The 68,399-nt window shown below is 35.7% G+C and overlaps 4 protein-coding genes and 1 pseudogene across 4 annotated transcripts; 3 read left to right on the forward strand and 2 right to left on the reverse strand.

Moving 5' to 3' along the window:
• Nucleotides 1–13,734: 13,734 nt before the first annotated feature.
• Nucleotides 13,735–16,470, reverse strand: LOC131626905 (uncharacterized). The gene is made up of 4 exons (XM_058897738.1): nucleotides 16,078–16,470; nucleotides 14,805–15,986; nucleotides 14,377–14,493; nucleotides 13,735–14,043 (listed from the first exon to the last, which is right to left on the reverse strand). Exons 1-4 carry the CDS (start codon nucleotides 16,468–16,470, stop codon nucleotides 13,735–13,737), a joined length of 2,001 nt encoding a protein of 666 aa, XP_058753721.1.
• A 19,206-nt stretch (nucleotides 16,471–35,676) lies between these two features.
• LOC131626906 (SEED MATURATION PROTEIN 1-like) lies at nucleotides 35,677–36,305 on the forward strand (annotated as a pseudogene).
• A 1,516-nt stretch (nucleotides 36,306–37,821) lies between these two features.
• Nucleotides 37,822–40,779, forward strand: LOC131626911 (pentatricopeptide repeat-containing protein At3g04130, mitochondrial). Its single transcript, XM_058897747.1, has 2 exons — nucleotides 37,822–37,949; nucleotides 38,316–40,779. Exon 2 carries the CDS (start codon nucleotides 38,351–38,353, stop codon nucleotides 39,887–39,889), a length of 1,539 nt encoding a protein of 512 aa, XP_058753730.1. The 5' UTR covers nucleotides 37,822–37,949; nucleotides 38,316–38,350; the 3' UTR covers nucleotides 39,890–40,779.
• An 808-nt stretch (nucleotides 40,780–41,587) lies between these two features.
• LOC131626912 (uncharacterized protein At3g27210-like) lies at nucleotides 41,588–44,661 on the reverse strand. The gene is made up of 3 exons (XM_058897748.1): nucleotides 44,249–44,661; nucleotides 42,321–42,401; nucleotides 41,588–42,183 (listed from the first exon to the last, which is right to left on the reverse strand). Exons 1-3 carry the CDS (start codon nucleotides 44,403–44,405, stop codon nucleotides 41,792–41,794), a joined length of 630 nt encoding a protein of 209 aa, XP_058753731.1. The 5' UTR covers nucleotides 44,406–44,661; the 3' UTR covers nucleotides 41,588–41,791.
• Nucleotides 44,662–49,779: 5,118 nt separating this feature from the next.
• On the forward strand, nucleotides 49,780–50,470 carry LOC131626899 (uncharacterized). The gene is made up of 2 exons (XM_058897734.1): nucleotides 49,780–50,074; nucleotides 50,177–50,470. The coding sequence occupies exons 1-2, from the start codon at nucleotides 49,894–49,896 to the stop codon at nucleotides 50,413–50,415; spliced, it is 420 nt and encodes a 139-aa protein (XP_058753717.1). The 5' UTR covers nucleotides 49,780–49,893; the 3' UTR covers nucleotides 50,416–50,470.
• The last annotated feature ends 17,929 nt before the right edge of the window (nucleotides 50,471–68,399 follow it).

The following is a 68,399-nucleotide window of genomic DNA, read 5'->3' on the forward strand; positions in this document are numbered from 1 at the left end:
AGCTCTACTTATTTTGAAGCTGTATGCTTCTGTTTTGGATCCACTTATTTTGAAAATGTATGACCGTGTTTGGATCTCATCATTTTTTGAAGTTGTATGATAACATCTTATGAATGATTATCTTGGTTAAAATGTACGTTTTAGATTATGCTAAAAATATGTATGCTATTTTTTATCAAAAGGAGTATCTGTTCTATTCTGTTTCAAACATTTGCAAAACACGTGTTACAATATTTTTCTCAACCAGACTACTCAAAATTCCAACATTCCCAAAAATAGACAGCATATATTCAGGGGGAGCTAAAATCTAAAAACATCACATCCTAGAACAAAATAAGTTAACATGTTTGCAGGGGGAGCTTAAACTAAAACAAAATCTAGAATAAGTTTGTCATCCTCAAAAAGGGGGAGAATGTTGAAACACTTCTGAGTTTTGAGGACAACATGTTATCATCCTAACTCCTCTAACAAGTGTACTTACAGGTTCTCTTATTGTTAGATCTCATATATTTTGTTTTAACTTTAACATGATCTTATCAAAACATTGGCAAAAACATTTGGTTCAAATGACAGCATATTCTATCCAATCAAAATAAACCAACGTGCATTTATTCAAAAGAAAATGATCATCTACTCAAAGGACTATATTCTGTATCCTCAAAGTACACATCCAGCTAAGACAGATTGCTCATCTACTCAAAGGACTATCTTTTGACATCCTCAAAGTACACATCCAACTAAGAAAGATATTTCTTTGCCTTGCAAGTTCAAACAGATATATTCCTAATAGCTTATATTTAACCAGCACCTCTTGCAAAGAAAAAGGAATAACTTTGACATTCAAGCTAAATATCATTTTGCATCAAAGTCAAAAATCTTATCTTATTCATAAGAAAAGGGAGAAATCTTATCATTGCCAAATAGTGAATCATCTTCATATCATCCACTAAATATTTTGTATATCCTCAAGAGATATAAAATCTTGGTTGTAACAAAGAAAAAGAAGAATCTAAAGTGAAACTTTAGTGATTGTAAAAGCCTTTTGAGGTTGTGTAAAGCATAACATTTTTATCCCTCTTTAAAGGATAAAAGTGTAAGATATAAGAAAATCTCACTGTGTGTGAGGACTGGACTAACCCTTTTGGTGAACCAGTATAAACCTTTGTGTGTTCTTTATTACCAGTCTTATATTTCATTATATCTTACTTACACACATAAGATAAATTTTTCAAGAGGTCACTATTCAATCCCCCCTTTCTAGTGACATTTATTACCAACAATTGGTATCAAAGCTCGGGCTCTGAAAAACTGCACTTAACCGTGTTAGAGTAAAACGATCACAACAACCTACAGAATGGCTGAACAAACAAAATTCATTGCTGAAGGGGGATCATCCCACAGACCTCCACTCTTCAATGGAATTGACTACTACTACTGGAAAGGTAAAATGAGACTCTTTCTCTTATCTCAAGATATAAATATGTGGTCCATCATTGAAACAGGAAACTTCACTCCAATGACTGCTCCAACTGACGCTGCTCCTGCTGCTCATTAAGTTTAGCTCATTAAGTTAACAAATTTAGTTCTTAGCTCATATTCAACTCATTTGATTCATGAACCTAATTCAACGATTTAATTGTCAAACCGAATTCAAAACTATTTTCAAGTTGGATCGTAGTTCGGTTTGGATCGATTTTAAGGTAAAATCTCATCTGATCCAAAGATAAATTTACCCGTAGTTCGTTTTGATTTTGGATGATACGTTAAAAAAATTCAATCTGATCCAATTTAATGTGGTTTAATTTAGATGGGTTTTTGGATATCCAAATAACAAATTATATTTTTATTAATATTATAAAATACTAATAAATCATAAATTTGATATAAATATAAGATATAGTATCTTAAAAGTTAATATTGTAAGAGTCTTGCTAACCAGTGCCCTCAGGGCAATGATTAAGCATTCCAAAAAAAGAAAATATTTTATAGAAAATTTAACATTTCAATTTTCAAGGCATTAAATATGCAGATTACCGAGATAAATTTACTATTTTAAAAGCGTTAACCATTGCCCTGAGGCATTGGTTAGCATTTCCCATATTGTAAAATGAGAATCATCAATTATAGTTGAAATAAATGAAATAGTAAAAATAAATTATATTAAACCAAACTAATAAATAGTATTATAAAAATAATTATATCTAATAACAAATTCATGTAACATATCATACTAATAAAAAATAAATAAGTAGTAAAATATATGCACGCAGTTAAGTTCGATTTGGATTGATTTTGAAAAATTAATTCAAAATTAATTCGAAATCTGATATGAACCGTGCAGTCTTCACAAAATAACATTCAAACATATCCAATAAACTTCTATTTTTTGCGATTTACAGTTATTTATGATTATTTTCCAATGTTTATTTGAATTGGTTTGAATTTGAATACCCCTGCCACCTTTCCTTTTCCGACACCTCTTTACCTCTCCAAAGAATATAAACGACAGGTCTTAACATACTTTAGAATAAATCCGGTTCAAATTCTGATTGATTATTTCTCAATCAGTTATATAATTTCCCATATCATCTCCTCATAAGACCATCTAATCATGAATTTATAGTTTTCCGCTGAAAAGAACACCATTAACGTATTATTGCACAACTCTAAATTGTTTGACAAAAATAATCAATTTCTATACTTTCGAAGGCCACTTTTATAGAATTTTTCTCATATCAATGTGAGGAGAATTTAACATGCTATCACCATATTTTCATAATTTTAAAATTTTTTATAAACAAATTTGAGCGAAAAAGCGCGAATGAAATCATCAGTATTTTATTCAAAATTTCTGGTAATAGATTATAATTTCGGTAGTTTTTAAATTATCGGTATGAATTTTATGGGATTTTTGAAATTTTTGAAAAAAACACACATTTCAAAAATTTTAGTAAAAAATAGGCCAAATACCCTTTTTCGTCCCTTATCTTTTGCTCGGGGTCCAGTTTCGTCCCTTAATTTTTAAAAAGTGCAAATAGCTCTCAAATTTTTAAAATGGATCTGTCGCTACCGCGAAAATTAACAGAGTCACCACTAACATATTTATCCTGAAAAGGAAGGGAATGCCAGCAAACCACAAAACAAAACAACGGTCTCACGACCAGAGAAAAAGGGTAAGGGAGTCGGTTACGCGAGGGGAAGGTGTTAGCACCCCACGCGCCCATCGTACTCGATGGTATCCACGCCTGCGTCTAAATTTATGGGTGTGTAAGCAAACTGCACTAACCTGGACTAGAATGCATGCAAAATGTAGGGAAGAGAAAGAGTTATACTCGCACGGGCCTTACCCCGCTGCCTACGTATCCTTTTTGAGGAATCAGAGGTACCGTAGCTCGGCGAACTAATTTCTGTTTGTTTTGTGTTTTTTAGGTGAACGAGTTACATTCGCGCTCCGCTGCTCGACCTTTGGAGACTTATGCTGGGACAGGAGCGGAAATAACAAGCTCTTAAGAGAAGAAAATCAAAGAGTGTGGTTTGTGTTTTAAAGAATGCATGAGGAAGACCTAAGCTAAGGGGGAAAGCTTTCTACCTAATATTATCATACAAAGGGTACAAGTCTAAACTAAACTAACAACCTATGGGGAAAAGGCGAAAGCAACACACAAGAATATCACACAAACGAGCTCCGCTTGTAAAGCAAACAAACCAACGGTACTGATCGAGTGGTAGAAAAGCGGTCCCGCCATAGCCAAGGGGAGCAACTCAACCCAAGTCAACCAAGCATTAGACCTCGCGAAAATGATCGGGCCATAGACAAGAGGAGCGAATCCCTCTCAGCAACCAAGCCGCCACGGATCGTAAAGGTAAACGGTGCATGCGTACACCGAGCATCAACGTCAAGCGACGCGAGCTATAGGAAAGGCGGGGGTCCGGCTATATGAACCCTTTTCTTGACATACTCGATAACAAGATCTTGTGCATGTTCGGAAGCGAGCGACGCGTAGTGTGCGCATACCGAACGGACTCGATGAGACTAGGCGGGGGTTGATTGCTAACCCTTTCCGCGTGCCTTCCATGAGGACTTAACGGAGTGCCATATAGGACTTATTACACCGTGACTTCTTGCCGCGAAGCACAAATATAAACACACTAACAAAAACAGATCCTCTTTCGAGGGCTTGGCCAGATGCATGTCTAAGTCCTACTTCTCATGTTAAAGGATGATGCGAGAAAGCAATAAAGTGCGATAGAAATAAAATGAAACGGGATCAATACCAAACGGATGATGATCCGTAAACTAAAGCGAAACGAAGAAACTAAGAATCTCGCGAGCGAGCTAGCAAAGCAAAAGCAAATGGTCAGCACACCGATTAGCCATGAAAGCACACAAAGGTCGACATGCGCGTCGAGCATAATCACAATACACCTGCAAGAGGAACAAGCAAACCAAACAAGCAGATATAAAGTAAAAGGATCGTGTCTCCGGGATGAGAACACGACACAAGTGAATAGAATTGTGTCCCGCAAGTAAAGCGAGACACTCGAGTAATAAGTGTCGATTGGTGACTATCCACAAGCCTTGCACACTAGCACACAAGTTAGAGATAACAAACACCGCAATCGGAATTGCGTTATTACTATAAAGCGAAAGGAAATAGTCAAGTAATGTAAACATGAAATGGACGATGAAACATCAAAGAGAAATCAAACATGAATGATCTACAAATTAATGAAAACCAAGTATCTAGCTATATAGTGCATCTCATAAGTTTTCCAATGATGTAAAGAACGTGCAAATCGGAGCTACGAGTAAAAAGTTATGCAAGATAGAAATTAACATAGAAAACACAAAAATGACATACAGGAACCGGTTCCTGCATAGGACAACCCGGTTCCTGGTACAAAAAACCAGAGGCAGAAAACTGGGAACCGGTTCCCACCTAGGGACAACCCGGTTCCTGGTACAAAAACCAGGGAAGCAGCAATTTTGGATTGAGTGGGAACCGGTTCCCGCCTGGGACAACCCGATTCCTGCTGTAGAAAAACAGGTTTTTATGCATTTTTAAAGCCTTGGAGCCATTCGCACTCAATCCAAAACCGTTCCATAGACAATCATCACACGCAAATAATCAATTATGAATTAAGCACTAGTCTACAAGTCAAACGAGCCTAATTATGCAAAGCGCGACACGTTAAGCAAGGCAAATATCAAGCAAAAGTGCAACACATACATTTGTACAAACACTTTGAGTGCGACACAAGTAACATACATGAACATTAACAATTATACACACAAAATAAACGACAAATCATGGATCCACACACAAATGTCACAATTCATCATCAACAAACATCAATTATATGCAATCAATCATCAAATCTAACCACAATTCACATAAACACGACTAATTCGAGCAAAAGATGAACTAATTCACCGATCAATCATCATCAATCATCCATTAATCAAGAACAAGAGGTAGATCTAGATTCTAATTCACATAATAATCAACAATTAAGCACTTGATTCAAGATCCGAAAGCTTACCGGATGAAGATCTAAACCGAAGCGCGAACACGAACACGATACGAACGCGAACACGACACGAACGCGACACGACACGAACGCGAAATCCGAAGGGAGAGAGAGAAGCGCGCGAGATCTAAGAGGAGAGGAGAAGAAGATCAAACTTCGAGTCTTGATTCTTCAATCCATGTTCTTGATCTTGGTGAAAATTGATGAATTTTGATGAAAGTTTTATGTAATTTGTGGTTTTGATTCAAGAGAATTGAGAGAGAATTGAGAGAAAGTGTTTTTGATCTTTTGGTGAATTGAAATTGTGAGAGTCTCCTCTTTGATTTGTGAAGAGCAACAAGTTTATATATTGTCAACGCGAAATGTCCAAATTGCCCTCGGTGCGTCTTATTTTGGCTCGTTTTTAAGGAAACTCAGTTCGGCTCTGAATTCCGGAACGAAACCAATGCCACTGTGAAGACGACCAAATTCTTGACTTGTCGCCGCGAGAATCATCTCAATCCGACAAGCGATGAAGAAATTATACGCGTTTGAATGACGAGAAACGCCGATTCATCTGGTGCGACTGTGTAGAATTTTGTGAGTACCGCTCAAAGAACTCGATAAAACTCCATCTTCGGCTCAAAATCTGAACAAGCATGTGTGACGAAGAATTGAAGCTAACGAAATTTCTGAGAAAATTCCGCCAGAATGGACTTCATACGATAAAAATCGAAGGAGTTATGAATTTTCGAACTCGGCGCGACATACTCGAAAACACACTTTTTTACCAAAACAACGCGACGATCCTTAAAATTCTGGGCATTTTCGGTGCACAATCAGCCGACGGTCCGAACATATGAAATCTTGGTAATGATGGTACGGAGCTCCATCTAAAGTTTCAAGCGAATCCGACGAGCGGATTGCGAGATATGAATTTTCCGAGGCCCGAAACCCTACATTCAGCACTCTTTTTCACTATGAAACCTCGAGTAATTTACAAATTTGACAACCTTCCTCAAAGAATTGGCTTCTGAGCCAAACTCGAAAGTTGTAGATATCTTCGAAATAGTCAGGACTCATGGGGAATTCAGCTCATATCACCTTCCAAATTGGACTTATGAATTTTCTCGTATTTCCACTGTATAAACCATTTTTCACACCGTATCTTCCTAAACCCACGAAAACTCTTTATCATTTTTCTTCAATTTTGAACATCGAAATAAACGTCATTAATAACTTATAGATCAAATTAAGAGGGAAAATTTTGGGGTGCAACAGCTGCCCCTATTCAAACTTCTTGAACCTGACGAGTGAGAAACGAAAGTTTCGAACCGTTGAGGTGGAAGGAGATTGAATACCAGAATGAACTCGAAAATTTGCGCTCTTGATCAATAGAAGATTCCGTCTTGCAATAAGAAGGAATATACCACTCCGCAATCAGGGAGAAAAAACTTCGCTTGATTTGGATAATTAAATAAGCTCCGACTTGTGATAAGAAGGAACGGGCACCCACAGGTAGGGGAAACACTTCAAATGATCTGGTTATCAAGAGAAGGAACATCTCGACTGATCTGAGTATCAGACGTAGCAGATGTCTCCGAACTTGCATCGGCATAGATGTTTTAAGTCGATCTGGGAATCGAAGGAGATACATCGGTTGATTCGGACATCAATGGGTAATAGGTATCTCTGATCTGGGAATCATGATCTGGGAATCTGGGCAGACATCTCTTCTGATGCAATTAAATCATTAGGTAGATATTCCTACTAATCTGGGAATTAGTGGCTAACTCCTTCGTAAGACCATGGGGATCCGGAGGCGGTTCCTTCAACTGAACTGGAAATCAGGATAGGAACAATATCTCTTCCGAACTGTGTACGCCGGGGAAAGAATGCCTTTAAACTGATCTGGACATGATGCCAGAAAATAAGTAGGACAATCTTCATCTGAAAGACAAAGTCGATCAGGCAGACATCTCCATTTGATCTGATGATATCAGTGGCTTGCTCCTTCGTAAGATCTTGGAAGATACGGAGGCGGTTCCTTCAACTAATCTGAATCTGAATATTAGGATAGGAACAGATATCTCTTCCGAACTGTGTACGCCGGGTAAAGAGAGCGTCTTCAACTGATGGTTAGGCATCAGGACTGGGCAGACGAGTTTCTTCTTCTGAACGAACTAAATCGCCAGGGAGTAGATATTTCCAACTGATCTGATGTATCAGAGGGCTTGCTCCTTCGGAAGATCGACAGAGATCCGGAGGCAGTTCCTTCAACTGAGCTGGATATCAGGATAGGAACAAATATCTTCCACCGATCTGGGGGCATCGGGAATAGGAATGTCTTTGAACTGATCTGAGCTGCGCCAGAAAATAAGTAGAACAATCCTCTTCTGAATGACAAAGTCAACCAGGCAGACATCTCCATCTGATCTAGATATCAGTGGCTGGCTCCTTAGGAATATCTTGGGAGATCCGGAGGCGGTCCCTTCAACTGATCTGAATATCAAGAATAAGGACAGATATCTCATCCGAACTGTGTGCGCCGGGAACGGAATGTATTCAACGGATGAATTAACAATCCTCTTCTGATCTCAACATCAGGATAACGCCTGTAATGACTAGGCGAGCTGCTCTTCGGGAGGCATTAGAATATCTTGATGACTTTCCTGTAGAAAGAAACAAATATGATATGATTTATGCATGATGCATGTATGAATGTGTATGGAATAACGTTCCCGAGAAGGAAGACGCTATACGCTTAGAGAATGCAATGCGAATGATGCATGACTCGGACGCTACTTAAGGAGACAGCAGAGGAGCACTGAATTGCTGAAGAAGTCCTGGAGAGAATATAAAACTCTGCAGAGAGGACAAGATGAGTGACCAGAAGTCACAAACTGCGAGCTGGCAAAGATGGATCAGAAATCTGCTAGAGACGATCAAATCTAGACGCGAGCTCTGGTTGGGGAATACCATGGCAACTTCACTGGAGAATCAAATTCTCAACACTCTGGGGATGTGGAGATAAGGCAAGTCATGGAGATAACTCTGATGGGGAGTGACTAACTTGCTTGTGTATAACACATTCCGCTGGGGAAGTTCTAAACGAGAACAGATTCTGCCGAGGATGCAAATGAATCTCTGCTGAGGAAAGACTCAGTGGGGAAGATGAATACTTCTGCTCAGTGATCTACTAGGGATATGAGAAATCCACTGGGGATAAGGAACTTAACATAAGAACCTTTTGTTAAGATAACTCCACTGGGGAATAAGATGACTCTCTTAGGGAGACAAGTCAATCTGTTGGAGAGAGAAGTGCTCTACTAGGGAGAACGAGGAAATCAGGTGAGGCACCTTATTAAGAGCTTGCTGGGGAATCAGATACCATCCAATCATGACTCAACTGGGGAGAAGGCATTCCGCCGGGGAATAAGACTTCTGGAGCATGGAGAATGTATCGAGATGCGTTTTGTTGAGGATATGAGAATCTTGGGACGAAGAAAGTCTCATCTAGATGTACTCATCTAGGGAATGAGAATCTCTCATCAGGATGCGCTTGGGGAGTGAGAATCTCTCATTAGGACATATCCACCAACGCGCAGACACGTCATACTTGAAAGGATGTACCTGCGAAGTAAACACATGAAAATGCCCCAGGGTATGGCATGGCATCTTAGCCAACCATCCTAGCCACACAAAACTTTGAAGTACATTCAAAGGCTTTATCATTTCTAATCATGTATTGTAAAAGCAATGCAGTTTTCATATGCAAAGTTTAACACAAACACTGGACGTTTTATGCAAACAAAACAGTAAAAGAAAACAACTGTTTAAGATAAAAAGATCTTTATTAATCAAAAACAGAATGCTTATAAAAGAGCGAACACAATTCAAAAGTAGTTCCTAGTAAGAGGTAACCACACATTTTTTTAATACAAGAGAAATGGCAATGTGAAACGGATATCCATTGGTTTCGATCCCGCTATCACTTTTATAACCCCGACGTTCTCATCTCCTTGCTTTGGAAGACCGAACTTATTAGGATTAATCACTGCCCTATTTAACAACTGATGTAACATCGCGGAACTTGTGGACCCGACGGGAATTCGTGAGTGCTTTAGGGATTTGAGCTGCCAGATGCACAAACTCAAGAACACAGAGTCTTGCTTATCTCTCGGTCGGGAGCCCTAAACACGATGATTGGAATTTTGAGGATGCTTTAGGGATTTGAGTTGCCAAGTGCAAACTCAAGAACACGGAGTCTTGCTTATCCCTCGGCCGGGAGCCCTAAGCATGTATGAATAGTGATTGCCAAGGTGGCATGCAAGATGCAGTCAGTCGCTTTTGTCCCCTTTTTGCCTAAGCCGCCCTTTCGGGTTTTCAACTTAGTGGGTATATTTGTTTCTTTTTCATTCTTTTGCCTGATTCATTTTTCCTTCTTCTCTTTTTTTTTCCTTTTTTTCCCTTTTTTTTTTCTTTTTCTTTCTTTTTTTTTTATCAGGTCTATGCGAAGTATTTTTTGACTACATTTGCGTTCACAGGGTGCGGAAAATTCTCGCCATCCATCGTTGCAAGCATCATGGCACCGCCAGAGAATACTTTCTGCACAACAAAAGGGCCTTCATATGTCGGAGTCCACTTGCCTCGAGGATCACCCTGAGGAAGAATGATTCTTTTAAATACCAGGTCACCTGGTTTGTAGCTTTGGGGTCGCACCCGCTTGTCAAAAGCTTTTCTCATCTTCTTCTGGTACACCTGACCATGACCAATAGCCGCTAAGCGCTTCTCATCAATGAGGTTCAACTGATCCATCCGATTCCGTACCCATTCTGACTCGTCAAGCTCAACGTCTTTCATAATCCTCAGGGAAGGAATCTCAACTTCAACAGGCAATACCGCTTCCATGCTGTAAACAAGTGAGAAAGGAGTTGCCCCGGTCGATGTGCGCACAGAGGTGCGATAGCCATGCAAAGCAAAAGGTAACGTCTCGTTCCAATCTCGGTAAGTCACTACCATCTTCTGCACAATCTTCTTAATGTTCTTATTAGCCGCTTCAACAGCGCCATTCATCTTCGGACGATACGGAGAAGAATTGTGATGCTTGATCTTAAAGGACTCACAAAGCTCCTTCATCATCTTGTTATTGAGATTTGATCCATTATCAGTAATGATCTTTTCAGGAATCCCATAACGATAGATTATATTGTGCTTGATAAAATGAGTAATCACTTGCTTGGTGACATTCGCATAAGATGCGGCTTCGAACCACTTGGTGAAGTAATCGATGGCAACCAAAATGAAGCGATGTCCATTAGAAGCAGTAGGCTTAATTTCTCCAATCATGTCAATGCCCCACATTGCGAAAGGCCACGGAGAAGTCAAGACATTCAAAGGCACAGGCGGCACGTGCACTTTATCAGCATAGATCTGACACTTGTGACATTTCTGACATGGTTATGACAATCAGTTTCCATAGTGGACCAATAATAACCAGCCCTCAAGATCTTCTTAGCCATCGTATGCCCACTAGAATGGGTACCAAACTCGCCCTCGTGCATTTCTTCGATGATTTTCGAAGCTTCTTATTTCACAACACATCGGAGCAACACACCGTCATGATGCCTCTTGTACAAAACCCCACCGTTGAGGTAGAACTTAGCTGCGAACCTTCTCAAAAATTTCTTATCAGTCACTGACGCTTCGGGTGGATACTCTTGAGTTTCGAGGAACTTCTTGATATCATGATACCATGGATTACCATCCAACTCAACATCAGCCTCAAAGCAAAATGCTGGTTCATCCAACCTGTTGATGGTGATATTAGGCGCTTCATTGGCCCATTTCACTTTGAACATGGAAGCCAAAGTAGCGAGAGCATCAGCAAGATTGTTCTCTTCTCTAGAAATATGCTCGAATGTGATCTCATCAAAGTATGGAATAATTCTCATCACATGCTCCCTGTATGGAATCAGATTCTGATGGCGAGTTTCCCAATCTCCATTGATCTGGCTAATGACAAGATTGGAATCTCCATAAACTTTCAAGTATTTGATTCGCAAGTCGATCGCAGCTTCGATACCATAGATGCAAGCTTCATACTCAGCCATATTATTAATGCAATCAAAACAAATTTTGGCTGTAAACGGAATATGAAAACCTGATGGAGAAGTAATTACAGCTCCAACACCATTCCCGAGTGCATTAGAGGCACCATCGAACACGAGCGTCCATCGCGATCCTGGTTCGGGTCCTTCCTCTGGTCCAGGAATGTTACAATCTCTGATGTACAAAACGTCCTCATCGGGGAATTCAAACTTCATCGGTTCATAATCTTCGACCGGCTGATGCGCAAGATAATCCACCAACACACTACCTTTGATGGCATTCTGGGTAGTATACTGGATATCGTATTCAGTCAAAATCATTTGCCACCTGGCTACTCTTCCGGAAAGAGCGGGCTTCTCAAATACATACTTGATAGGATCCATCTTGGAAATCAACAAGGTGGTGTGAACCAACATATACTGCCTCAGCCGGCGAGCAGCCCACACCAAAGCACATCAAGTTTTCTCGAGCAGTGAGTATCGGGATTCACAGTTGGTAAACTTTTTGCTAAGGTAGTATATTGCATGCTCTTTTCGGCCAGACTCGTCATGTTGACCCAGCACACATACCATTGAATTTTCAAGAACTGTGAGATACATAATCAAAGGCCTTCCCGGAACTGGAGGCATTAGTATCGGAGGTTCCTGCAGATACTCTTTCACTTTTTTGAATGCTTTTTGACAATCATTATTCCACCTGGCCGTCTGATCTTTTCTTAGCAATTTGAATATTGGTTCACATGTGGCTGTAAGATGAGAGATGAATCTAGCAATGTAGTTCAACCTCCCTAAGAAACCACGGACCTCTTTTTCTATTCTCGGCTCAGGCATCTCTTGTATAGCCTTTTATTTTCGCAGGATCAACCTCAATACCTTTTCCACTAACAACAAAGCCCAATAGCTTTCCCGATCGCACTCCAAAAGTGCACTTGTTTGGATTCTACCTTAGTCTGAATTCCCGAAGCCTTTCAAACAACTTCTGCAAGTGAACCAAGTGCTCTTCTTCAGTGTGAGACTTTGCAATCATGTCGTCGACATACACCTCGATCTCTTTGTGAATCATGTCGTGAAAAAGAGTCACCATGGCGCGCTGATACGTTGCCCCGACGTTTTTCAACCCAAAAGGCATGACTTTGTAGCAGAAAGTTCCCCACGGTGTGATAAACGTTGTTTTCTCCATGTCTTCTGGTGCCATTTTGATCTGATTGTACCCAGAGAAGCCATCCATGAAGGAAAACACTTTAAAAGGAGCAATATTATCCACCAACACATCAATGTGGGGAAGAGGAAAATCATATTTCGGACTCGCCCTATTCAGATCTCTGTAGTCCACACACATCCTGACCTTTCCGTCCTTCTTAGGTACAGGAACAATATTAGCAACCCACGGCGGGTAGTTCATAACTTGCAGAAAGCCAGCATCAAACTGTTTCTCAACCTCTTTCTTAATCTTCTCAGACATATCTGGGCGAGTCCTTCGAAGCTTCTGCTTGACAGGAGGATTATCTTCTTTGAGAGGTAGACGGTGTACCACAATATCTGTATCAAGACCTGGCATGTCCTCATAGGACCAAGCAAAGATGTCCGCATACTCTTTCAACATAGCAATAAACCTCTGTTTCACACTATCCTCAAGCACAACCCCTACCTTGACTTCCCGGACTTGCTCTTTAGTGCCAACATTTACCATCTCGATTACCTCCTGATGCGGCTGAATCGCTTTCTTTTCCTGTTTCAATAATCTGGCCAACTCATCGGGTGGATCACAATCTTCATAAGCTTCCTCCTCGGCTTGGTAGATCGGATTGTCAAAATCATAACAAGCAATAGCGGAACTGTTACCAATGGAATTCGTGGTGGTGGAACATCTGCATGATTGATATTTTTATTTTAGTTTTATTTTTAAGCTATGTGCAAGTGTGTGCGAAAACATTGCCATTTAAAGGAAAAAGTTAAAAAGAAAGACAAAGAGCAAAACATTTGAATGCAAAAACGTCCTTTTATTTCATGATTAACTTTGAAAATGCGAACTGCATGGCCCTACAAATGATTCACTACGCCTTGGGCAGAGCGTAGGAATTATGTCATGATAAGAAAAGTAAAAACAAGGAATTTACTCCTGAGCCTGTGTGACTTGAATGACATCTTCGATTGTCCAGTTGTTGATCTTCTCTCCAGAAGCACTTGGACGATTCCAGCTATCAAAATCACAGTCACTATCCATTTCTTCACCATTGACAAGGGCATTAACCTGACCATCTTGAATGACACCTCCGCTCACAAACCTGATTGGGCTAAGGATATTAGGCTTTGGCGATGTATTTCGCCTTCTAGGATTGAAACCCAAACCATTCTTGTCAAATTTGGGACGCACGTCAATTACCTGCCCCCAGCCTTCTACCTTTCCAGTCTCAACAACAACCTATGCGTCTTTCAAGGAAGACATAACCGTTCCTGGCTTCGTTATCTCATAAGGAGGAATTCTCACAACATTCACAGCCTCGAACGCTTGGAACGGCGTCTCATGTATTTCACCTTCGATCTCCACATATCGAAAAGAGGACAAGTGACTCACGATATAATCTTCTTCACCACAAACCGTCACCACTTTACCGTCAACCGGATACTTCAACTTCTGATGAAGAGTGGATGTCACAGCGCCAGCCTTGTGAATCCACGGTCGTCCCAACAGACAACAGTAAGCAGGTTGAATATCCATTACGTAAAAGGTTATGGTGAAGACCTCGGGACCAACCTGGATTGGTAAATCTACCTCTCCGAACACAGACCTCCTTGAACCGTCAAAAGCGCGCACCACCAAATCACTAGGCCTCAACTCGACACCAGCATAATCAATTCGCATGAGGGCCGACTTGGGAAGTACATTCAAAGAAGACCCAGTATCAACCAAAACACGGGACAAAGTCGTTCCTTACACTTGATCGAAATATGCAAAGCCTTGTTATGGTTTCTCCCTTCTGGAGGAAGATCACGATCAGTAAACCCCAAACCGTTCCCAGCAGAGATATTATTGGCTACCGCCTCTAGCTGATTCACAGATATTTCATGCGGGACGTAAGCACCATTCAGAATTCTCAAGAGAGCATCTCTATGACCCTCCGAGCACATCAACAATTGCAATATGGAAATCCTTGATTGGGTCTGACCCAACTGCTCAACAACTTTGTAATCGGATTTCCTGATGATTCTCAATAATTCTTCTACATCCTTGGAAGGCACAGCACTATCAGGTGGCCCATTCTGAGTCGGAGAATTCTGGACATCAGTCAGCACTTGTTTGCCTTTGGCCTTAGCCAAACCATCTGCATTGTTTTGAACAAGCTGAGGGGAGAACACCCTGCCATTGCGAGTGATTCTACCAATACCAGCGAAATTATCGGTGTTTGCAACTGCGGCTTCCACAAACTTCTCTTTAGATGGCTCGCCCTCCTCCTTCGTGCCATAGTAATACACGTCTGAACCATAATGCCAAGGGATGGCCCTCTCACTTTCATATGGAATTGGCCCTGGCACGGTAATCATCAACGCCGCTGGTTGCTCCTCATACGGGATACTGACAGGTATCTGAATAGGCACTTGGATACATATTGGAGAAACTGGCTCATAAGGAATTAAGATCACAGACACTTCACCATCTTTACTCTTCGCACCTCTCAATCTTTGATAGAACTGAAGAGGACCCTCATCAATCAGCTTTTGTACCATACTTTTCAAATCAGCACAACCTTCGGGTTGCCTCCTGCAATTCTCACAATTCGCACCATAGCCCGGAAAGATACCTCTATTAACCAGATGTTGCTTCACAGACACAAGAGGAAAGGTCAAACAGCCCACATCAGATACCACACTTATCTCTTCGTTCTCAATAGCATTCACACCCGAACCTCCGCCACGGGCAGGCATGGGATTATTGACAATATTGGGTGTAGGAGTGAACTGGATTATATTTTGATCCAACAAGTCTTGGACTTTGTTCTTCAATGCAATGCACCTCTTTGTATCATGCCCAGCGGCACCTGAGAGGAAAGCACACCGCGCATTCGCATTGTAATTCGGAGATTGTGTGTCCGGAGCATTCGGAGCATCTCTCAAAGTAATCTTCTCAATCTTGAGCAAATGTTGTAGCACTTGAGCATAGGTCATAGAAATCAGATCAATCTTTCTGTGAGGCCTAGTCCTGGGAGGATAACGATCATTATTCGAACGCTGTCCCTGCTGATGCTGTTGTTGTTGCGGCACTGGGATCATGACAACATTAACCTGTGAATTATTTCTCCCTGGACCCCTTCTTCCATATATAGCATCCGCATTCCCTTCCTTCCTTCCTTCTGGCATAACCCTCAGCTTGCTTCTTACCACCATCAGAATTAGAAGAAGCTCCCAACTGAATTTTCCCCATCTTTAGACCCATCTCAACACGTTCGCCATATCTCACCATTTCAGAAAAGTTGGCTGAAGCACTACAAGCCAAGTAATAGTGTCCAGACAAGGTACTGGTGAACATATCGATCATCTCGCGCTCAGTCATAGGTGGCTGAACCCTGGCAGCTAACTCGCGCCATTTCTGAGCGTATTCCTTGAAAGATTCTTTAGACCCCTGAACCAAACTCTGCAACTGAGTCCTATTGGGTGCCATATCAACGTTGTACTGATAATGCTTAATGAAAGCCTCCACAAGATCTCTCCAAGAATGGATATGAGTGCGCTCAAGTTGAACATACCACTCCAAGGAAGCCCCAGCAAGACTATCCTGGAAGAAGTGCATTAGAAAACCCCCATCCTCAGAATATACAGACATCTTCCGATAATACGCCTTAACATGAGTCATAGGGCAGGTCGCCCCATTGTATTTGTCAAAAGACGGAACTTTGAATTTTGGTGGAATCCTCACACCAGGAACCAACCCCAAGTCATTGATATCCATGCCTAACACCCCTTTGCCTTCAACAGCTCTGAGACGTTCTTCAATCAGACGATACCTTTCAACTTCATCATGTGCACCCTCAGCACTATGCCTTGATACCTGATCAAAGTTCTCAACATTGAAATCCAAATTACCACGGTTCTGATTGTCTCTCCTTCCCAACAGACGAGATGGAGGTGGGGGTGGAAACCCGTGATGCTGGTTGAAAGGATTATAGTGCCCTACCACATGGTCAAACTCATTCGGATCATGATGATCGTCAATCCTTCCAGACACATCGTCAAACAGCCCTTGATGTCCTCCATTCTCATTCCTTCTAGAGTTCTCGACAAGAACCCGCAAGTCATCCTGCCCCTTGGTCACATTAGTCAATGCTTCCCTAAACTGCGCCATCTGCGCATTCATCTGCTCCGTCAGTTGAGCTCTCATCTCTACCATTTGTTCCTGAATCTGTTCCATCTGCCTTCTCTGATTGCTCCTAGTCGGATACGGGTGATTAGCCGTCTTAGAACACCTTCTGATAACAAAACAGCGAGACGTGAGATATAAGCCCTGCAAAACCTGCAAATATATGAAATGTATGGTATATGAATGATATGCATGAAATGTTTGTCAAATTTCAGGTATCCAAGAGTTCATCCCATTTTCGGATAGGACATAGAAACCCTGATACAGAATATATTTGAACAACAATCCACACACGAGAATAATTCGGCCAACTGAGCATATTTCATTCAACCATAACTGAGAATTGGAGTTCATACAAACAAAACACATAATCGTGTCGCAATGTGCTCATAATGCATACAAAAGAAATCCAGAATATCAAAATGCGACCCCATCCAACAATCCTGGATATGGGCGACAAACATCAAGAATAAACAGCAAATCGACCATGAGCCAAACAAATCCACTCCACAGCAGCACTAGGACCGTCTGATAACAGAATGAGCTCCCCCATCTCCTCTCCGTTGGGCTCGGAGGCTTGCGAGCTCTTCTTCAAGTCGAGCTGACTTGGCTTTCTCTTCCATCAATTTCTTTTCCGAATCCTGCACCTTTCTCTTGCTATTGTTTTCGGACCTTCGCAACTTCGCACATTCCTGCTGTTTTCGGTACAAGCTTTCTTCCATCAAGTCATGAGATCGCCTTTGAGCACGCGTCATGTTTGAACCTTCACCTTACGCATGCTTGAGCTTACGAGCCAATTCTGCCTTTTCGTGATCTTGAAAATACCTCTCCAAGCCAACCTCTTTGTCCTTTGCTTTTAGCTTGATGTTGTCTGCTTTGGCCTGAGTATAGAGTTCAGCCGCAACTGTATCAGACAAGACCACAGGAGGTTGTTCATACAATGGATCCGACCTCACAAATGGCAACAACAAATCTTTCACTCTCGCCTCGACCCACTCCCAGTAAGGACCCATAGCAATAGGAACCTTCTTGCTCAAAGTAGTCTGATCTCTCTTGTGAACTTTAGCCCAAGCATACGCTATCTTTTCTAGCTTCAGAGGATCTTTACCATCGGCAAAGTACACTGATTCAAACGCTTCTACATGCTTCTGAGACCCTTCCATTGCATACCCCAATTGACGGTAAACGAGCATGGGATTATAACTAATACAACCTCTGGTTCCCATGAGAGGAACATTGGGATATTGACCGCAACTAGTGATGATGTTCCAAACCTTCCCTACACAATAGTTTCACCTGATGTCATAAGATGTGAGGTTAACAATCCTATCTGACCACTTAAGAAAACTCTTCTTGACCACAAAAGGTCCTCTCACCGGCAAATCCAACATGAACCACTGATACAACAACGCAAGACAAGAGCCAACAACATACTCTCCCTTCTTATGTCTCGAATGGATCGAAAAGTAAGCATTTGCAAGCAACGTTGGCACAGGGTTTTTGTTCATGAAGACACAAATCGCCGCCAAACTCACAAAGTTCTCCCTTGATGGGAATAAGACAATGCCATAGATCATGATAGCAAGCAAACGACTAAAATCAACCCAATGCTATCTCTTAGCTGCATCCTCAGCCCTACTAACCAAAAAGCAAAGATAGAAACCAGAAACACCGCCCGATGACTTCCAATTTCTTTCCACCTCCTTTATACCCATGTGAAGAGCTTAAGCTATTTTTTCAAACCTCACAACCTTGGGAACTCGAACAAAAGGTACATCATCAGTAATTCGGATGTTGAGTATGTAAGAAAACTCCTCGAGTGTTGGGACCAATTGATAGTCCTGAAATGTAAAACATCTCAACTGTGGATCATAGAACTGAAACAAGGTGATCAAAGCCATCAGATCAAAAGATGTATTGAGGATGGAGAGCAAATTTCCATAATCATGATTGAAGTCACGAAGAACCTCCCCTTCCAACCGAGAACTCAAACCTATCAACCCCGAAACATCAATATCTGGAATCTTGTAAGCGCTTGTATGCCTCGTACGTTCTTTGACAGTATCAGTGGGAATGTCCATCTTCAACTTGAGTGAACTCCTGAATATCCCTGGAAAATATGACATGCAAATGCTTATTATTATATACATTTTTTTTGCATTTCTTTTGGGAAATAAATATGCTATGATGCAAAGTGGTGGGACTTGTTTCCACCCACCGGGCATTCTGGACTACCGACAACACACATAATACAGAGCCAAAGGTTCGGCCCCAGACGGTATACCATACGGAACATAGAATGTCGAACCACGGAACCCACATCCATAGTCAATAACTCACTGGAATAGAACACATATCACCACTCGAACAAGAATCATAGTACCCCACGAACAGGAACCAATAGTACACTTGAACGAGAACAGCGGTAACCCACGAACGAGAACAGCGGTAACCCACGAACAAGAACCAAAGTCACCATCAATGTACCTGTTAAGCAATGATTGATTCCCTCCCCACTCACGGGTAAATCTAGGCCAGGGTAGGTCAAAAAGCCAACAGAGGATTGAATGTAGGCGTTATCATACGATATTGCCTCATTCCACCAAGCTCTGCCCGTGGATACGTGATCAGATCAAACAGGCATACGCCTTCTGTCCGTCACGGCCACTCTAGTCCTAGTTCCTAAGGTATCACTCATAGCCTGGGTATTGGGCCTTTTACCTCTTGAAACACCCACCCAACAGACAGAAATTCAGACAGTCCAGAATATGATACAGAAAAGTAAAAGCGCACATAGAATGCAATGCAAACAGGTAGATATGCAAAGCAATAAAACACCCCAAAGATAAACACACAAGCGCTAGGATCGACTTGCTAGGTCCGGACCCGCAATAGGTCGAGACGTCCTCAGCAGAGTCGCCAGCTGTCGCTACCGCGAAAATTAATAGAGTCGCCACTAACATATTTATCTTGAAAAGGAAGGGAATGCCAGCAAACCACAAAACAAAACAACGGTCTCACGACCAGAGAAAAAGGGTAAGGGAGTCGGTTACGCGTGGGGAAGGTGTTAGCACCCCACGCGCCCATCGTACTCGATGGTATCCACGCCTGCGTCTAAATCTATGGGTGTGTAAGCAAACTGCACTAACCTGGACTAGAATGCATGCAAAATGTAGGGAAGAGAAAGAGTTATACTCGCACGGGCCCTACCCCGCTGCCTACGTATCCTTTTTGAGGAATCAGAGGTACCGTAGCTCGACTAACTAATTTCTGTTTGTTTTGTGTTTTTTAGGTGAACGAGTTACATTCGCGCTCCGCTGCTCGACCTTTGGAGACTTATGCTGGGACAGGAGCGGAAATAACAAGCTCTTAAGAGAAGAAAATCAAAGATTGTGGTTTGTGTTTTAAAGAATGCATGAGGAAGACCTAAGCTAAGGGGGAAAGCTTTCTACCTAATGTTATTATACAAAGGGTACAAGTCTAAACTAAACTAACAACCTATGGGGAAAAGGAGAAAGCAACACACAAGAATATCACACAAACGAGCTCCGCTCGTAAAGCAAACAAACCAACGGTACTGACCGAGTGGTAGAAAAGCGGTCCCGCCATAGCCAAGGGGAGCAACTCAACCCAAGTCAACCAAGCATTAGACCTCGCGAAAATGATCGGGCCATAGACAAGAGGAGCAAATTCCTCTCAGCAACCAAGCCGTCACGGATCGTAAAGGTAAACGGTGCGTGCGTACACCGAGCATCAACATCGAGTGACGCGAGCTATAGGAAAGGCGGGAGTCCGGCTGTATGAACCCTTTTCCTGAAATACTCGATAACAAGACTTTGTGCATGTTCGGAAGCGAGCGACGTGTAGCGTACGCATACCGAACGGACTCGATGAGACTAGGCGGGGGTTGATTGCTAACCCTTTCTGCGTGCCTTCCATGAGGACTTAACGGAGTGCCATATAGGACTTATTACACCGTGACTCCTTGCCGCGAAGCACAAATATAAACACACTAACAAATCGAAGGAGTTATGAATTTTCGAACTCGGCGCGACATACTCGAAAACACACTTTTTTACCAAAACAACGCGACGATCCTTAAAATTCTGGGCATTTTCGGTGCACAATCAGCCGATGGTCCGAACATATGAAATCTTGGTAATGATGGTACGGAGCTCCATCTAAAGTTTCAAGCGAATCCGACGAGCGGATTGCGAGATATGAATTTTCCGAGGCCCGAAACCCTACATTCAGCACTCTTTTTCACTATGAAACCTCGAGTAATTTACAAATTTGTCTCCGGCAAAAGTCTTATGGTATTTTCCTATAATTCCGAGATTTAGACGCATGTATCATAGTGAAATCGATTCAAGACACTTGACTTGGCATGCAGATGGAAGAATTATTGATGGAAAGTTGCGACATCCGGCAAATTCACCACAGTGGATGAAAGTTGATAATGATTATCCTGAATTTGGAAAAGAAGCAAGAAACCTTCGCTTGTCATTGTCTACTAATGGAATGAACCCGCACAGTATTCAAAGTATCTCGCATAGCACATGACCTGTGATTCTTATGATTTATAACCTACCTTTGTGGCTATGTATGAAGCGTAAGTACATGATGTTATCTATGTTAACTTCTGGGCCTAAACAACCAGGGAATGGCATAGACGTGTACTTGGCACCCTTAATCGAAGATTTAAAGTTTTTGTGGGAGAACGATGTGGAGGTTTATGATGGGTATAGGAAAGAAAGTTTCAACTTGAGGGAGATGTTGTTTGGAACAATTAATGATTTTCCAGCATACGGAAATCTATCAGGGTACAACAATAAAGGTCAAAAAGCGTGTCCTGTTTGTGAAGATGGAACCAATACGACACGATTGGAACATTGTCAGATGAATGTATTTCTCGGTCATCGTAGATTCTTAAATTCTAATCATCACTACCGTGGGTGGAGAAAAGCATTCAATGGAAAGGCTGAACAACGTAGGCGTCGGTGTTATGCACTCATACATCCGGTAAACCGATCAATATATTATTTAATTAATAGAACAATTTATTTACACATTTCAATAATAATAGTCTAATGTTTATTATGGTTTTATTTAAGGTTGTTGTATGACAAATTGATGCGCGGGAATCAATTAATGTCAAACAGATTCCATTTCGTGTCTTCCTCCCGTGTCAACGGAGCGACAATCGATAGGGAACCGGATTCAATAAGAGAGCACTTAGTCGAGAGATTCATGGCCACCGACAATACAGAAAGCTTGTATCTCTGGGCGTATAATACTATTCCAATAGGGTTATATTTTCATTCTAAGTTTATTCTAATCTTTGTTTCTTTTGCGTAGAAAATTTTCGTATAAACTTTTGTTTTAATTTATAGACGTCACTGGTTGTTGGTTGCTATGGATCCTGTAAAATAATTGGTATATTATCTGAATTCGTAGATGGTGATTGGACCAATTATCCGGATATGAAGTCAATGATTGATACGTAAGTGAGATTGTTCTAAATATTCGTGTATATTTATATATTTAATTTTTTCTGTGACATTGTTCTAAATATATGTTTTTATTTTGTTAGAGCAATACAAGTATTCTGACGTCAAAGAGAATTTCGAGTATCACGGACAAAATCAAGCAACATTACTTGGATCAAAGTGCAGGTACATTAGTTTTCACAATTTTGCTTATAATAGTTATGATACTTGATAAAACAAGACAACTATACATTCTTATTTATTTTTCTATGTAGTGTGCTCAACAGCGAAACAGTACAGATTGCGGATACTTCGTTTTGAGGTTTATCAAAGAAATCCTTCAAATGAATCGAGTAGAGATTCCAATCACGGTGTGAATTTATAACTTAGGATTTGTTATATTATTTATCGGATATTTCTTATAATTTATTACTTTTAACTAAATCATGTTTATTTTTTGTAGTACTTTGATGAAGTCAAGTATGCTCATTACACGAAACTTAAGTTGAAAGAAATCAAAGAGGAATTGTGTCAATATTTTATTGCGCAAAGAATCAAAGAGGATTTCTGTTTTGGTGGTTACGAGTTAGAAGTTAGTTATTGTTATCTGTTAGAGGTTTTAGGTAGAAGGTTGGTTAGAATTGTTAGTTATTGGAATTCTGTTAGTTTGACAAATAGGAAGGTTAGTTAGTGTCAGGGAAAGTTATGCTATTAGAACTGAATACGTTAGTGAATGTTAGTTTTTGATAGCATAAAAATCTGTTAGTTGGTTATAGATATATTAGTAAGAGAAGTTAATTGGAAATGGTGACGAAGTCTATTAGAAATATATATACTTGACTGAACTTGAATGCGGATCAAATAGAATGCTCGGCTTCCAGTTATATGCATTTATGTGTAGCTGTTCGAAATGGTAAATTGAACTTGGATTTTGTATGGATGATATGTTGTAGTATCTTGGTTTCTTCTTTAAATTTGGTTTTCTGGTTTTATGTAGGGGCAGTTCATGATTGGTGTAGAAGGGCATTGGTTGAATTGAGACATGGCTAAGCTTGAAGTGAGGATATGCAAGATGAAATCAAAAGGTTTTATTGAACATGGCTTGGAATGATGAGAATGATGTTGGAATTTGTAGAATAGGTGGGATTGTTTCACAGATACATAGAAAAGGTTTCTTATTGTTATAATGTAATGTGAATTGGTTTAGTTGTTTTGGTCATGTTAAAAATATGTGAATCGGTGTATATATATTTTGGATAAATTACAATGATATATAATGTAATGGTATAATTTATAATGCCTTTTTTGTATATAATCGAAATCGCTTCTTTGTTGAAATAATGAGATTACTGAAATATTGGGATTACGATTGTAAATTATAGGTTTATGGGATAACAATGGTAACTTACAGGTTCATGAAATAATGCTGCCAAAAATGCAGGTTTAGAAATTATAAAAATAATAGGTTTATTAAAAACACTAACGAAAACGCTTTTTAAGAAAAAGCGCTGCCTTAGGCTATCTATGAAAGCGCTTTTTAAGAAAAAGCGCTGCTTTAGACCTATATATGAAAGCGCTTTTAAAAGCGCTGTCGTAGGTAGGCCTAACTGCTTTAGGCCTATATATGAAAGTGCTTTTAAAAGCGCTGTCGTTGGTAGGTCTAAGGCAGGGCTTTTTTTAAAAAGCGCTTTCATAGAAAGGCCTAAAGCAGCGCTTTTTCTTAAAAAGTGCTTTCATAAGCCTACTTTAGAAAGCTTAAAAGGCATTCTAAAGTAGGCCTACGAAAGCGCTTTTCAAGAAAAAAGCGCTGTCTTAGGCCTATATATAAAAGTGCTTTTTAAGAGAAACCGCTGCCTTAGGCCTACCTACGACAGCGCTTTTGCCTAAACAAAAAGCACTGCTAAAACCTATAGTAGCACCACCTATGGCAGCGCTTTTAAAACCCAAAAAGCGTTGTCGTATGCCTTTTATGGCATAGTGATTACAGAATATTCCGTAGGTACATCTACGAAACACTCTATTTTTAACATGTTCCGTAGATGTACCTACGGAGCAATTGTTGAACTGAAATAATTTGAATTAAGCTAACATTTACTATGTTTTTTAACGCTTTCGTATATGTACCTACGAAAAGAAACACATTTTTTGAAATAAATTGTGCTTTCGGATGTACATCTACGAAAGCAGGGGGCATAATTAGAATTTTGCCAGATGACCAGGGTGTAATGAGATATTCTTCAAATTTTTCTATGCTTATATATCGAGAGAATTGTTAATGTAGTGAAAATCATTTTCAAAAAATAATCTTATTTATTAAAATTGTTAAGTCTTTTTTTTAGTAACATTTGATGCTAAAAGTAAGGGTATCTCTGTAAAAAAAATTGTTTTTTATTATTCCTATTATTATTATTTTATTTTAATTTGATTACAATTTAATGTAATTATTCTCCTTGCAAATACACATAATCTTATAATTTTATCTCAAAACTTTCCTGCAAAATCTTTTTTATTAGACCTTTTAATTAATTAATGGCTTAAATAGTCTTTTGGTTCATATAAGTTGGTGTATTTTTTATTTTCGTCTTTCTATCTTATTTTTCTTGGAAATGATCCAAAATGTTAAAATCCTTTTGGTTTTAGTCCCTAAAATTAAAATCCGCGGGAAAATTTAAAGAAAAATCCGTAAGAAACATGCGGATTTTCCTGCGGATTTTAACTCTAGGAACTAAAATCAAAAGGATTTTAACATTCAGGGATTATTTTCAAGAAAAATAAGATACATGGACAAAAACGAAAAACACGCTAACTTACTTAAAACAAAAGACTATTTAAGCCTTAATTAATTAATAATAAAATTAGAAATAAAACTTGGTAACTCCGGCGCATGAATTTTATGTTAGTTACTAAAATTTTTAAATAAAACAAAACATGCATCCTTGATCACGTTTGTTGTGCTGATGCAATAATTACATTTATAAATGTAGCCAATTAGTTAATAGAGAAATAAATGGAAATATTATGACCAGATTAATCATTAGAGTTCTTCCATTTCTGTTAATTTTCTTTTCATAAATTATTTCTTTTGTTAATTAATTTATTCTAATATTTATTGATGTTTATGTTTTCTTAGATCTATTTTGAAGACTTACAAAATAAGATTTGTTCATAATACTTTTTCAATCTTTCTCAATTTTTTTCATAAATTGATTCTTTGTTATTTTTTTTAATATGTACTAGAATAAGACCAGAGCGATGTAGACTAATTTTATTTTATTATAAATTTGAATTTTAATTACAAAATTAAAAATAATATACATCACATTATCTGAGTAGTCACACACATATGTAAATATCACAATAAAAGAATTGTATAGGAGAAATCACAATAAATAACACTACAAATTTTCAGACGTGATCAAAGGGTACTCGAACTCACAATTTTTTTATTTTTTTACATTTTATAAGTGTGTGAGTTTCTTTCTATACTAAATTGGACTTTATATATTTGTTAAAATTTATAGATATCGAAAATATAAGTGAGAATGTTATAACTTAGTCGTATCTATTTAAATTTTAAAACAATTATATTTATTTTAAATGAAATATTTGGTGTGATTTTTTAGCATCGAATGGTAATAAAAATTACTCACCCATCTAAAATAATTAAAATGGTACATACTTTAAATATTAGCATGCTCTTTCATATAAGAAAAAAATAATTAAAATTATTCTTAAAATAATTTGGTGCCTTTTTAAATATATAAAAAAAATTACTACTAAGGAAGAGAAAGGTCAATATATAGCCTTGTTTGTGTTTCTTATGTTGATTTGTTACAGCAGAGTAACAAAAATTTACCAACAAATTCCTTCAAGATCGTTCCTATTTTCAATATTAAGAGTGTGTTTGGATGAGGTAATTGAGAAATTTTAAGAAATTTAAAATTCTAAATAATTTAAAATGATTCAATTGAAATCCATTCATTTTTAAATTCATTTGTTTGGATGAAATATTAAAATGATTCATTGTTCAATTTTTGGGATCATTTTCATAAATTTTAAAACTTTTTGGCCAAATTTTAAAAATGTAAAATATGGACCAATTTGTAATTTTTGAAAATTTGAAGGGACTAATTTGTAAAATTTAAAAATTATTAAAGACTTATTTAGAGTGAAGGAGCAATTTCAAATTTTTTACTTTTTATTTGTTATATTAAATTCCTTAAATTTAACTTGGATAAAATACTTCATAAATTTACATCTTTTTAACAATTCATCATATTTATAATCTAAACAATGAATTTTGATCAAATCATTTTAAATTCCGTCTAAAAATTACTTTCTCACATAAAAATATTTCATCTAAACACACTCTAAAGGATGTAGCCTTTCTAATTATAGAAAGGTTATATTGATTTCATCTTCTTTGTATAACAAAGAGAAAAGAAAACTATGATCAACCCATTCTGCTATAGAAGTCACCATCTAAGGCCAAACACGCAGTCACAGTGGCTTTCCTTTTCTATCAGAAAGATATTCTAACTTTTCGACTTTACTCTTTAGAATGTTGTATTTTCAATAATCAATACACTATGCGGTGCGCCACAGTTTTGAAGATTTTGGGTTCTCTAGAACTAATCTTTTCTCAACGTGAATTTATCAATCATGATACCTTGTTTCTTCAAGATCAAAGAAGTTTTGTTAGATATATGTTAAACATGCAGAAATGCTGCAACCACGTTGTTATACCCCAAAATTTGCCCGCATCTTTTTTCAAGAAAACTTCAATCTAAAAATTAAGAGTTTCATATAATCTTGGATTTTCACATCCTGATTTATGAATACTTGATTTTTAGAATTTTTTTCTTATACAGTATTTTGTCTTGATGTTGAATTTATTCTTACGCAAACGCCAGTTACTGTTTATTACTTCACACACGCTATTTATTTGATATTTATTTACAGATAAGTAGTACTGACGCAATTGGTACAGAGTTAAATCTTTTGCAGGCGCAGAGTCCGGGATTCAGACTGTACTGGTAACAAGTAAATTATTATTAATTTTTGTTTCCCACTAACTTTTGTACTATATTCCATTATTTTCAAAATCTCTTTTCAAATCTCTTTTTCAAAAATCAAATCTTAACTTTATTCTACACATCTCTCTTTTTCCCAACACTATCATACACTCTCTTTCAAATCTTACTTCCACTCAAATTTTTCTTTTGTACGGAATCACTTCATTCCCCAACGTCTCTATCCCTCTTTTCATTCTATAAATACCTCTCATTTTTTTCATAAAATCTCACATCAAATTCTAAATCATTTCTCAAATTTCTACTTCATATCCATTCTCTCTTCCTCCCCGGCAAAATGGCAAAGCGGATGGAAACGTGTTTTCTTATGGTCATCATCATTGCTACGGTGATCATGTCCTTCTTCTGTCTGCATAGTCCTGAAAAATGTGGACCTGCGATGGTTACACTCCCGATCATCTATTTTCTGTTGGTCATAGCATGGGTTATTAATCGTCATTCTTAAAGTTTGCCGTATCTCTTATTTTCTTAAATGTACCGTTTATTCGTCGTACTGTTCATTATAGTATGTAATGTTTGTACTGTCAGTATTAAATGTTGTACTATTTGTCATATTGTTGCTTAATTATTCAGATAATATTTTGTGTGTTTTCTGCCAGTCAAATATTTATTTTTCTGTGCATTAAATGATTTTCAGGGTTATTATCGGTAATTTTGCTCGCATACAGTAAATATTAATTATTTATTATGGCTGTGTTTTTTAACAAGTCATGTAAATAAACTTTCATCTTTCACATAAAACAAAAACAACAAAAAGAAAATTAACTTTGACTGTTGATTTTTCACTCTAACTGTTACATGCCTGAATAGTCAGTTGACAGTCAAACTGCTGACAGTACAATTCTCCGTGTTTTGTACCATCAATCAAATCAAACTTTTGCATTTCAAAATTCCAAGATTTTTTTCCTAGAAGTCTTCTGAATATCACATGATTAGCAGAGACTCAGCACTGCACAAAAATCAGGTACGCTTAACTGTCTCCTACACAAACAGTCCCTGATTAGGGTTTATTGTTTTTTCAGGAGAAACAAGTTTTTGAGACCTCAAATGGATTTCATGGACCTCCATACATCTCAAAGTACCATCATACAAATTTTCAAACTTCAATTCGCTCAGACGCACAGTCAGCAACTCAAATAGTCAACAAACGACCCGTTTGACCAAAAAAGTCAACAGACAGTCAAAAATGAAATTTTTTGTCAACATCCATATTTTGTCAAAGGATTCATCATTTGATCATTGGATGATCATAATTCATCAAGGAAAGATCAAAAATCAACAAAACCCTAAGATTCAAAATTAGGGTTTTCTCCTAAAAAGTCAACTGAACTTTGACTGGTCATAACTCTCTCATCCTTCATCCAAAAAATTCAAACCAAAGCTCATTTTGAAGGAAATTCAATTATCTTTCAAATGCAATTGCTCCCATGGTCATTAGGTTCACCATTTGAAAAATATGAACCAAGACATTACAGGTCATTTTCAAAGTCAACAAAAAGACACTTTTTTCAAAAGGATACACAAGGAGCATCAAAAATCATTTTGACATGAGACCAAAGACATTGGTTAGAGGACTCTTTGAGGTTTCCAAAGAGTGCAAGATCTCCTTCATATGACAAAAATTGAGGGATTTACACCTTGTTGAAGTTGGCTAAAGTTTGGGAAAATGCATAAAACCAACATTGCTCAAAAATGTATTTTTTCCAAATGGGGCCAAGTTTTCATAGTTCAAACATGTTTACCATGATATAATGGGCCTCCCACGACCAAGACAAAGCCCACACCATTTTATTCATTTTTGGTTTAATTTTATCCTATTTTAAGATTAAATGAAAATGGAAAATGGAAGGATAATGCATAGCTTAGTTTCTAAGCATGAGTCATCAAAGAATATTTAATTTTCTGCAGAAGATTGAAGTACAAGGCAAGAGAAGTGAAGAGGAGCAAGACTTGGTCAACAATTCAAAGATTTTTAATATTTAAAAATCAAGAATTCAACAAAGGCAATCAATGCTTCTTGGCTTAGTTTCTAAGCACCTCTTGGCCTATAAATGAAGCTGAATACTTCAACAACAAAACACACGAAATTATAGCCAAGGCATAGCAAGAAAACTCACCAAAATTCTCTCAAAATTCCATAACTTTGTAATTTTCAATTTCCATATTCCAATCATTATCAATACAAACTATCACTTTCAATCTTCTCCTAAGGTGGCATAGATTAAGAATGAACTCATAATATGGTCCTATAAGAGTTATAACACGTGTATAGTACTCTTCACTTTCATACATAATTAATTTTCGTTTTCATACATTTAATCAATATCAATGTAGTCTAATCATTCTAATGAGTTCATGAGGTCCCATAAGGTAGATCTGGGCCCTAACATGTTAGCTCCCACGTGAGAATCATCCCATGCCATTAACAAGTGCTCATGCATGTTCAAACTTCAACTCCATCGAACCCATGGCTACAACGCTCAAACAGTGAAACTAATACCATATTTGGACTCAGAGCATCCCAATTAGGGGATCTGGGTCATTTGTTACTCTTCCTAACGTTTGTTCTTGCAGGTTTGTGAAGCTACCAAAAATGGTGTTTTTTATCGTAAAAATAGAGGGGGTTTAAAACCGCCGCTATCTATGTTAAAAAATGAAGGTGGCGGAGGTTGAAGACGACCACGCGTCCAAGCGTGGTTCGTCAGTCAAAGCTGACTCTTCCCTCCGCTCGCGTGGCTCCTCATCATTGGTAGGTCAACTAGTCTTCCATCCACGCGTGCACTTGTGGGTCCCAGTCAGAAAGTTTGATTTCTCCTTGAATTCAGCGCATGTTCCCCACCATCATATCATGTTCCCTCACGATCTGAGCCCTTGGATCATCTCAACTTTTCATCCAACGCACCAGACAAGTGGTCCATACCATGGACTCATCAGCATCACACACCTGATTATTTTACTTTCTATTTTTCTATTTTTATTTTAATTTCCTTGCAAAATTAATTAAAAATAGTTTTAAAAATCCAAAAAATACACAAAAAATATTTTTAAGTTTCTAAAATAATATTTTATTTCTAATATAAAAATATTTTATTTTTCTTCATAATTTAAATATTTTGTATAATTAATTAGATAATATGCATATATTTATCTTTTAATTATTTTCAACCAATCAAAAATCATAAAAAAATTGTTCTTTATATTAAATATTGTTTATATATCATAGGCTAATTTTGTACATATTTAGAATAATTTTCTCTTTAAGTTTTAATTATTTGTGTAATTATTTATATAATTATGTGTTAATTAACTTAATAAATTTCAAATCAATTTCAAAAATCCCAAAAAAATTAGTTTTGTTTTAAAATTAATTAACAAGCATTTTGAACATATTTTGAACTTAATTTTTAGGTTTGAAATTTATTTTCATCTTTTTTCCTCATTTTAATTTAATTAATCATGCATTAATTATAATTAAAATCAATCATAAAAAATCCATAAACATTTCTTTTATTTTCTTGCAATTTAAATTCCTAGATAAATGTATAGGTTGTCAAATTCATGTAAATAGCGTAGTTTACATTTCCTGCACAATCGATGTAATAGCGTAGATTTACTTTCCGCATTTTACATTTCCGCATTTTAAATTCCAGCACATATAAACTGCGTGTATGCCAAAGATAAAATTGAATCGTTAGATCACTAACTTCAAAGATAAAATATCTGAATCCAAACACAATCAAACTTGCACCTCTTAGGGTAATCCTTTTCTCATTCTTTTCAAAATCAAAATCAAATTCTATTATTTCAAACGCAAAATCGAACTTTTGTTTATATCCGGTGGTTTTAGACACAGGCGTGGATAGTAGGACCTAACTAAATTTCTGAGATAATGCCGCCAGAATGGACTTCATACGATAAAAATCGAAGGAGTTATGAATTTTCGAACTCGGCGCGACATACTCGAAAACACACTTTTTTACCAAAACAACGCGACGATCCTTAAAATTCTGGGCATTTTCGGTGCACAATCAGCCGATGGTCCGAACATATGAAATCTTGGTAATGATGGTACGGAGCTCCATCTAAAGTTTCAAGCGAATCCGACGAGCGGATTGCGTGATATGAATTTTCCGAGGCCCGAAACCCTACATTCAGCACTCTTTTTCACTATGAAACCTCGAGTAATTTACAAATTTGACAACCTTCCTCAAAGAATTGGCTTCTGAGCCGAACACGAAAGTTGTAGATATCGTAGAATTCAGCTCATATCACCTTCCAAATTGGACTTATGAATTTTCTCGTATTTCAACTGTATAAACCATTTTTCACACCGTATCTTCCTAAACCCACGAAAACTCTTTATCATTTTTCTTCAATTTTGAACAACGAAATAAACTTCGTTAATAACTTATAGCTCAAATTAAGAGGGCAAATTTTGGGGTGCAACATGATCACGTTGGTCCTTTCTGTCTATTTTATGATAACAGACGTTTATTAATGCGTGCGTGGTATATGGCTTGGTAACACCTTCCTTTAGCTTCTTCTTCCTTGTTTTCTGCAAACGAATTAGGGTTTTTCCCCTTTCCAGAAATTGAACAGTCTCTCCATGAAATCTTCAAGCTGTTCGTCCTCCATGGTACAAAGAAGCCATGGAAGTTTGAACATGCCATGGAAACCGCTCCGCCACTGCAGAGATAGGGCGATTCTACGAAGGGCGAAGACAACTAAGAGCTTTGGGAAACATTTTTGGGGATGTCCGCATTATAAGGTATGTTATTTAACCATTTTAAGGTTAGTTATAATGTCTACAAAGTTGAACAACATTCTATGTGCTTTGCAGGGATCTGGGCAACCCGGGTGTGGGTTTTTCGAATGGTTTTATGAGGAAACTGAAGATCATAAGGGACAACTTGTGATGTCTAGGTTGGAAAAGCTTGCTAAGAGATTGGATGATATGCAGATGGAGTTTTTAAAAGTTAAAGACTCATGTGAAGAAACAAGGAAAGAGATAGACCAGTTTAAGAGGTTGTTGAACAAGATGAAGCTGGAAAAATATTGGATTATGATGCTTGTTGTAATGTTCATAGTTATGGGTTTTATCATGTATCAGTAATTCTTTTGAGTTAGGCAATTAGTTAAGGTTCTGCGTTTGTTTTGGGTTTTATCATGTATCAGTAATTATTCACCAGTTGTATGCAACATTTGATTGAGTTATGACGAATTATAGTTATTGTGTACCAACATTTTATTTACTTTTTATGAATGCAATTATTGTATCAGTAATGGTGAATGCAGTTATGCAGTTATGCAATTGAGTTATGATGTCAGTTATGGTACCAACATGTGTACCAATTGATAATACAAGACAGTAAAATTGAGGCAAATTGAGATATTAGAGACAACATATGTTCAAACTAAACACAAAATACAGACATTGATCAAACTAAGCATTCTTCTTGGGTGTGGATCTTTTTGTTGGTGTAGTCCTTCTTGTTGTTGGGCCAATGACATTTTTGGATGTAGTTAATCTGGTTGTAGGTCCAGGTGTTACCCGTGGAGCTGGTCCCCTTCTGACACCCATCTTCTTTGTCTTTCCTATAGTTGGTTGTTGAGCAGTCTTTCCTTTAGAAGCTTGAGAACTTTGAGATGTTGGTTGCTGAGAAGGCTTTGGTGCAGTCACTTGAGATTTCTGGGTAGGAGTAGGTGTTGGTGTAGTCACTTGTTATGGATGGGTAAGAGTAGGTGTTGGTTCAGTCACTTGAGATGGCTGTGGAGGAGTCTCTTGAGCAGGCCCTATAACTTTACATGTTTCTTTGTTATGCCCTGGCTTATTGCACCTACTACATCTCACAATTAACCCTGTTCTCCTTATCTTCCTGTTAGTGCCATCAATCTCACCCTGTTCATGATTTCTCTTCTTTTTGGGTCTACTAGGCATCCTTCTAAACTTTGGAGGTCTAACATCTGAATAAGGTGTTTTTTCCCATTAATTTGAACAATTTACAGGATAAAGCACAAGTTTGTATACTGCCATGTATCTACTTTTTTTATAATATTCAGGGATGTAATCTTTCAACTTAAAATTTCTACTCTTCATACATGCCAAAACACGAACACATGGAAGTCCAGTAAGTTCCCATTTTCTGCAAGAGCACATGTTATCCTTCAAGTTGACAATTAACATTTCAGCTTGATTCTCTATATGTTTAACTTCAAAGATATGCTCACCAGACATCCTACATTCAGTTTATATATATATATATATATATATATATATATATATATATATATATATATATATATATATATATATATATATATATATATATGCACTACTTCAAATGGAAAATTACTTGTAAAAATACATAAAATATTATGTGATTACCTGACAATCCATGAATTGGTATAAGAACTAGTTTCTTCAACTTTTTTACTTATGTTGGGCAGGACTGCATCGATAGACAAATTCTGGAACCTCCATCTATTTGTTGCCCACCTCTCCATACAATAAATTCTAAATCATAAAAACCCTAAATCATAAAAACCCTAAAAATACTGAAAAACCCCAAATCATAACTCCAAGTATCAAAGTGACTAGGAAAGCAGATGTGAAATCAAACATACCTGAAAGAAGATGCGAAATCAACCGTGAATCTTCAATGGAAACCTCCTTCAATAACCTCCTTCAATGTCGCACATGGTGTTCGCAAATTCGCCTCCTTACTCGCTCTGTGTTGTTTGCAGAGGTTATGTCATTGGATTGTGAGGTTAAACTAATTAATTATTGAGTCTAATGACACGTAGGGACCACCTCAACATCTTAATAACACACATGAATATTAAATACACAAATTAACTAACAGATGTTGACGGAAGGATTAACGTGATCCATTTTAAAAAGTTAAGGGAGCTATTTGCACTTTTTAAAAATTAAGAGACGAAACTGGACCCCGCGTAAAAGATAAGGGACGAAAAAGGGTATTTGGCCTAAAAAATACAAGAGTTTTTTCTAGAAATTTCAAATTTTTCGATAAAAATGCATACATTTAAAATTGTTGATAAAAAATTTCAAGAGTTTTACTGAAAATTTTGAAATTTCCAATAAAAACTCATGAAAATTATGATTTCTTACCAGAAATTTCAAACTTTCTGGTATTTACTCATACTTTATGAAACCAGTAATTTTAAACAATGGTATAACGGTAAAAACACATATATGGGGTGTTAGGTATAACTGAAGGGGGTGGCGGATTAAATCCTCCAATGTGAGAGAGATTCCAATCCAATCAAACATACAAAGCCAAAATGAAAATCAGACTCCACTCTATCGGTTTGATGTTGTTCCAAAATTCAAAAGCCGCTGGACAATCTTGAAAAAAATGTAACTTAGTTTTAAGATACTGGAGCAGCTATACTCTCGATCACTTATGTATATGCCAACTATTGTATGTGATATAGTTTCAGGATTCAAATTTAACTTTTTGAAAGTATTTATTATATGTAAATTACAAAATTTCAAACTTGAAGTACAAAATATCTCTGAAGTTAGAGAAACACCCCTTACTCGAAAATTGCTAGATTTTAGAATATAGTTCTAGGTGTTTTGAGACAGTTGAAAGAAATTGTAAACCAAAAAAGCCTTGTCAAATAATCAAGAGAGGAAATTTGAAAAATATTTTTTTAAACGTTGTCAAATGGTAAAGCTCTTAAGTGTTTCTCTCTTTGTTGTTCTTGAAGATCTTCTTAACGATTGCTCTTTCTCTTCTTGCTGAGTATTCTTTTTACTTTTATTTGCTTAGTGTTAGCTTGTCTCTTCAATTTCATGTTTTTCTTCATTGTACATCTTCACTGATCTTCTTCATTTCTTTTTCTCAATTGTACATGCTTTCACGAACTCTTACACACATATTTTCTTCTTCTTGTGTGTATCTTTGTTTGTGCAGCTTCACACACTTATTTTTCATTCTTCTAAGTCCTCTTTTTATGGATAAAGAAATAGATCAGTTGGAGAATAAAATAATGAGAATCCACAAAGAATATAAATGTTAGAAACACTAGCTAGTACTAGACTAGTGACGCTTTTAGCACTAGAATAGATGTTGAGACGTGCGATAGCAAAGATGACGCAGAGTACAATCTTTTATCAAGATTTTTAGGGAAGTGAGTAGGATATTGTACTGTAGTCACATGCTTTTTTTGTCATGAGATTCTTATCAGAACAAACTCTTCCACATGTCACCACCTAAGAAAGTCTTTAACCTTACTCATGCACATTTGTCACTTAGTTATACAAATAACCATCCACGCGTCACACTCCCCTCTGCCTAAAATCCACCCCTTTGTCACCATTCACTAATAACGGAAACCACATGAATTAATCAACTCAATTGCATGTGATTTAATTAATTATCACCATAGCTCAAAGCAAATATGATATAAAATATGGAACATCACAAGCAAAACTATCACCAGATGAAGCAATGAGAGTAGTCTATAAGCATGGTACACCACTTGAAAGAGGATAGATATCAGATTCTGAAAGAGTGAATTTGTTTTCAAGTACAAAAAATATTCCAAAGAGTGACCAACAACAATAAATCTCAGATTCTGATCAATCTAAACTGCAACTTGATGATACAACTGAAGGAGGAGATTCTAGTGATTTCACTACTGGAGCTCCTTGCTTGTCCAGACTCTTCCACGTGTGAATTATATACAAATGTGAATTTGCCGTCTTTAAACTTTTTGCCCAGGCTTCATAATTTTTCTGGCTCTGCCACTGCTTATCAGAGACTTCAGATAAGTATTGATAAAGCTTGATCATAGTTCATAGTTACTATCTCTCGTTATAGTTAACTTGAGTCAGAGGCTTATGAGTATAAGTTGTTGAAACTTGATCAGAGTTCAGAGTTATTATCTCTCTTCATGGTTAACTTCTTGAGTCAGGGGCTTCTGATTAAATTTGTTGAAGATCATAATGTCTTTAGAGCTTTAAGAATGTTAAAACTTTAGAGTCTTGAATCAAATTCATTCTGGATAATATCCTTTCACGATTTGACTTGATGCTTTCAAATGCAGATTTGCTTGTAAACACATCTTGTATTCATCATTGGTTCAAAGTGCGTTTGATATTCAGAGTTTAAAGTCAAGAACTTTCACTAGTCCAGAGTCCACAACTTGCTAGTCTAGAGTTCAGAACTAATTACCAGATCCTGCGCATTTAACAAACTATTAGAGTACATAATTATTCTCCTTACATTATATACTTGTCATCATCAAAGCTCAAGAATTAGTTGCATAACCAAACTTGTTCCAACAATGGGCACCGAACTCCATTATGACAACACAAGCTCCTAGGGAGATATAATCAACAATTGGTTAGATAACACTAATATTCCAAGAACCTCGCACCAAAAATCTCAGACTCAGACGAATTCTAGGAGACCCCAGACACCTTAGAGAAATCGTGTGAAGCCTCGACGACAAACGAATGTGTCGAGGTGTGGAACCGATGGACGTTTTGATCGAGCCGGTCATTAAAATTCTCTTCTATTGTTGTCTAATTCTATTTTATGAAATAATATTAGAATTTAATTTTTTTCTAAACATTTTATAATTATTATTTTGTTATTAATTTAATTTAAAAAGTTAACTTACATATAGGCACCAATGCCTCTAACACATACTTATGCATTGACATGACAAGAGTACATGTGTAAGAGGCATTGAAGCATGAGATAGAGTTAGAGTACATGTCCCAATAACATTAGCGCATCCTCTTGTTGGTATTTTTATTTTATTATAAAAATGAGGTAGATTGTATATTATTTAAACGTGGGTTAATGAAGTATTTTATTTTGAAAAATTGGGATATTCTAAAAAGGGTTAATAGTCATTTGCCCCCTGCGTAGCGATATTCGGTTTACCCCCCTTTTAAAAAAAAAATTTGTTTTACTCCTGTAATATTTGGGTACCCCCTAAACGTGTAAAAACCAGGGAGTAAAATCAAAAAAATATATTTTAAAGGGGGATAATTTTTCCTCTTAGGGGGCAAAAGACTTACAATTTTAATATTATAGGGGGCTAAAACAATTTTTTTTTTAAAAAGGGGTAAACCGAATATCGCTACTATTGCAGGGGGCAAATGACTATTAACCCTTCTAAAAAAAATCTCTCTTTTTTTTTTTATTTGAACAACTTTATTTATTTTTATGAAAATTGTTCTATTTGAGCGATTAATTAAAAATAATAAAAAAAATCCGCAAAAACAAAACCCTTTCCAGTTTCCCCGCTTAGCTTGGTTGAATCAGAAACAAGTCTGAGTCACCGGAAGACGTTATCGGAGTCAGCACTGGACCCAACTAGCCGGTAGAAGTCATCGACCGCCATAATAGTGAGAATCTCATCCACCTTTTCCCTCTTATTCATTTTGGATTTTCTTTCCCCTCTCATAGTCCCCACGCGAGGTTGCGATTCCACCTCCGTTCGCGGCCGCGACAACCGCCCTTCATAAAGTAACACACCGGAGAATTTTCAGTTTAATTACTTTGATTCATTTCACCTTATAACATTTATTGCAATCAGAATGTCACATTCACGCTATAACACTTGAATTTACTTTATTATTATATGAAATTTGTTATCATAATCATCACATTTTCGTTATTTTGCTCTAAGAAATAGTATCTAGTTTAGAATTTAACTTTCTCACTAACAATTTCTCAAACCTAATTTTCGACGTAATTTTATTTTGAAGCAGATTATGGATCTTCATTATCATCTCTAGCCTTAATCATGACCATAGTTCTCAAGTTTCTTAGAGTCACCTCCATGCAGTCAATATATGGCGCTGTTGTTCTTGTTCGCGACCCCTCTTGCATATGTTGTCCACGAACTTTCATTTCTTCTTTAGCAAATTGTCACTCTGGAGAAGAAGCTAGCAACTTTTGGCGTAAACAACAATCTCAAGACCTTACGAGGTCTGTGGACATTCTTACTGCAAAAATCGGCAAAGGAAGTAGCGAGGAAGACGTTCTCCTGTCTCTAATCGGTGATGAAGTTGTAAATGGTATTCATCCGTCTCAAGAGCTTGTTAATAGGTTGCTATGTCGGTATAAGGATGATTGGAAGTCTGCGTTGGGGATATTCAAATGGGCTGGTTTGCATACAAACTTTAAACATTCTCAAGAATCGTATGATATGATGGTAGATATATTGGGTAGAATGAAGGTGATGGCAAAGATGAGAGAGATCTTAGAAGAAATGCGTCAGGAGAATCTCGTCACTCTCGATACTATAGCCAAAGTAATGAGAAGATTTGTTGGGGCAAAACAGTGGAAAGATGCTGTGAGGATATTTGACGACTTACAGTTTCTTGGCTTGGAGAAGAATACGGAATCCATGAATGTGTTGCTTGATACTCTATGCAAAGAGAAATTTGTTGAGCAGGCTCGTGAAATTTACTTGGAACTGAAGCATCACATTGCTCCAAACGCTCACACGTTTAACATATTGATTCATGGATGGTGCAAAATCCGACGTGTTGAGGAGGCAGTTTGGACAATCCAAGAAATGAAAGGTTATGGTTGTCGCCCTTGTGTTATTAGTTATTCCACCATCATTCAATGTTATTGTCAAGAACAGAATTTTGACCGGGTCTATGAACTTCTTGATGAAATGCAAGCTCAAAATTGCTCTCCCAATGTGGTCACTTATACTACTATCATGTGTGCTCTGGCAAAAGCAGAAAAAATCGACGAAGCTTTGCAAGTAGTTGATAGAATGAGCTCTACCGAATGTAAGCCTGATACTCTTTTTTACAATTCGTTCATTTATACGTTGGGGAGAGCAGGTAGAATAGACGATGCTATGCATGTATTCAAAGTTGCGATGCCGAAAGCAGGTGTGACCCCAAATACATCCACCTATAATTCATTGATTTCTATGTTTTGTTACTATGCACGAGAAGAGAGAGCTTTTGGCGTTCTGAAGGAGATGGAAGAGTCCGGCCTATGTAAACCTGATATTCAGACTTATCATCCACTGATCAAGTCATGCTTTAAAATGCGACAAGTAGATAGTTTGCTAAATGATATATTAAATGACATGATAGTTAAATATCATATTGGTCTTGATCTTTCAACCTATACACTGCTAATTCATGGGCTCTGTAGAGCAGATAGATGCAAGTGGGCATTCGATCTGTTTGAGGAGATGGTCGATCAAGATATAGTACCTATGTATAGAACTTGCCGTTTGCTCTTGGATGAAGTCAAGCAGAAAAATATGTATCAAGCTGTTGAGAAAATTGAGATACTTATGAAGAAACTTTAAATGCAAGTCTCTTTGATAGATACTGGTTCTTAATGTAATAGAAAACTCAATCGAGAGTATTCAATAGACTTGGTTATCTCCAACATTCAAATCCTCTCAAACACCACAGATAATCCTCTCTTTATATTATTTATTCCCTTTCATTTATAGCCTATGATCTCTCGATTCCTTCTTGTTTGGTTGGAGTGACAGAGAAGAAAGTGGGAGAAGAGAAAGAAAGAGGTCAGAAGGAGAGAATTGAGAAAGAGAATGAGTTTCTTGTAACTTTAATGAGAGAAATACAAGAAAGAGAAGAAACAGAACTTTTGAGTAGGTAGAAGAATGAGCCGAGAGAAATGATGTTTTTTGAAGGTTAAACTGCCCCTAAAACTAAGAAGCTTGATCAGAAGACTCAAACCTGAAGTTGGTTAGGTTTGATATGTTGAATGATGAAGGGGAAGGTTACAACTAAAATTCAGAAATAATGTCGTTGTAAAGTTTGATTATTTTCCATTGAAGCACAGTTTCAAAGTTGTACGAGACTATTCTTGCAGAGAGATTGTATAACCTATTTATGGAGTATTTTGATATGGATTCTTGAACATAGAACAAATGATGAGTTTCAAGCACCCTCAAAGAAACAGGTTCAGTAAGTGTTGAGTCATTGTCATTCTCTAGTCACTATAGAGTACAAACATTACAGTATCAACTAACAGATTTTTATTGAAACTCAGCGATAACAGAGAAATGGTGGTATCGATAAACTTGTTTTGATGTTCTCTTTGTAATACACTGTAAACTGCAATACACTGTAAACGATACTCTTTGGTGTTAGAATTTTACTCAGATACATCTTGGTCAGTTCTCCTTGTATCTCGTCTCTCCCAAAGTAGTAAGATTTTCTTTTCTCATATTGCCCATGAGCATAATTTGACCTTTATTTTGTGCTTTGTGAATCGGATTGAGATAACTTTTATTGTACCCTAGAGAGAAACAACCCATCGCATGATCAGCCCAAATGAGTTATGAAAGGGCCATTACATGAATTGTGTGGGCATGATCTCTAGTCACCCGATTGGAGCTTGGGTCATCCGACCCAAATCCATGTCTATTGTTAGTTTATCTCAACAATAAGTGGTAGATGAGGTGTCTTTGAAAAGATCGGTTGGTCAATATTGGAAAGGTGGAAACCGCTCCTCCAATGTAGGAGGAAGAACGGTCTCCCCCTACTCCCGCATATTCCTTGGGAAGTTAAGGGAAGACCGTCTAGGGCTCATAGTTATGCTTACAAATATTTCACTTTCTAGGATTGGGAGACCATTAACGAATTTGCAGAAAAAACAGATACAAACTTTCTTATCTCAGTTAGATATAGATAGATATGTAAGAGGATTTGTTATTCTATTGTACCTTTCACAGTACATGTATCCTTCTCTGTTGCCATAATAATTGATATTGAATCCATCAAATAGAAGACATAATCCAACTATGCAGAAGATTCTTTCATATATCATTTAACCCTAGTTGGATGTATTATTAACAATAAAATATGATAGCCAATTGTCAAATAACTATGGCAAGTTGGCAACTAATCATTAGTTAGTAATTGGCCAACAATTAACAGAATGGCGCACCTAACTCCATATACATCAAATTCTCATATATTCATTAAATTCATGCAAGTATTTTGTATACAATTTTTTAAGATGAAGCAATCCCTTGATTATGAAACAAAAATCTCATTGCTTATTGACATAAAACATCCCTTCATATTTACATGCTTCCAAATTCATATAACTATTTAACTCTTTACAAGGACTTGATAAAGATGCACGTTATCATCAAATTCATTTCACTAATTGAAAGTTTAACCTTCCAATTTCCAACATGTCTTATAAATACATAGATACATTGCACTAGAAATCAAGCTTTTCCATTTGCTGCTATATCAAGACTAGCTTTCCTTCTCCTCTCACTAAAGCTACCCAAGCGTGGAAGGCAACACTGCACAGGCTTAACCGATTCATTTTCATCGTTCATGGTTTGTTCAATGCTACCGGAGATATAAGGAGTACTTTGTGCAGATTTATTAAGAACATCATGTAAAATTTTTGGTTTAACTTGTTTCTCTTCATTGCTGAAAGTTTTTCCTACTTCATCATTTGGCACTTCTCTTACACTTTCTCTAAAAAGTTCTAACAAATTCTTTTTCTTTGGAGATGGCTCCGGAGCTATATGACGAGAAGGGGTTTTGTTGATGGCAGGGGTCCCAAATGTGTGATGCACTGGAGTGGTTCCCCGAGATGGGGTGAAATCTGGATAGAAACAGGAAAATTTATATGTTCGATTAAAAGGAGAAAAGTCGTGAAAAACATATGAAGCATACAGAGTTTCACTTCCTACTCACTAGAGAATACTACAAACTAGAAAAAGTATTAGAAGGCTTCCTTACCACCATTGACACTATAGAAATCGTCATCACAATCTGAGTCTAACCAGCCCTTGGAATCAAAAAATGCTTCATCTCTGCTACCTGCATCATAATGTACAAAAGATTTTGTAAGATAAACCAAAAACTAACACATGAAGCATAAATGATTGACGAAAGCAGAATGATTGATTTTAACTATATACATCGGTGCCATATTGTGGCGGACACCAGACATGCCTTCAATCTAAAGTGCCAATACTACATAACCTCGAGAAAAGGAATGCATGGAGTACTTGTTATTAATTCTCTTTACTTACCATGTGACTTTCTTTCCATCACAACACAATGACACATAAATACTTTGTGTAAACAAGCATTTGAACCAATTTGAAGTAACAGTTGGCATTATCATTTATTGCAGAAACATTAGAGGACTCTATTTTCTGTTATGGTGTGCTAGAATGTCCTAACAGGAAATAAAAAACATCCTAATAGTAAATATGTTGTGCTAAATAGAAAAAAAAGTTTGTTTCACCTAATTTCTAGTACTGAAAACTGTACAACTATTCCTTAGTAATTACTCTCACGTGATAATCCTGCTATGTTGTGGTCCATAAGATGAAGTAGATTGCATATATGAATAATTCTAGGTGAGAAATGCAAGTTTTCATTCAAAGCTAGGATTGAGCCATCACAGAGTGGTGTTAAACTACTGGTCCCAAAGCTCCAATAAGGGAGGGACCATATTCAAAAAAGCCTTCAACAATCTGTGTCCTAAACTCAAAATCACAGATATCATGAAAAAACATAACCATGATGCATGATATTCTACAATCTGTTTCCTAAACACAAAGTTATAGATATATACTTGAGTCTCTTAACTATTTGGCCGGTGATTCGATTTCTGACTTGTGCATACGGAAAAATATACATTGAAAGTGACTAACGCTTTAAAATTGACTTCAATTACCTAGGAGATTAGTATCCGCAGTTGCATGAGCAGAGAATAACTTAATTTAAATACAAAATTTAAAGAAACAACTGGACAACAAAGTCATGCCCCACCAAAAGTAGTCAAAATGATCCAAAATTCAACAAACAAACAATCAATAAGTGTTAATAATATCTACCCTAATAAATTGATATTGACCATACTAGCCCTTAAACTTCTACCAACAACAACCACATGTCCACAAATATATCATGAATTACATTCAAAGGTAGGCCAACAACCAGATAAATCTTTCTGTTTGAATTTTGACCAAATCCAGTTGCAGATTTTGTCCTTTGGACAAAAATGAAAAACACATATTCTAAGTTGTACATATAACACTTTTTTGGTATATCTCTCTCTACCTTTCAACTTTTACCACCTTAACCATATTATCATACAAATCCTTTGAAAATAACATCCTACCCCCACATAAGATTCATCTTTGGCTTCATATTTACATAAAATGAAAAGGCATCAAGAAACTCAAGAGACAACCACCCACCACAGCATATATTTGCAAAAAAAGGTAGTTGCTTTTGTAATCAGTGGAAATTGACTGTGATATGAAAAAAAACCAGAATCATTTTTCCACCAACAATTAGTTAAAGCAACAATAATAACAATATCATATGCGACTAAATCAATCTAACAAGTAACCAAGGCCGTCTTTGAGGACGTACAAGACAGGCTACCGCACAGGGCCTCAAATTCGCTAGGGTTAAACTTTTAGATAAATAAACAAAAAAAAACCTCAAGCATGAAGTGAAGACTAATAAAAGATAAACAAATCATGAGAGACCCTACAAGATATAAGATCACTAGTCAATAGAAGACCCTAAGAAAAGTTCATAAAAGTGCTAAGACTGAGTTCTGATGAAAATATATTAATAAAAATAGTATCTTTATATGATGATGATGAGTATGATGCATGAGAACAAACCCAGAAGGACCATACCATGGAAGGTGTTAGTTGATTGAGACTTAAGAGAAACATGATCGATGATAAAGTTATCATTTTTGGGTTTATCTTTGATGGGTGATGGAAGAATCACAAGCTTATCAACAGTTGTAGAACAAAGAGAGTTCCTTTGGACAGAAGAACAAGAACCCATATCAAAAAATCACTTTTTTTTCCTTCTTCTATGACTGCAATTCAATTCAAAGTTCAAGTACACCTTGCAGCATATAAAAAGAGTTCATTTGAAAAGGGAGAGTGGAGTGAAAGTGAAAGAGGAAGAGAGGTGAAGAATGAGAAAGGTGTGGCAAAAGAAATGCGTTAGTTAGAAAGGAAAGGGAAAATGGCCAATGGGAGTGAAAGGAAGAACAGAGAAAGTAACAGGTGATTGGACTTGTAAGGAAAGAGAAATGGATAGATTCTAAGTAAAAGACAAACTTTCATTCATCTATGTATTATTGCATTCTAAAATTTTAGTATAAGTTTTATCAACCATTATAATATTAATATCATACATTAATACATATTTTATTATGTTTTTTTTTTTTGTTAATATATATATATTTTTTAAAATTTTATGAACTTCCTAAATATATAAATGGTCAAAAATATCATTATTGTTTTTAAATTTAAGATTCTCTTTTTCAATTTTTTAAATTTTTTTTTTAGAATGATCTCTCATTAATCTTTGTTATATTGTCCAAATACATTATTTATTCAATATATTTAAAAAGAGAATTTTTTCTTATAAATGACACCGGATGTAGTATGAAAGAAGGTACCATGTCATTATTTTAGAGAATAAATTTAATTTAATTTTTAATAAAAATTATGGAATAGTGGTGATAATGAATGGTTGAGATTTATTTTTGTCTTTCTTATTTTCACAATTTTTTTTTTTATAAATAAGCATATGAGTCCGGATCCGTTGAAAGTTTGTTTTAACACCAAATTTTACCCATTCATTGTTTTAAATCTAAAGGTCCATATTTATTTCTTCAAATTTGAATTTGTTCTATTTAATCAATATATTTTATTTTCTTTTTTAATTATATATATATATATATATATATATATATATATAATTTCTATTTCAAAATGATATTTTTTTTTCAAATTTTCTCTCTCTCACTCTTTTTTTTCCTTCAGTTTTTGATATCTAAATTTTTAATTTATATTATCATTTTACTAATTTTATAATTATACATTTAAGATTTAAATTAAAAATCATTATAATTTGTATTAAAAAAACCTAAAATATCTTAAACAAATTATAATATTTTACCACATTTATTCAAAATTTACATAAAAAATATGCAGCAACAAGCTATTGTTTACTATAATCATAATAATACTAGTAATAATAATGAAGTATTATATTATCTTATTTTATTTAAAATATTTTATTTTTTAAATATTTTTCTACATAATTTTAAAAAAATTTATTTAATTTATTTAAATATAGTATAACCATGTCAATAAATGTTATAAATAAATAAAAAATTATGAATATTAATTTCATCCTATTTCTTAAATATTTCATTTAAATTTGAATTAATTTTTTATATTTTCCATTTTCAAAATTGTTTATTATTATTATTATTAATAATAGAAAATATATAAAATGAATATAATTTAAATGTATTATTTAAGGAATAAGATCAAAGTAATATTAATAATTTTTTAAATATATTTTTACCATTTTCAAAATTGTTTATTATTATTATTAATAATAGAAAATATATAAAATGAATATAATTTAAATGTATTATTTAAGGAATAAGATCAAAGTAATATTAATAATTTTTTAAATATATTTTTACCATTTATTTAGATGATTTATACTATATTAAAAATATTTCTAATTAAAAATTCGTGAGATTCTAAGTAAAAAACTTTTAAAAAACTAATATATTTAAAAAATATTAATTTGATAAATGTAATAATTTATTAAAAAAATAAAAAATTGTTTTATATATTGAAATTGCATATATGCTGTTTATTAAGATATTTGGGTACACATAAATAAGAGATTATCATAATATTATCTTTTATTGAATTCAAAATAAAATAAAATAAAATATTTTTATTTTATCATTATAATAGTTAATAATTTGTTTCTGAATATTTTGAACAAAATGATAAAATATTATAATTTGTTTAAGAAAAAATAATTTATTATCATTATACATCTCATAATCATGTAGAAATAACTTTTCTTCTTAAAATAAATTATAATAATTTTTATTTAAATCTTAAATTATAATTATAAAATTAGTAAAGTTATAATAGAGAGAAATTGTAAAAAATCCAAATTAAAAAAAAATTGTATGTAATATTGAAAAGGAAATAAAATACATCGATAAATAGAACAAATTTAAATTTAATAAAAAAGTATAAAAACTTTAAATTTTAAACCATGAATGAAAAAAATTTAGTGTCAAAATAAACTTTTAACAGCTAGTATCAACTGATCCTAATTCTTTTTTTGTTGGTATATTATGCTATTAGATTATTTTATTATATGGTTTATTGCTTCTTTATTTAAATATATATTATCCGAATAGAATATAATTTGATATTGACTAAGTGTATAAACTTTAATACCACAACAAATTACAATAAATTGTACTTGAGACCTTAAAACTAAGAGTAATGTTATTCCTATATCCATATTATACACTAATACTTACATCAAACACTATTTACCATATTTATACGGTAAAAACTGGTTTTTAAAATAAAATAATAATAATATTTATAAAAAATATTTTTTATTTTTAAAATTGGGACGACACTGTTCATGTACGGACGTGCATTAACCAACTCCTTTACTGCATTAACCAAGTTTTTACACCGCATTAACCAAGTTTGATGACTGTTAAAAATTATTTTTAATATCTGGATGTTGCATTAACCAACTTCATTACTGCATTAACAAGTTTTTACACTGCATTAACCAAGTTTGGTGACTGCTAAAAATTATTTTTAATACCTGGATGTTGCATTAACCAACTTCATTACTGCATTAACCAAGTTCTTACACTTCATTAACCAAATTTGAGTAATGCTATTCTTACACCCATGAAGAGTACTTTACCGTAGTCACCAAATTTGGTTAATGCAATGTAAAAATTTGGTTGATGCAGTAATGAAGTTGGTTAATGCAACATCCAGGTATTGAAAATAATTTTTAACTGTCATCAAACTTAGTTAATGCAGTGTAAAAACTTGGTTAATGCAGTAATGAAGTTGGTTAATGCACGTCCGTACATGAACAGTTTCGTCTTTAATTTTAAAAATATAAATATAAATTATTATTTTATTTTAAAAAACATTGTTCACCGTATAAATACGGTGAACAGTATTTTGTGTAAATATTGATGTATAATATGTGTGTAAGAATAACATTACTTTAAAACTAATTAGAATAAAAATAAATATTCTTAATATATTACGGCTATAATTTATTTAACGTATAAGAAATCTTTACATCCAATTTGAATAAATCAAATCCAAAATTTGATGCTAGTTGTTTGTTCTAGAGTGAAGATTTATGATGCAAAGAATAATGCGTGAACGGAATAATGCAATGTGCTGAATGTTTGCATTATTTCTTAGGAAAAAGTAATGTCAAAGATAGGACAAATCGTGTGATGTGGTGTGGGGTGTCTCATGACTCATAAATTCATGAATACTATGTGATGTGTATAGTTATTACAGATACAAAATGCTGTATGGTGTATTGTATTGTATGCGGATACTTCGGGAGTGGCCCCACAGTCACATGAAATGGATTGTTGGTTGTGACTTGTGACAATTTGGAATCTAAATTAAGGACTCTATTTTTCATGGTATAGCTCTGTAGTATAGTATTAGTATATATTTTGTTTACAAAGCTAACAAAGAAAAACAAAAAAAGAGATTAAACTCTCAAGAGAAAAAAAGTGTCTGCTGCATAAAATAAAATAATTTAAAAAAGGGAGATTCTACGGTGCATTCGCCCGTTTGACTTCAGTGGTGAAGTCACTGCAATTGACCAATAGAATTAAAGCCCTAATCAACCCTAATTAATTCTAAGTTAATTTAAGCCACATCAGCTCTATGGTAAAAATAACTTTACTGTGGGACCCATTTTTAAAAAAAACTTTTGATTATTGCATATAAGTCCCCATTCATTTAATAATATCTTACAAATTAAAATTAACTTTTATTAGATTACAATTTTTTTTAAACTCATATTATCGTTCTTCTTCTTCATCCTTCACCCTTCTCCTAACTTTCCTTCAAAACCCTAAATCCCTAAATTCCATCCATATGTTCTTCTTCTGCAACCTTCTCCCAAATTGGACATACTCCGTAATTCTTCAAATCATATGTTCTTCTATCTTCTTCCACTTTCGATTTTTGTTTACTCTCTCTGCGAACCTGCGAACAGATGAACATGACTTCGACCTCTTCGGCGCCAACGAAATCATATTCTCAAGGTTGGTGAAGACAATGAGATCGATAAATATGGACGAAAGATGAAGCTGCTCAAGGTGAAGGATGGGACACTCCCACCCATTTTTTAACCGTGTTCATGTTTGATGTTGAGCTTTCAGAGTAAATTTGCGTGTAATTCAGATCTGGTTCTTTTTTCAGCAGATCATCTATGGTACAAAGCACAATGATTCCATGTTGTAGCCTCCTTTGACAGGTTCATATCGATCCAATATGTATATTTTCCAATTCTATGTGATTGTGGATTAGATTTGTATTTATGTAATTAATGAATTCTGAAATGGAATTGAATTATCCAGAAATTGTGTAGTTGTGGATTAGGGATTGTATTTTATCATATGCATGAATTCTGAATTTGCATTTGAATTGAATTTTGAGGTAGTTAAATAAGATTTCACATATCTGATACATATGTTTATCTTATGGTTTGAGGACACATTTAAATGGATATGCTCCTCCATTGGGCTGTTGATTTTTTTGTTATTTGTTACCCTGTTTGATGCAGGTTTTATTAGCCTTATTGGTTTTGTGGTGAGCTTCTGTCTATGATGGTTAAGCATGTTGTGTGTGTCTTGGATGGTTAAGCATGCTGCTTCTGTCATAGATGGTTAAGAATTACGTGGATTCTGACCTATGGTGGTTAAGCATTATGCCCTTTGTTGGCTTTATTGATCTTTGCTTCTGTTAAATAGTTAAGCCTCGAATTATTGCCTTATGGCTTTAATTAGGCGGCAAAGTAATTTTCAACTTCCTGTAATGGAATCGTACAAGACATATTTGTCAATCTGAATGTAAAGAAGAATAAATTATCCATAATATAAACATTATTACAGCATGAGTTAACCATTCAAAACATATATTGATAACCAAAAATATAATTGCCTAAAACTTGCTCTGAAATATTAACTCTTTTCTTGCTTTCAGGGGTTTGTTTCGACTGTAAGACATATGCGCTCATTCGTTCCTGCCATTTATGACATAACAGCGGCTGACCCTAAAAGTACTCCTGCTCCTACAATGCTAAGACTCTTAAATAGGAAACCTTCTGTGGTAAGCTCATTTAATTAAAGTTTCAGTAATACATTTATTTTCATAATCCTAATCATCTAATTGAAATCCTCTGTATGCCATGACATTAGAAAATGATAAAACAGAAAATGATAAAAAACATTGGAGAAGGCAAAGTATCCGAATCAAACAATGGTGATACAGTTATTGATATTCCACCAGACCTGTTGATTACAGAATTTGAGGACCCAATCGTAGCAATAGTTAATTCTACATATCCGGAATTTACGAGCAATTCTTGCTTCTACATTGGAGGTTGTTGACAAAATATCTAAATCATATTCTTGATTTAATGGCAGGTATACATGATTCAATTTTTATATTCATTTGAACTAACTATTTAAATTCCCAATACAGGAGACGTGCGTGATTATTTCAGTGCAAATTCTATTGATAAGTCGGAATTCCACGATGTAACATTGGTTGACATCCTCACCCCAGAATTTCTCAGTTCACTGCAAACATCAGGATTACCTAACCATCATATAAAACTAAAGGTTGGGACACCAATTATGGTCATGAGAAACATCAACCAGTATGAAGGCTTATGTAATGGAACAAGGTTGATAATAACAAAGTTGGGTGGTGTGATTTAAACTATGTGATTTTTATTCTGGTGGTAAAATTACTCTTGGTTGGGTGGAGATAGAAGTTGAGTGCTGAGCCTTTGTTGCCTTTTATATGTACCAGTATGTAAACTTGTAACAGGATCATGGCATGTCTTATGCTGTGTTATTATTAATATATTTCTTTAGCCTTTACAATAAAAAAAAGTTCATGATGAACATGCAAAGTTCAAATCAATAACTACAAATGTAGTTGACAAGGAAATCTTCACCAATATAAATGTAGTCTGATATTAATGAAAATAATTTCAGCCACAAACACTTTATTTGAAAAATATTATGTTGATTTCTTTTATACTTTTAAACCAATCCTTAAATGTTTACTTATAACTGACCATTCAAAACATAACACCCAACTACAATGACTATTGTGAATCAAACCTCAAAATAACAACACTGACATACTTAATACCATAATTTAAAACAAAAGCATCATATAACATAAAAACATTTATATTACACAAAATAACATAAAAACAAAAACACTCATTGTCAAGAGAAACTGTTTTCAACATGTTCACACACACAAATACAACTGATATTTTGATATACATTCATGTCTTTGACTTAAATAAAAACACAATCATCAAGCTCTTGATCTGTTGACGACTGACACAGCAACCAATTGTGTTCCAGATGTAATAGCCGGGCTTGGTTTGTCACACATTACAAATCTAAGACGATCACCATCCTGAATGCGGCATTCCTTCACAAAATCAGACCACCCATCGTAAATGAACCTCTCAACAAAATTCTTTCTCTTAGCATAATGGAGTTCACATTTGAAGACCTTTTTCAAATCTGAATCCCTGAACAAAACACGCGTATAATGCTTGTCCAAGCAACCGCGGATAACTTTTTGCGGGAATTGCTGCACATAAACATAAAACGCCACAAACTATAATTACAACTGTCAAAATAAAAACAACAAAAATATCCAACATTCAATGCGTATATTTTTATAATTAAGCTAAATAACTTAATATACTTACAAGAACATTTCTCCCAGCTACCTTAGCACATTCTATAACCTTACACCACGAAAAATACCTGTGTCCATCAACATCCTTCGTTTGAACGGGTTCTACAATCCTGCAACTCTTTCTCTTTTTATTCACGCGTTCTGACGACCTCATTTCAAATCCAGCTCTTGCACCCAAACTGACACCAACTCCCCCATCAATCGTTGGTTCTCCCGCTGCACCTTTGCCCTTCGTTTTACTATATATTCGATCACTTCTTCTACGCCCTACTTGAACCACACCCTTCACATAACCTTCCTTCAACACTGCTTTACCTTTCCGATCACTCTTAGTTTCATCACCGATCATCATTTCAGACCGACATCCACTACTTTCCCCGGTGACAACGACCTCCCGCACAACATTCTTCCCTGCACGACTTTTCTGCCATAGATCCTTAACCTTCCGGTTTTCTGACAAGCTGTTGACCAACATCTCCCTATTCAACCTATCCCATGTTGATTCAACCTCCATCTTAGAAGTGTTCCTGCCAAAAGAAAACCCTTTTACTGGAAAATACCACATTTTATCAAAATTCTACAAACTATAAAAGCAACATACAAAAACAAACTACACACACATTCGCCTCAAATAATGATTCAATGAACATAAAACAAAAACTTTTAAAAAAAAAACAAATCACAAACATATAACATGTTGGTGCAACCTCCATCTTCGATAAGTTGATGATAACATAAACCAATTTTAATCACCAATACATGATTTGATCAAAATATTACAAACTATAAAAAATAACATGCAAAAACTATAACACACACAATCGACTCTAAAACTAATTCAGTAAACTAAAGACTCATCTGAACCTGAGTCAGCCTTTCAAACAGCCCATCATAAGACTCATCTGAGCTATAATCACTGCAAAGTACTATTCAACATTACATACTGTCTTTAGAAAACATATTACTACATGAACTTAAAAATCATACTTACGCATTTTCCAATTTGTTTGCAGTTCCATCAATACCATCTACCCCGACACCAGCAATACTTGACTCCCCAACTAAAGACTTTGAACAACTGCAAACACAAGAACAATATATATCAGAAAAACATCCCAAAATACAAAACTAACAATATTAAAATACCATTTCTGTAAAACATCTGTCACACAACAATGTCTTTTATACTCAAACACAATAAATTAAATGTTTACCCTTTTACACATTCTGATACCAAGTCTTCACACTGATCAGGAATGACAGATGTATCAACCCTAACTATTTCAGGGACAGTAACAGATACTTCTTGCTTCACAATCACTTCATCATCCCAACCATCCTTCAAACTCTCCAAACACAAAGGATCAACATCATGACAAAAATCTTCAAATGATGTCAATTTAAGCTTCTTGCCGGTACTTTCCTCATATTCCTCCGCAGCTTCAAGATACTCAAAGTAAAGTTCTTTGATCTTTGCATCAAACGGGAAGACAGGATTCTTCGATCGGCACCTACACGTATTCAGAACACTTAGATGACTGTCGATTAATAACATTATCCTACAAACAACAAAAACAAGCATGCATCTAACCCAGACAATAAAACCCAGAAATCGGTACCCACATAATAACATGCAGGACGAAATATAATGCCCATACACAAAATATGAACCTACAAAACTGAACATGAACAAAAACGTCGGTGTTTACCTGTCATCTTCAACTTTCCGGTTGAGGCTTGACATTTTCGACTAAGATGGCGAAAGGTTCGTTTCGTACTAAAGAAAAAAGGAAAAAAATAGAAACCTTGCTTTTCCCAAGGGATCCGAATGGTACTACCTCTTTGTAAAAACTCTTTCCAAACTGTTAGGATTTCTTAAATTTATTATTCCAACAATAACTAATACACACGTGAATTAATCTATTGATTTTTTTTATGTATCTGTTAAATAATATAATAATAATAATAATAATAATAACAATAATAATAATAATAATAATAATAATAATAATAATAATAATAATAATAGTTCAACCATAAATACACACAATACACAAAATTATAATAACCAGTATTCATTATTAAATATTTAAAAAATAGCCCTATTACAATTTTATAATAAATTTTTTTAATTCATAAATATTAATGTTTATTATAAAAAATTGATTATAATATCAAATTATTTAATTAATCAACTATTTGGATTTTTATTTTGAAAGCAAAATAATAATAATTCATAATATATTTCATAGACACTAAAATACCGATATTCGTCAAACTTCGTGCAAAGTTATAATTAAGAGATTACAATCTATAATTAAGAGAATAAATGATATGCTTCCTTGATTCTTAGTTATGGTCTTTCTTGGTTGGTGTCATCATTCTTTCTTCAACGCCAACTAAATTCTCTGAGTAAATTCTTCAAAGGAGCTGTCATTTGCATTTTCAATTTCATTGTTGTCCCCACGTACATCCCTAAAACTGTACTTGATTCAAATCAAGTTCATGTAATATCATAATTCAGACCAACATGTATATCCAGAGAATAATTTAAAGGAAACAATATTGTTTCAAAATGTGTTTGCAAACATATATTATAATATTAACCGGCAATGTTTCCAAAGTATCATTGTTTTCAACCCATAATTTAAAGCATCACCGCAAACAAAAAAGGAAAAAACAGCCAATTTAGTTTCTTCTACGCTTTTCCACGGTCAAATACACATAAGGCGAAAAGCGCAGCATGCTCCAAATTAAAGTATCGCCATTACAAAGTTTGATACTCTTGGCTAATTCGTACCAGCCCTGAGCCATGTACCTTTCATACGTGTTTGGGACTCCCTTCCTTGACGCCTTATGAAGGCTGCAATTGAACACCTCTCGAGTCTCCACGTCTACAACTTTAATTTCATCCTGATATACCCGAAGACATTTCTTAGCTATTTCCCTTGGAAAATGCTGCATAAATACACAAGTATTTCAGTATACCATTTCATAAGGTTTTTCTATGAAAAGAATACGAATCACATACAAAATTATGATCTTACCATAACATTTTTTGAACTCTTTTTTCCGTTTGTAATGCGATTCTTCCAGGTGAATTTCTTTGCCCCATTCGACATCTCCCATGTAATTTCAGCCGACTGCTTTCCTTTCCCTTTCTTTGGCTGCTTTCCTTTTCTCAAGACAGGATTCTTAACTGGTCCACGTGAAGAACCTGCTCCTCCGAACTCTTTTCGCTTTTCTTTAATTCCTACACCTGTTTCCTTAACACTCTTTTTCTTTGAAACCCGCCTTGGCTCCACATCGACACTCTCAATAGGTTGGTCCTCAGCCATCGCTTCAATCGGTTCCTCCTTTACATCATGAATCACAACATTGACATTGTTTGACGGTCGAGGAACTGGCGTGCCGGATGTCGTAGCAATTTGACCAACCCGATCTTTCTTCCCATGTTCTTTTCCTCTTCTGTTTGCTGTAGCAGTCCTCTCATCGAAACGTACTTTCTTTGCAGCTTTCTTTGCCTCATCTGCATTGTACCCTGTTTCAGCAACCAATCCATCTATCACCCTCATTGCTCCGTCGTCGCTAACAACCAAAAAATCAGAACACATATTAAATATTTGTGTTATAGATAAAAAAATTCATTAGCCACAGCGACAGATACCCTAACAATTTAAAAATGGAAGAATCGATAATCCCAATTGTCGTACTCTGTTTGTGTGAATCCTTGAAATTCATCAACCTAAACCCTAATCGCTCTTAGTTCGTTTTTATTAAACCTATATACATATATTCATATTCTCTACATATTCTTTCAAAGGAAAAACACAACACATTGTCAATATTTTCATTACCCATAAATACCTAATAGCCATAAGAGCGCCAATCAAAGTTAAAGTTTAGAAAGCTGATATAGAAAAATATTTACTTCAAGAAAAATACTCGCCTTTATCGAATACATGCATCTCTACCCTTCTAAAAACAACACTTCGACTAAGAATTTTGAAAGTTTAACAAACCGATATGTAATCATAAGCAAACGGGGAAAGAAAGTACCTGATTTCCATGTCGTCGTCGGATATCCATCCGTTGCAGGGTTTTCTACCTCCGGTCATCTTCTTTGGCATGCAGCAAAACTCAAGTGATTGTGCTGTTCAACCCACTCGTGCGTTTTGTTTGACAAATGTGCTTTTCGTTTCAAGAAAGCATAACTCAAAGTGTAGTCGTTTTACTTCCCCGTACTGATTGGAGGTTACACCTGTTAATTACCACTTGGGCCAAACCTAATTGTTGGGTTCCTACAATAATAATAATAATAATAATAATAATAATAATAATAATAATAATAATAATAATAATAATAATAATAATAATAAGAGAAAAAGGGTGATGCACTGACAGTGTAAAAAAGGTTTACACTGTCAACCAATCACGACCATGTATCATACCAAGTCATACTGTTATTTTTAAATTAATGAGATGACATAATAATAATAATAATAATCATAATAAACATTAATAAAACTATTATATATAAAAAAATAAGTGAGAGAAAATATTAGAGAGATAGTGATAGGATCATGAAATTATTAAAGTTAGTAGAATAATTTATCTTAGTTGGGCTTTTGTTATTAGTTGGGCTTTTTACTCATTAGACCTTTATTCTACTATCCATTAGTAATGTTATATATGTACTCTCACTAAGAGATGAAAAGATTATCAAATCAATGAAAACAAGTTTATCTTTATCTTTTATTTTAAGTCCTTTAATTTTAGTGTTCTTCCCCTTTTCTACTACAAACCCTAGATTATAGTTTTGATAGGATTAACTTCCTATCAGATAGAGACAAATTTATGAAGGAGAAAATTGGAGAAAAATAATAGGAGAGGATCCAATCCCTCCCTCATTACTGTCCAAAACTTTCAGGCAACCAAATCCCATGCAATCCTCATGGTCTTCCATTACAGCCTACTGTAAAATAAGAAAGGTTGCGGATTCGATCCATGTCGACATAACATAACAAAACACATTCAAAACCAAACAGATTAATGCCATAATATTCAAACCAAACAGATTAATGCCATCATATGATGAACCAAGCAGATTACTGCCATAATATCCAAAACAACCAAATTAATGCCATAATATCCAAAAAAAACATTCAAAATATCCTAAATATTACATCAAAACCAGCATAGTTCATATATCGGCCCGATACTTCAATAATGGCTAAACAATTCCTTCATCAATAAACTCCTTTTCTTCACCTGATCATCCCAATAAGCTGAAGCTTTTCCCAGGACTTCGTTCAACAAAACATTATTTGATGATTGAAGTAGGTAGAGTGCAAGTTTCATCCTGGTTGCACTGATAACCTGCACATAATTTTAAACATTTAGGTTAATACGAAAGCTAATTAGAGTGACAAGGTTTGAGAAATAATATTCACATTAAGGCAACTTACAGATACGGTATCATAAGAACAGCTGAATGTACATTCAATCATCCACTTACATACCCACACTCCAGAGTCATTCCTATGGTCATTCATTTAAATGCATTAGTCTCACATTATCAGGAAGTTTTGATTAAATAGGCAAACATGGTAAGGGTTGAGAATGCTTACGAATGCGGGCGCTGCCTTGGGAGGCGCATCACTTGAACAATGTTGAAGGCTGTGACTATATTTTCATCCGAAAATGGAAAGAGTCGACCAAGAGAATCATGAAGAAACATTTCTTCAAGAAATAGTGCCTACCACAATAGTAAATACTATATTTGAATCGATCAAAAACAAAAGATAGTTCGGAAAAGTAAATCAAACTATATAACATGCATACCAATTTAAGAATTGCTTGTCGTCTCCAATGATACCTATCCTCCGAAGGCGAAGAGTCCAACCAAACCAGTTTCCTTTCTAAAAAATCAACTACCAGTAGATACCAGTGATTCCCTTCGTCGTTAATAGGAATAAAAATCTATAAAAAATAAAACTAAATTAAGTGGTAGGTATGAACAGAATTAACAAATTCGAATGTAACAACTATTTTTGTAAAGTAGCCGGAAATGACCTTTGACATATGTCGAGCGGTTGAAGTCATGTATTTGTCTTTATAAATACTCCTCACATACTCAGCCGAATGAGTGTTGTCCAAAGCATATTGCTAAAAGAAAATGTAGTTTACGTCAATAATTAATTCTTAATGAATGTAAATGTAATAGTTGGATTAGTAGTGGTAAAGGTAATCACCGCAAAGTCTGTAGGCAAATACCAAACCGATTGTGTTTTTCCCAACGTCCTTATCAAAAAGTTCTGGGTGTCAACAACCAGATTAATAATCTGTAAAGTTGAATGAAAATGGTATTAGTTCAACATTTTACATCAACAGGAATTTTTTGTATTTCAAATCATGTAAATATAACCTCTTGGTAAACAGGAGACATAGGAATCAGAGACTTCAGTGCCTTCCTATCCCCATATACATCTGATTTGGTTTTAACCAGAACCTCATGACTACAAAGAATATATTTATGCAGTGTCATTACTCAGCTGCTATCAAAATAAATGTGATCAAGAAAATTTACAATTAGGTTTTAGCATGGGAATTATAAAGACATACTCAGCTGTGTTCCCATCATCAGGCGTAAAGAGGTACACGGTTAGATACGCACACATCGAATCCAACATCATTTCTGAGTTGGGTCTGAAACTCATCGGCATCCACTGTCATCAAATAAAAATGAGACTGTTGTTACTAATAAATGGATATAATGTTATATTATGTTTGATTTAAAAAAAATGGTCAATACTTACCGAAGGAATCTCGAGAGGACTATGGGTTCCATCATAACCAAGCAAACATCCGGGTTGATTGTTAAGGTAGTAATCAAGGTCATCCAAATCATCAGGCGTACAGAACAGATTCCTATTAATCCTTGAATATTGTTCTGCATGCAGCATTCCAGTCACCTCTTTTTTACTCTTGAACTTCGGAGGGGCTGATGTTGTGCCCAAACACAGTGTACGTTTCGACTGGCAACATTTCCTCTCCGTGGCTGATTTTTTTTTAGGCAGCTTGTTACGATCCACCTTGGGTGTTGAAGCGGTGGAATCGTAATCTGTTGTGTTGGGGTCGTCATGAAACTCGGAGTTAGTAGTATGGTGACTACAAAAACCGTTTAAGAAACCAGATTAGTAATGGTAACAAAAAGATTAATAAAGTAATGGGAAGGTTTTATAACCAGTTTGTGATCTTTGAAGAAAGATTTAGAAATAGTTTTAAAAAATTAACTGCTTCCTTATGTAACAGTAACTGATTCAGGTTTATCTACTTATTAACAGTTTCTTTAAAGCAAGTTTACAGGATAATGATGGACTTAGTAGAAAATTAAAAACAAAACAAGAGTTACTATTTACCTTGATGAAATCACGATAATCTCAGATTTGTAGTTTTTTCTTCTGGTCTCAGAGAACTCCTCTGTCATTTGAATGGAATGAGTAGAAGTTGTTGTTGTATTCCTTCTACTCCTTCTACGTGGGGTGCCCATTGTTAATGGAGAACTTTGAGTCATCTTGTCAGATTGCTTTTGATTGTTTTGTATAATAGTTCAAGAGGCACACAGTAGTTGTGAAGTTGTAAGTTTTTAATAGAGTGCATGCTTAACTTATAGGGATATTACTGTCATACCCCAATTTTTGACCCTAAGATCATACATCATTTGCATTTCAATCATCAATCAAGATCACAACCTTGAGGTATCATTTTTCCTTTGAGGGGAACCATCGAGCATTTCTAGCTTTTTATTTGTTTTATACTAACCCAAATACCAAAAACATTGCTTTATTTCTTTGTAGGCTCTTGTTTTGTAGGTACCAAGCCAAGACATGCAATAAACAAGGCATTTTTCATGTTTTGGACTGATGAAATCGATTTCCCTACTGGGTAAATCGATTTCCCTGCAGCAATCTTCAACAAAATCACATTCTGGACAGCATGAAATCGATTTCCCTCCTGGGTAAATCGATTTCCCTAGTGTATTTTGCGCCAAATTCTCTTCTGGAACAGAGTGAAATCGATTTCACTCCTGGGGAAATCGATTTCCTTAAGGCAAAATTCAAAAAAATATAAGGAGGGAAGCTTGACATCATTTTGGCACCTTTTTCTTTGATTATTTTTGATCATTTTACCAATTTTCCACCTCATCAAAATTAATCCCTTCATTAAACCCACTTAAACCCCATTTTACCACTTTTTACCATTTAATTGCCACTTTAATCACCAATTAAACACAAGCTAATTTCCAAATGCAAAAAGACCAAACTACCACTACTCTTGCTCTCATCCTATAAATAGAGCCCACTACTCTCTCATTTCTCAAGCTTTTGAGAGCCAAAAAACCCCTTGCAATTTCTCTCCTCATCCCTACCAAATTCACCAAAGCTCTTTGTTCTTTCATAAAGTTTGTGAGTCACATCTTGAACCTCACAAACTTTGAGCTAAACCACCATCTATTTCACTCTTTTTTCTTCAATTGTTGAGAGATCAAGATTTGTGTTGGTGATTCTTGAAGTAGATCTAAGTTTTGTTCAAGATTTGGTAATTTTCTTCATCCTTTTTGTATATCATGATGTAGATCTTTGTTGCTTGTGTGTGATGCATCTTTGATGCTATATTGGTGCTATTTGATGGTGATTTGATGGAAAATTCGTGCTCCAATTGATATGTGATCATAAGGTGTTTGTATGTTTGCTTAAGTCAAGTTTTATGCCTTTAAATGTTGTTTTTGCTGAAATTTGCACTGGTCAAATCGATTTCCTTAAGGCTCAAATCGATTTCATGCTGTACGTAACTTGTTTTTTTTGAAAACTGCCTTATGGAAATCGATTTCCCTCTGCATGAAATCGATTTCCTGCTGGCAGAATGTGTTTTTTTTGCCTTTTTTATGCTTGTTTTGGCTTCCTACTTCCTCCACTTCATTAATATCATTGGATCTAGGATGTTGATAGGTTTGAAATGACCTAATCCATAATATTAGATGAATGATATTAATGATAGTGTGAGTTGATTATCTTTATGCATTTTATCTTCTTCTTCTCCTTTTTTTTCTTTGATCGATGAAAGTCTTAACATCTTGAGAATTCTATGGATTCTTGATGAAGACTAGATCAATTTGTTTTCCTTATTATCTTTTCATCATATTTGCTTTTGATCGATGAAAGTCTTAATATCTTGAGAATTCTATGGATTCTGGATAAAGGCTAGATCATTTCTTCTTCTCCTTCTTATTTCTTTGATTGATGATCTTGATACATGGAGAGCTCTCCTACATTTGTCCCGACTCGATAAAAAGATCAAACATGGAAGAGAATTGTATGCGGTTGATTTAAGACTTGTGGAGGTTTTTATCGTGTAGTCGCTATGATTTTATCAAGCTTCTGATAAGCCCCATTGACTTTAAATCCGAGTACATCATTCACTCACCATAGATCTTCCTACTAACTTTGATAACATACTTGACAAGTTTCAAGATGGTTATCTTTAACATTTAACAACTAACTTTAATTTCCGCACCTTTACTATACCGCTCTTTATATTTCTCGCCTTATCGCTTTACTTTATCATTTCATCATATTTACTTTCCGCCATTTTCTCTTTGTCCATTTGGACGTTTATAATTCCGCTATTTTCTCTTTGTCCACTTGGACATATGTTTATGTTTCCGTTATTTTTCTTTTGTCCACTTGGACCATACTTTACTCTTTCGCTAAAACACTAATAAATAACCAAAATCTAAAAAACACATAAGGCTCTCTTTGGACTATCGGTTACTATCCCTAGCGCTTTGGAGATTCGGACTTATGGACCTAGTACCTCTGGACTCATTCTATTGCTATCCTGTGATTGTTCTGTCTGTCTGGCATTGTGCTGTTGTATGTTTTTGTGTGCAGGTATTTCCTTGAAAGCCCTTGATGGTTAATTCCAAGGCATTGAAATAAGGATTTTACCCGAAAACAGCCGTTACTCTGCCCGATTTTCGTCAGAACCTTAATGTGCTTAATGCAAAATGGTGCTAAGACAATAAGTTCATCTGGATCCCCCAAGTGTTAATGTGTTGGTATTGATAATTCCAAAGGATGGGAAATCTACCTTGACTCTTAATGTCAAGTGTTGGCTTCTTATTTCGGTTAGACCGTTCTTTTCCTTAGCTTTTATTTTACGCAATAGGATAGCCTCTTCATCTCCTCCCATTTCTTAAATTTTCAAAATCTTCTCCCTTTTTCAAAATATTCTTATGTTTGCAACCTTTTCAAAACCTTTTCTCAAAAAATATCTTTCGCCCTTAGTGGCTTTTCTTCAAAAGTTTAGACACCGTTAATTGTCGAAACGAGTGGTTATACCCCACGATTTTGAAATTGATTGATAATAACGAGATCTTTTCCGCGTGAGAGAGCTAGTGGCATACTCGTTGATTTTATCCGAGTTGAAGCCCTTCTTTCATTTGCGATGCAAAGAACTTGTTTGTTCTCATGCTCAAGATCAATGGCTGAGTATTTCTCTCTAACGACAACAAAGTGTTTATTCGTTTTAAAAACGTATTTTCCCAAAAGCGGAACTACATTAGCTCTGACTTCTCCATTGCACCGAGGAGGTATGTAGGCCCAAAGCTTAACGCTTTGCCGAGCTTATTTTAAAAATAAAACAAACCCTTTTTTAGCACACACGACACAGATTTTCAAAAAGGTTCCTGTGGAATACCATAGATATGAGGGGTGCTTAAAACCTTCCCCTTGTATAAACAACACCCGTACCTAAGATCTCTTCTTTTTGTTTTAAAAACAAACTTTGGTTTTTTTTCGTTCTTTTCCCTTTTCCTTTGGAAATAATAAAAGCGCGGTGGCGACTTTCACTGAAATATTGATTCGAGTCAATCCCATGGCTTCGATATCAGATTTTCCCCGCTACAGAAAAATGGCGACTTCACTGGGGATCCAGTTTTAAGTGTGTTAAGCCTATTTTTGTTTATCTGTGTGTTTTTATCTGTATATATTATTGTGTGCTTTGTTTGTTTATTTTCTTTTTTTTTTTGGTGCTCGATGGTTCCTCTGTGATGAGATAAAGTTCTAACCCGAACTTTTGTGAGTAACTTGAGATAGGAGGTGGTAAGACCAATAGTCGCATGTCAGGAGCAATCCTTAGCATGAGCGTCATATGGTGGAACCCCAATCAGTGGAGGCCTCATGGAAGGTAGTAGATGTTGTTACGAATCATCGTGATAACGCTATTACTTTCAATAGTGAGTGTCCGTAGAAGCTGAATGACCTAGAACCCCTTTTAACCAATCTAAGCCTTTTTAGGATGTAGTGCAGAAACAAGATCAAGTACCAATTTGAGCTTGTTGTCATGCGATGCTACGCTCAGACGAGGTCTTTTTAGGCATATTATTGGCGCTCATGAGCAATTGTGCGTGCCGGTAGTATCCGATAGAAGATTGAAAACTCTGGGAACCTTTGTAGAACCCGTTCGGCAGGTACAAAATTCCCTAGTACATACCTTTATGGGTGGTTCTTAACTTTGACTCCATGCTCGTGACGTCGAACCTTTAAACCCTGTTTGTGCGACCATGTGTGATCATGATTGTGATTGATGCATAAACCATTCATCCATGCATTCATTTGATTTCCAAGGAACTCATAGGTCTTTCTTTGTAAACATCATAAGTTTCATCAAACTCAATGGATCTTGGGTGTCGATAGGGTGAAAACCTTAATCCACCAAAATGGATGATTGATCTTGATGATAACTTGATCAAAGCTTTGATCCGATTTAGGATTTATTTCCTTCATGTTTTGATGTTTACAAATTAATAACTTGAATTCCTTGAAAATCAAATAAATAAAAAAAACAAAAAAAAAAACAACAACAATTGCATCATTTGCATACATACATCCAGGTTGTCCAGAAAACTTATCCTTGTTTGTCTCCATCTTCAGAGTGGTTTGCTTATCTGTCAAGCTGATTCCTCGACACATTGAACTAGAAGCATGTATCTGAAAAGTATGGAAGAACTTCAACAAGACCAAGAGTTTCTAAGAGCAGAGGTCAGCGAGTTGAAAATTCAGATGAATCAAATTATGGAAATCCTGCAAGTCTTGTCGAAGAAAGAATGCAACATTCCTCCGATTTTCCTAAAGCCAAGTGTTTCAGACAAGATAGCTCATCTTTGTTGCTGATTAGTCACTAGGCCTTGTTTCTGTACTGTTTGTATTTCCTTTATTGTACTGTTTACTTTTAGACTTTGTTTGTTTCTGAATGGTAATTTTAATGAAATGAGCATTGCATATTTTGAATTCATTAACATCCACTGTGTTTATATTTATACCTTATTTTACAAAACTTTTTCTTCCATTTGCTTTCTCTATCAAACTTGTGTTTTATGCAAAGATTGGAGGGAGGATGATGACAACGAAATACCCAAGTTGTTGAACTGTATGCTTTCGAATAAAATTTTGCTGATGATGTACAGGCATTGTTTCAATTCCCAAACACTGGAGAAATAAGGAAGTTAATCCCTTGTCAACCCCTCTGAGCCTTCGAAGTAGGAGTTTCTTTCTGTACGAAAAAACCCACATTTTAAACCTGGGGCAGGGTAGTTCTCAGTTAATTTGGCTGTGCATTCTATTTTAAGAGAATCATTCAGTACACCTTTCCACAAAGGTTTCAATCACAAGCGCTCCTCCGCATACATCAAAGAAATGTTGGAGATGTCAATCAAAAGCCAAAGATGGTTCATCTTAATCATTAAGCAAGGCAGTCACTATCTTTCAAAAAAAAATGTATCAAAAAAATGTATACAAAGAAAAGCCTGCTAAGTCAAAACCAAAAATGATGACTTAGGCAAAAATAAGGGCATCCCGCTGACTGTAAGATCAAAAATAAACAGTTCAGGCAAAAGTTAGGGATATCAAAAGAAAAAGATGAAAAAAGAGAAGTCAATAAATTCCTCAAGCAACAAAATGTTGTGACAACAAAAAGGAAGAAGTGACTGCAATCTCAAAAGTTCTCTTTGCTTGTGAACTATCATCATTATCAAAGGTGCAATTCCAGAAGTCTCTTGGAACCTGAATGCATAAGTTGAATTAACTGAGTTGTAGGACTGGAGATCATCACGAAGGGGGTGGGAACAATCAAATTTTGAGCCTTATATCCTTTGTTTCTTAAACCGTGAACCTGGCCACGTTACAACCTTTAAAAGACCTAATTGAGGCAAGGTTTGTTTGAAAGCATACTACAACAAGGTTGCGTAAGCTGACTCCCATGAGATTTTCCAATCATTTGCTTTGATATCATTTCTTTGCTTTATCTTTCACTTTGAACGTCTCAACCTTTATGTTTTGACCAGTGATTACATTTGCTTTACATCAATAACATCATTCCGATAATGATTTTGATTTCAAAAATATTCTTTGAGCATTGCATTAAAATTACCATTCTTGAATGAACATTTTGTTTGCAAGTAAGCACTCATTTTTCAGGAAGTTCAAACAGTCGAGAAACTTGATCAGTGATCCTATCAGGGGCATGTTATTTCAAGATCCTGTTGTTCATTCAAGATTTGTTGATCAGAATATCATTTCAATACTTGTACTGGGGCAAGCCATCCCAACATGCATTTCAAGAATTGAAGCCATGATCAGTTAACTTGCAACAATTAGTGAATCAGGGGCAATCTTCTTCAGCAATCCCCAAGCAGTTTTATCAGCCCTTCTCAAAGGATCATCGATTTGATACAGTTACCAGTGTAATAGAAGTATGTCCAAGCATCTTCTTCGTAAGCAGAATTGGCAGAGTTCCCGTGTTGAGGAATCAGAGTTCCTATCGTGCCTCACAAAAGAGTCTCCCTCAGTTGTCACAAACAATTGCATTGCATTGATCATATATCATGCATAGAAAAATTCAACATCTTGCAATGAAACAAAATTCATGCTCATTTACATTCTCCGAGGTCCTGTTGTTATCAACATTTTACCTTGAGATCTAAGTCCAACTTACTTGGCACATACCAAAGTAGATGTTCGTCTGCCTGTTTCTATTTCCGTCCAATGCTACTCTTGGATGTGTAAACTTTTCTCTCTGTCCAATGCTACTCTTGGATGTGTAAACTTTTCTCTCTGTCCAATGCTACTCTTGGACATGTCATTTCTCACTTTTTATCCAAAGCCACTATTGGATGTCACAATCCACATTAAAATGTTTCTCACCTCCTTCAAAGCTACTATTGAATGACGTTCATGTCTTTGAGCTGGAATAACATTCTTTTTGTCCAATGCCACTATTGGATGTTTATTGAGTTTGTTTTCCATCCATTGTCACTCCTGAATGGTTGCTCAAATTTTCCGAATTGGTTTCCATTTTGTTCAAAGCTACTGTTGAACGCCTCTGATGTATTTCCGGGTTCAGGTTTCCATTTTGCATTCAAAGCCACTATTGAATCTCTTTGGTTTCCATTTTTGTCTAAAGCTACTATTGGATTGTTCCCGATGTTTTCCAGAGTTTGGATTCCTTTTGTTCAAAGCTACTGTTGAACGTCTCTGTCGTATCTTCGGGTTTGTAGGTCTCCTTTTGCATTCAAAGCCACTATTGAATCTTGTTGGTCTCCTTCCATCCAAAACAACTATTGGATGTCTCCGCTGTTTCCTCAGAGTTTGGGCCCTTTTTCAGATTCATTCAATGCCACTCTTGAATGTCTCTGATGGTTGGTGTCGTCTAATGCCACTTTTAGACGTTTCTACCCAATATGTTTGTGTTCCAGAGTTCATTCAATGCCACTTTTGAATATCTCTGTTGATTTTCATCGTCTAATGCCACTCTTAGACGTTCTTACTACACTTCTAACTTGGGTTTTATCCCTCCCTTTCTAAGTATTGCTGGATATTTCTTGTCACCCTGACGGATAACCAGTAGTATCTTGTTTCCCTAGCCACTCCTTTCATTCGAGTCTATCGCTCATTCCTTTTGTTCCCCCCAGTGGCATTATATTCCCCCTCTATTTTCATAAGCATACTTGATGCACCCATTAGCATCGCATTATACCTTAGGTTCAAAAATTGTGTATTTTATATTTAAGTCTCTTCAATTACGTCGAGCTGAGGATTTTAACCCTCACATCTCCGGAAAGAAGAAACTTAAATAGGGGCATCTGTCATACCCCAATTTTTGACCCTAAGATCATACATCATTTGCATTTCAATCATCAATCAAGATCACAACCTTGAGGTATCATTTTTCCTTTGAGGGGAACCATCGAGCATTTCTAGCTTTTTATTTGTTTTATACTAACCCAAATACCAAAAACATTGCTTTATTTCTTTGTAGGCTCTTGTTTTGTAGGTACCAAGCCAAGACATGCAATAAACAAGGCATTTTTCATGTTTTGGACTGATGAAATCGATTTCCCTACTGGGTAAATCGATTTCCCTGCAGCAATCTTCAACAAAATCACATTCTGGACAGCATGAAATCGATTTCCCTCCTGGGTAAATCGATTTCCCTAGTGTATTTTGCGCCAAATTCTCTTCTGGAACAGAGTGAAATCGATTTCACTCCTGGGGAAATCGATTTCCTTAAGGCAAAATTCAAAAAAATATAAGGAGGGAAGCTTGACATCATTTTGGCACCTTTTTCTTTGATTATTTTTGATCATTTTACCAATTTTCCACCTCATCAAAATTAATCCCTTCATTAAACCCACTTAAACCCCATTTTACCACTTTTTACCATTTAATTGCCACTTTAATCACCAATTAAACACAAGCTAATTTCCAAATGCAAAAAGACCAAACTACCACTACTCTTGCTCTCATCCTATAAATAGAGCCCACTACTCTCTCATTTCTCAAGCTTTTGAGAGCCAAAAAACCCCTTGCAATTTCTCTCCTCATCCCTACCAAATTCACCAAAGCTCTTTGTTCTTTCATAAAGTTTGTGAGTCACATCTTGAACCTCACAAACTTTGAGCTAAACCACCATCTATTTCACTCTTTTTTCTTCAATTGTTGAGAGATCAAGATTTGTGTTGGTGATTCTTGAAGTAGATCTAAGTTTTGTTCAAGATTTGGTAATTTTCTTCATCCTTTTTGTATATCATGATGTAGATCTTTGTTGCTTGTGTGTGATGCATCTTTGATGCTATATTGGTGCTATTTGATGGTGATTTGATGGAAAATTCGTGCTCCAATTGATATGTGATCATAAGGTGTTTGTATGTTTGCTTAAGTCAAGTTTTATGCCTTTAAATGTTGTTTTTGCTGAAATTTGCACTGGTCAAATCGATTTCCTTAAGGCTCAAATCGATTTCATGCTGTATGTAACTTGTTTTTTTTGAAAACTGCCTTATGGAAATCGATTTCCCTCTGCATGAAATCGATTTCCTGCTGGCAGAATGTGTTTTTTTGCCTTTTTTATGCTTGTTTTGGCTTCCTACTTCCTCCACTTCATTAATATCATTGGATCTAGGATGTTGATAGGTTTGAAATGACCTAATCCATAATATTAGATGAATGATATTAATGATAGTGTGAGTTGATTATCTTTATGCATTTTATCTTCTTCTTCTCCTTTTTTTTCTTTGATCGATGAAAGTCTTAACATCTTGAGAATTCTATGGATTCTTGATGAAGACTAGATCAATTTGTTTTCCTTATTATCTTTTCATCATATTTGCTTTTGATCGATGAAAGTCTTAATATCTTGAGAATTCTATGGATTCTGGATAAAAGCTAGATCATTTCTTCTTCTCCTTCTTATTTCTTTGATTGATGATCTTGATACATGGAGAGCTCTCCTACATTTGTCCCGACTCGATAAAAAGATCAAACATGGAAGAGAATTGTATGCGGTTGATTTAAGACTTGTGGAGGTTTTTATCGTGTAGTCGCTATGATTTTATCAAGCTTCTGATAAGCCCCAT

This window comes from Vicia villosa, unplaced genomic scaffold (assembly GCF_029867415.1).
Source record: "Vicia villosa cultivar HV-30 ecotype Madison, WI unplaced genomic scaffold, Vvil1.0 ctg.000334F_1_1_1, whole genome shotgun sequence".
NCBI lineage: Eukaryota > Viridiplantae > Streptophyta > Magnoliopsida > Fabales > Fabaceae > Vicia > Vicia villosa.

Bases quoted from the DNA above. Each gene is read 5' to 3' on its own strand.
- LOC131626905 (XM_058897738.1), bottom strand. From the start codon at position 16,470: ATGACTCATGTTAAGGCGTATTATCGGAAGATGTCTGTATATTCTGAG. The intron at 15,987-16,077 runs GTGAGATATGGC...GTAAGAAGCAAG, and splicing joins CAGCCAACTTTTCTGAAATG to CTGAGGGTTATGCCAGAAGG. The intron at 14,044-14,376 runs GTTGGTCCCGAG...AAAGACGCATAG, and splicing joins AGGTAGATTTACCAATCCAG to GTTGTTGTTGAGACTGGAAA.
- LOC131626911 (XM_058897747.1), top strand. From the start codon at position 38,351: ATGACCATAGTTCTCAAGTTTCTTAGAGTCACCTCCATGCAGTCAATA.
- LOC131626912 (XM_058897748.1), bottom strand. From the start codon at position 44,405: ATGGGTTCTTGTTCTTCTGTCCAAAGGAACTCTCTTTGTTCTACAACT. The intron at 42,402-44,248 runs GTATGGTCCTTC...ATTATGATGCAG, and splicing joins ATCAACTAACACCTTCCATG to GTAGCAGAGATGAAGCATTT. The intron at 42,184-42,320 runs GTAAGGAAGCCT...GTTTCTATCCAG, and splicing joins TTTCTATAGTGTCAATGGTG to ATTTCACCCCATCTCGGGGA.
- LOC131626899 (XM_058897734.1), top strand. From the start codon at position 49,894: ATGATAAAACAGAAAATGATAAAAAACATTGGAGAAGGCAAAGTATCC. The intron at 50,075-50,176 runs GTTGTTGACAAA...TTCCCAATACAG, and splicing joins TTCTTGCTTCTACATTGGAG to GAGACGTGCGTGATTATTTC.